The 72,089-nt window shown below is 39.4% G+C and overlaps 1 protein-coding gene across 1 annotated transcript; it reads left to right on the forward strand.

Annotated features, from left to right (window-relative positions):
- The first annotated feature begins 5,770 nt into the window (after positions 1–5,770).
- LOC126483651 (mitochondrial uncoupling protein 2-like) lies at positions 5,771–50,378 on the forward strand. The gene is made up of 9 exons (XM_050106711.1): positions 5,771–5,898; positions 24,951–25,144; positions 28,176–28,398; positions 29,549–29,676; positions 30,008–30,117; positions 30,834–31,046; positions 38,858–38,998; positions 39,112–39,253; positions 47,002–50,378. Exons 3-9 carry the CDS (start codon positions 28,270–28,272, stop codon positions 47,111–47,113), a joined length of 975 nt encoding a protein of 324 aa, XP_049962668.1. The 5' UTR covers positions 5,771–5,898; positions 24,951–25,144; positions 28,176–28,269; the 3' UTR covers positions 47,114–50,378.
- The last annotated feature ends 21,711 nt before the right edge of the window (positions 50,379–72,089 follow it).

The raw sequence follows: 72,089 nt of genomic DNA on the forward strand, positions 1-72,089 counted from the left end.
GCGCCCAGTACCGCTCGGCCACCAAGGCCGGCCGACCTCAGCAGTTTGGTCTCTTAAGAATTCACTCGCATTTGACCATCTGATAAAGTCAGGTGTGTTTGTAGCTACGAGGTCTAAAATATTTCCATTGCGTGTGGGCTGTCGAACTAGCTGCTCAAGACAGTTTTCAGAAAAACATTAAATATATCGCTATGCAATCGACAGTTGCTGAATAATAACTCGTATGATAATATTAACAATAAAATACAGGGCTATTACAAATGATTGAAGCGATTTCATAAATTCACTGTAGCTCCATTCATTGACATATCGTCACTACACACTGCAGATACGTAGAAAAACTCATAAAGTTTTGTTCGGCTGAAGCCGCACTTCAGGTTTCTGCCGCCAGAGCGCTCGAGAGCGCAGTGAGACAAAATGGCGACAGAAGCCGAGAAAGCGTATGTCGTGCTTGAAATGCACTGTCATCAGTCAGTCATAACAGTTCAACGACACTTCAGGACGAAGTTCAACAAAGATCCACCAACTGCTAACTCCATTCGGCGATGGTATGCGCAGTTTAAAGCTTCTGGATGCCTCTGTAAGGGGAAATCAACGGGTCGGCCTGCAGTGAGCGAAGAAACGGTTGAACGCGTGCGGGCAAGTTTCCCGTGTAGCCCGCGGAAGTCGACGAATAAAGCAAGCAGGGAAATAAACATACCACAGCCGACGGTTTGGAAAATCTTACGGAAAAGGCTAAAGCAGAAGCCTTACCGTTTACAATTGCTACAAGCCCTGACACCCGATGACAAAGTCAAACGCTTTGAATTTTCGGCGCGGTTGCAACAGCTCATGGAAGAGGATGCGTTCAGTGCAAAACTTGTTTTCAGTGATGAAGCAACATTTTTTCTTAATGGTGAAGTGAACAGACACAATGTGCGAATCTGGGCGGTAGAGAATCCTCACACATTCGTGCAGCAAATTCGCAATTCACCAAAAGTTAACGTGTTTTGTGCAATCTCACGGTTTAAAGTTTACGGCCCCTTTTTCTTCTGCGAAAAAACGTTACAGGACGCGTGTATCTGGACATGCTGGAAAATTGGCTCATGCCACAACTGGAGACCGACAGCGCCGACTTCATCTTTCAACAGGATGGTGCTCCACCGCACTTCCATCATGATGTTCGGCATTTCTTAAACAGGAGATTGGAAAACCGATGGATCGGTCGTGGTGGAGATCATGATCAGCAATTCATGTCATGGCCTCCACCCTCTCCCGACTTAACCCCATGCGATTTCTTTCTGTGGGGTTATGTGAAAGATTCAGTGTTTAAACCTCCTCTACCAAGAAACCTGCCAGAACCGCGAGCTCGCATCAACGATGCTTTCGAACTCATTGCTGGGGACATGCTGCGCCGAGTGTGGGAGGAACTTGATTATCGGCTTGATGTCTGCCGAATCACTAAAGTGGCACATATCGAACATTTGTGAATGCCTAAAAAAACTTTTTGAGTTTTTGTATGTGTGTGCAAAGCATTGTGAAAATATCTCAAATAATAAAGTTATTGTAGAGCTGTGAAATCGCTTCAATCATTTGTAATAACCCTGTAGTTATGAAAAGAGCAGATAGAGGCTCCAAAAATACTGGAATGTACGCAGTATAATGAAATCGTAATCCTAAACACGTCATATTGGTACTTGAGCACCAGGAATGAGCATCACAAGGGTGTTCCTGATTGGAGAAGCAATTAACTTCTTTCGCAACAAGCGGACAGACGGATGTAAAACGGTCTGCTTCAAACACAGTAGAGCTGCTGATAAAATATCGATGCTTCTTTGTTTCTCTAAAACGTATCGACGTATAAGATCGATACTGTTCCCCTATATATTGATATATCGACATCGCAATGGCAATGTCGAGTGTCGATATTTTTATTTTATATTATATTCCTTAAACAGTTTTCGGTAAATATATAAGTTGTTCTTCTGAAACTGTAGTAGAACATAATTTTATTTTCACTGTGTGAAGGAGTCTTATTAATTTTGGAGCTTTCATCACATCAAGTCTTTCTCTTGGATTGTGTGGCACAAAAGAAGAAGTCCTATTGCACTGTGGGGTGGCGGTGTGAATGGAATAACAAAATTTCCGATGTGAAGAAATAGCACACCAGCTGCGTTAAAAAACAATTTCCAAGCAACTAGTGTGCTATTTCTTCACATCGGCATTTTTCAAAAATAGCTGCCGAGAATGATGAACAAAAATCTAAATGATAAGATTGGATTTTGAGGAGTACGGAGACGTCTGAGGCGAAGTACTGACGTCATTGGCGTACGGGGCTACCAGCAGAAACTGCAACGTTTAGTTTCACCAAGCTGTTTTGACTCTGCAACTGTTAGGTCGCTGGGGTCGGAAAAAAAAAGAACTAACAGGAAAGCCGACATGAAGTACGCCGGAAAAATCCGACTTGTGACGAAACAGAACGGCGGACGTATCCTACACCTTTTTTGTGCCACTTACATGCGGTTACCAATATTAGCAAAATGGTTACCCCCATCGTCTTCCTTTCAATTCTTGCTCTAAGGAGGATAGGCAGCCTGGTAGCTTGTTGATGTACAGAATATCTAATAATAATTCAATGCTTAAATGTTGTTGTTGTTGTTGTGGTCTTCAGTCCTGAGACTGGTTTGATGCAGCTCTCCATGCTACTCTATCCTGTGCAAGCTTCTTCATCTCCCAGTACCTATTGCAACCTACATCCTTCTGAATCTGCTTAGTGTATTCATCTCTTGGTCTCCCTCTACGATTTTTACCCTCCATGCTGCCCTCCAATGCTAAATTTGTGATCCCTTGATGCCTCGAAACATGCCCTACCAACCGATCCCTTCTTCTAGTCAAGTTGTGCCACAAACTTCTCTTCTCCCCAATCCTATTCAATACCTCCTCATCAGTTACGTGATCTACCCACCTTATCTTCAGCATTCTTCTGTAGCACCACATTTCGAAAGCTTCTATTCTCTTCTTGTCCAAACTATTTATCGTCCATGTTTCACTTCCATACATGGCTACACTCCATACAAATACTTTCAGAAACGACTTCCTGACACTTAAATCTATACTCGATGTTAACAAATTTCTCTTCTTCAGAAACGATTTCCTTGCCATTGCCAGTCTACGTTTTATATCCTCTCTACTTCGACCATCATCAGTTATTTTACTCCCTAAATAGCAAAACTCGTTTACTACTTTAAGTGTCTCATTTCCTAATCTAATTCCCTCAGCATCACCCGATTTAATTTGACTACATTCCATTATCCTCGTTTTGCTTTTGTTGATGTTCATCTTATATCCTCCTTTCAAGACACTGTCCATTCCGTTCAACTGCTCTTCCAAGTCCTTTGCTGTCTCTGACAGAATTACAATGTCATCGGCGAACCTCAAAGTTTTTACTTCTTCTCCATGAATTTTAATACCTACTCCGAATTTTTGTTTTGTTTCCTTTACTGCTTGCTCAATATACAGATTGAATAACATCGGGGAGAGGCTACAACCCTGTCTCACTCCTTTCCCAACCACTGCTTCCCTTTCATGCCCCTCGACTCTTATAACTGCCATCTGATTTCTGTACAAATTGTAAATAGCCTTTCGCTCCCTGTATTTTATACCTGCCACCTTCAGAATTTGAAAGAGAGTATTCCAGTTAACATTGTCAAAAGCTTTCTCTAAGTCTACAAATGCTTAAATATATAGCATTAAAACCAGCAGTCTGTTTATAATGAACATCCGATATTTTTCTAGACCAGTATGTCGATATTTTTTCCGTCCACGTACCAATAATTTTTTTCTATATATCGAGAGCCGATAATGATATTTTATTAAATATCGAATATCGGACTCTCGATATTTTTAAAAATATCAGCTGTCCTAAAACACACATTTCGAATACGCCGTAACGTTGGGAAATTAACATCTTTTGATGCAAAACAGTTTGCACTTGCTAGAATTCCTTTCAAGGAACGTGATACGATGTCCACCTCAAGAAAAGGTAAAAGTGGATTTTACTTGATTTGTATATCAGCTCTTCAGATGAACAAAGTGTAGTCTACTACTGCGAATTGCGCCATCACTCTTGTTTGACCAACTGTGCGTACGTAATACTTAATAACCGTCTGAAGTTCCTGTATTCTCCTGATCTTCTTCACGTTCGAACTTCATCATGTCCCCAAGAAAATTTTAATTTACTTACACGTACATCCAGTATGTATAACAACAGCTCCATAATGCCAGACCCCGTTTTACTTTGACACTTTACAGAAACCATTCTAAAGACAGTGATAATAACATGCCCACAGAATGTAATTGAATATTACACAATATGACTTTATTATGGTTTTATTTACAAACTGTCCTCGTGTCCTAAGAAGGGGAAGCTCACTATATAATCAGTCACAGGTGCAGGTAGCTGGAAAACAAACGGAAAATATAATAGCTAATTAAGGCATAAACTTATATCAAAACAAGGGGTACTGCAACTAATTTTAAGACGAAGCCCCTTACGCAGCCTGTATTGTAAAAATTAGATGTATAAATATTTGAAATCGATGCTGCTCTGAATGATGATAGTTACGATTCTACAGGAAGTTATCTCATTTGTTTGATGATTGTAGTTGAACCTTACGCCGTGGTTTTTGGAGGGTGTTTAGGTATTGCCTGACATCCATAAGGTGATCAGCTTCACGGCAACCATTTTCAAGTAACTTCGTCAGCTGTCAGCGGACAAGTTGCCAGCAACACATTTAGTGTTTAGCAGATACACAAATTTTAGGATTCGCAGTTTCATTCGCTCACAAAAGCACTGAGAATTACAATCAGGCGCATTGATCCTAGTAAAATCAAAGAAAGAAATAAACTTTGCTAAGAATGTGTTGTATCTGTAAGAAGCAGATCGCCAACACCACATTATTATTACCTAGTGCTAAATAAAGTTGGACATTTGTCACAATGGGTCCAGTGTATTCAAAAAGACGCGCAAAATTTCAGCAAGGTAGTTATGTTTGTCATATGATGATGTCCTTCATTTAAAGCCCACATCAAATAAGATGGAGGGCTACTGGTGGTAAGTTATTTAATTTACTGAGAGTAGTTAGAAAGCATTCAATAATCACCGCAGGGAAATTCCTTGCCTTTTGACAGAGAAAGGAGTCCGCGTTATAAACTCACTGGGTAAGTAGTTAAATCCCGATTTATTTCTTTTTCTGTGGATTGTTATGGGAATCATGCGGAGATGCGTACAGAGTTGAATCATAAATATTGTGTGTAATTTTTCACTTATGTCCAACTACAAAGGAGGAAACAGTTCACCTGCATACCAAATATAGACATTAAAATATAGGTGACGTTAATGTGTTTGTAAATCAGAGCACTGAGAACAGACTCAGAAACTGAACCGATCTGGAGGCTAGTACCTAGCTGGCCTGGCCATTATATTATGATCTGAAAAACTACAAACGCTGAGCTTCAGCGCTACTTTTTCGAAGAAAGGGAAGGAATAAAGTTTCAGCACCATTGTTCTTTGTGACTTTTCTGGTTTCTCTTCCTTTGTTGAGCGCGTCGCTTGCGACCGCCACATTTCCGAGTATCCGTGGGTGTCGGGGAAGGGAGCTAGCGCTCGCCGCGCCGCCAATCAATAACAGCTCTCGTTTCCGCTAGCCTGCGCCACCGCAGCTGCGGCCGACTGAGCAACTCCGGCGGACTTTGACCGGCGGCTGCTCGATAGCGGCCGTTACACAACGGACGCAGCGATTGGCTGCTCTCTCGTGGCTGTGTTGTCTCGCCGCTCGCGATTGGTCACTGAGGCGCAAATATATACCACGCTGCGCTGTTCGAATGCTCAGTTGTTGTCCAGAGATCTACCGTGAACCAGTAAGTACACTACAAATATCGTTTGCTACATGGCGGCCCATGTGAGCGCTGCAACACGCTTTATCGCTAACAATAAGAGCTGCTTTAGGAGACTGAATTCAGTAAATACTTCACTTCTAATAAATAAAACGCTAGAAATTTGCCACGGTCGCTCTTTTATTTCACAAATTGCAATATAAGCCTGGTTTTCTTTTTAGCAGTTCTTGTGTATTGACTTGCCAGCAACCAGCGCTCAGTGTGTCTTTTCCTTTATATCTACAATCTAATTCATGAAAACCTTAGACAGGCATGTTGCATTTTGCCAGTGTAGCATTTTGATATGACCGGCACTTATAGTGGCGCGAACAAGACTGTATTCATTCACTAAAGGCAAATATTTTTCATTTTTTGTAAGGCATTATTATTTTACATGTAGCAAACTGACTTTGGAAAATATAATGTTCGCATATCATCATATAAATGTAGATCTTATGCAAGTAGATTGGCGGAAGTGAACTTGTATGCTGACAGTATGATACAGTTTCCCACAAGATGTAGGAATTCAGTTTGTCAACTTTACGTGTGCCGGCTTTACACTGCACCTCGTTAACGTTTTTCGCTGCCGCTTTTTTAGGTAAAGGAAAACGAAATACTTGTTACAGTATTTCTGGTTTTCCCTTTCTGTTCTCGTAATCTTGCCGTTCCTCTTAAGAGGATATCTGAATTTATTGTTATTTATTATTATTTATTTCGCTTATATGGATAGCAGCATGTGCAATATGCATACGAAGTTCAGTTGCACACTGTTCTGAATTAACTCTTCTTTTGTGTTAAAGTGAGTACTCTATAACTTTCTATGATTACTTTTAAAAGCATCTATATGCAAAAAGTAAACCACCTTCATGAGTCTACAGTATCTAAGCACATGTGTATTAGCACCAATCTGCCATTATGTGCTGTTAACGGCCACTAAAACAATGGTGATTGCAACGGAAATGTTGGGATGTTGATTGGAAAAGCGTATTCCTTAACATTAATGTATCTTAATTTCATAAACCGGTCCTACTTTTCATTCATTTGGGTGAATAACAACCGCCACGACATAGAACGTAGTGCAAGCAACAAACCAGAGGGCACCGGCATCAAAAATTTTGAACACACCGCGCTAATGTGGGCGGTGCCCTGACGTAACCATTAGCTTCATTATCGAACCGCCTGCCTTGTCTGAGCGCTGGCAGTGACATGGCGTCTGCTGTTAAAAAATAAAGAAAAGGGTGTTGAAAACGGAAGGAAAAAGTTTGCGAGAGAGACAATCAAAAAAGGAACCGTTTGGCATGCTATGTGCTGTTATATAGCTCATATAGGTAGAGATAATGTGTCAATGGAAGATGGAAGGAGGGGGGGAGCCAAAGAATACGAATATATAGCACTTGCTCCTAAGAACAATGGGATTAGAGGTATACAGTGGCGAAGAGAGCGACAAAGGATTGAAAGTGATGGAAGATACCAACACTCTTTGCGATTGTTAAAAAAAAATGGAGGAAGAAGCACAGACATATGATAACACCAACGGAGAAATTATGTCAAAATTGCGTTCTGTCAATCTTTAAATTGCTTTTCACTTGCACATCTCGATGTTGTTCGAAGTCATAGCATGGTTTTAAGTGTAAACACTCTCCTAATTCTCTTAGGGTACAACACTGCCTCTGTTCTGTGAATTTGTTTCGATACGGACTAACTTAATTTGTCTGGAAGACTGGAATAATATTACTAAAACAGTTTGCTTTTAAAGCATGGCCGATTTAATGCGACATGCGTAACATTTGTTTCTTATGACCTACAATTTTATTCAACATAAATTTACATCAATCTGTTGCTTTCTTTCAATAAATTAAGTCCAAATTTTAGTAATTGCCTTTGTCTTTAAGTCTAAGTGTAACTGATAAACATTCTAAGTTTGTTGTTTTGTGATGGAGTTGGTTGACAGCAAAGCTAGTACGCCAGCTCCCTCACAATTACATGAACGAAAAATCTCTCTTCTTTGGCAATGACTTCAGTAGCTCAACGAGAGGGGCTATTTCCAGTAGTTTCATTGACTCTTTTAGATGTGTCGAAGCGGGAAACACTCTTGCGTGTAGATTTATCTCAATTTTTTCCATGGCGATTTTGTAAGACAGCAAGAAATTAAAAACAAGCAAAACACGCACACACAATTACGTTCACTCCGTCTACTTATACTGAAAATCGATTTCCAACCATTGAGAGATGTCAAAGGCAGAAAGTAGTAAATAACAGTAGTTTTCTGTTTGTGTCTGCACGTTTTTTTTCCCTTACATATGATTTTTTTTATAACAAAGAGCCTCATAAGAATACGTAAACAGTTGTACATCGTTTTCCAGAAGTGACAGCGTGGCAAAATAAAACAGCCACCGCTGAAGCAACGAAGTTCTGGAGTATCAGCAGTACGAGTTGGTAATCCCTTTACCCGCCTCGCGCAAGTGCCTTTATCTACTCCCTTTGCACGAGCGGTGCGCAGGTGGGGATTACACAAAGCGAAGGGTGCCGTCAGACGCGCGAAGCTGACAGAGTTTGAACTGCAATGGAAGAATTTTCTGTGGTAATCGCCATTATATGTCTAGGCTACCAACCACAATGATGGGGAGAGGGGCAAGATGGGGCATTTGCCCACTCTCCCCCCACCCCACTCGCGTCCCTGGAATCTGGAGTACAGTTTTTATTCATCGCAGAATTCTCATACATTTCATTTTTCTGGTGGGATATACAAAGATTTTTCTGTCATCTATAAAATCTAATTCTTGTTGCGTGGCTCCACTCAAAACTGACCGACTTATTTATATAAAAAAAGAGAATTTTAGACTCTTGGTTCCACTCTCTTCCCCCTGGATAAATTTCTGCGGGCCCTCATGACTGTATGATAATTCAACTCTCGTAGACAAGTCTTTAGATGTGGAGTGGGAATTCTACAGTGTTTGATTAATGATACTGTAGTGCACGCGGTTCACCACTACTTCGCTGCGGTGTATGGATGATGCAGCAGATGTATAATTCTATGACAAGCCTTGAGAATTGCTTGTGTACTAAAGTGTTGTGGAAAAGAATAGTTGCTGCCTAAAATTGTATACTCCTTTCGATTAGTACAAAAGAGACAGTCGAACGTGAGGCGTCCGTCCGGTGGATGTATACATACCGTTTATCTACAGCCTCGTTCATTCCAGTGGTAGTTGTAGGTTGTCATTTTTAGACCTCAGATGTCAATATTCGAAGAAGAACTTTGTGATTCGTCTGAGATGAGAGTGTCGGAGAAACAATCAACGTACTCCAGTTTAGAGACGGTTCCAGGTTGGGTATGTGCGTTATGGAGAGCTTGTGGTGTTGTCTTTAGTAAGAGGACAAATTTGACGCAGTTCTTCACGATACCGTATCCTGTGCAAGCCTCTTCGTCTCTGCATGTCTGCGGCAACCAGCATCAGTTTGGACGTGCTTCCTGTATTCTGTATTTAAGCCTTGGTCTCCTTCTACAATGTTTACCCTTCACACTTTCAGCAAATGCCAAATTAAATATTCCTTGATGCCAAGGGCGCCCATACGATATTTTGTTGGGGTGTGTGGGGGGGGGGGGGGCGGTAAGACCTCGGACATGGAGTATTTTTGATATTTTGGAAGACGAATGACGATTTAAAAAGTTCCAGCTCAGACCCTGTTAAATACATGCGTGATACCCACTTTCCAATCCTGTTATTGAAAGAAAACCACCTTATTCAACTATATTTTTTTCCTTTCCGTGAGAGCTAGGGGGTGGGGAGGGGCAGGCAGCTACCTGTTGGCCCCAGGCATAGGCGCCCTTGCTTGATGCCTCAAGATGTATCACATCAACCTCTTCCTTCTTTTACTCAAGTTATGCCGTAAAGATCTTTGCTTGCCGGTTTGGTTCTGTAGCACTTTATTAATTCTCTGATTTATCCATCTACACTACTGGCCATTAAAATTGCTACACCAAGAAGAAATGCAGATGATAAATGTGTATTCATTGGACAAATATGTTATACTAGAACTGACATGTGACTACATTTTCACGCAATTTGGGTGCATAGATCCTGAGATCCAGAACAACCACCTCTGGCCGTAATAACGGCCTTGATACGCCTGGGCATTGAGCCAAAGAGAGCTTGGATGGCGTGTACAGGTACAGCTGCCCATGCAGCTTCAACACGATACCACAGTTCACCAAGAGTAGTGACTGGCGTATTGTGACAAGCCAGTTGCTCGGCCACCATTGACCAGACGTTTTCAATTGGTGAGAGATCTGGATAATTTGCTAGGCAAGGCAGCATCTAACATTTTCTGTATCCAGAAAGGCCCTACAGGACCTGCATCATGCGGTCGTGTATTATCCTGCTGAAATGTAGGGTTTTGCAGGGATCGAATGAAGGGTAGAGCCACGGGTCGTAACACATCTGCAATGTAACGTCCATTGTTCAAAATGCCGTCAATGGAAACAAGAGGTGACCGAGACGTGTAACCGATGGCACCCCATACCATCACGCTAGGTGATCGCCACTATGGCGTTGACGAATACACGCTTCCAATGTGCGTTCACCGCGATGTCGCCAAACACGGATGCGACCAACACGATGCTGTAAACAGAACCTGGGTTCATCCGAAAAAGTGACGTTTTGCCATTCGTGCACCCAGGTTCGTCGTTGAGTACACCATCGCGGGCGCTCCTGTCTGTGATGCAGCGTCAAGGGTAATCGCAGCCACGGTCTCCGAGCTGATAGTCCATGCTGCTGCAAACGTCGTCGAACTGTTCGTGTAGATGGTTGTTGCCTTGCAGACGTCCCCATCTGTTGACTCAGGGATCGAGACGTGGCTGCACGATCCGTTACATCCATGCAGATAAGATGCCTGTCATCTCGACTGCTAGTGATACGAGGCCGTTAGGATCCAGCACGGCGTTCCGTATTACCCTCCTGAACCCACCGATTCCATATTCTGCTAACAGTCATTGGATCTCGACCAACGCGAGCAGCAATTCCGCGATACGATAAACCGCAATCGCGATAGGCTACAATCCGACCTTCATAAACGTCGGAAACGTGATGGTACGCATTTCTCCTTCTTACACGAGCCATCACAACAACGTTTCACCAGGCAACGCCGGTCGACTGCTGTTTGTGTATGAGAAATCGATTTTAAACTTTCCTCATGTCAGCACGTTATAGGTGTCGCCACCGGCGCCAAGCTTGTGTGAATGCTCTGAAATGCTAATCATTTGCATAGCACAGCATCTTCTTCCTGTCGGTTAAATTTCGCGTCTGTAGCACGTTATCTTCGCGATGTAGCAATTTTAATGGCCAGTAGTGTAGTGTTTCACAATCTTCTGTAACATTACACTTCAGAAGTTCCAATTACCTTCGTGTCAGTAATGGTTACCGTTAACACTATCATTTCCTTATTTGATTATGTTCAGAACCAGTAGTTTCAGTAAAATTTTCTAGCTCTGAAATTCTAGGAAATCAGGCGCTAAATACGACATAAAAATTTTGCTGTTTCGGCGGCAAAATAACTAACAATGGTAGAAGTAATGGGGAGAATGAAACCTGGCAATAGCAACAAAAGGTTTTCTGAGGGAGAGAAACATGTTGACACCGAAAATGGAGAGTGCTATTTTCCAAATTCCGAGAGTCCACTTTCCCACAAGTGTCAAGAAACATACCGTTTTCTACGATGACACATTTCGAATAATGATCACGACGATCAAATTAATCGACATAACATCTCAGTACCCTTGTGCCCTTGGCTTTCTCCGACCTTTGAACAGACTCCATCTGTATCTACGTAAATACTCAGCAAGCACCTTATGGTGGATGGCAGTGTGTACCTCGTCCCTTTCCTGGTCCACTCGCAAATAGAACGAGGGAAGAAAGACTGTTTATACGCCTCCGTACGGGCCCTAATTTCTCTTATCTTATCTTCGTTGTCCTTTCGCGAAGTATACGTTGGCGGCAGTAGAATCGTTTTTTAGTCAGCTTCAAATGCCGGTTCTCTAAATTTCCTCAAAAGTGTTTCGCGGAAGGAACTTTGTCTTCCATCCAGGGATTCGCGTTTTGAGTTCACAAAGCATCCCCATAATACCCGCATGTTGATCGCACCTACCGGTAACAAATTTACCAGTCCGCCTCTGAACTAGTTACCTCTCTACCTTTAATCCGACCTGCCGAGATCCCAAATATTCGAGCAGTGTTCAAGACTTGGTTGCACTGGTGTTCTATACGCTGTCACCTTTGTAGAGGGCCCGCACTTGCCGAAGATTCTCACAATAAACGAAGATTACCGTTCGCCTTCCCTACTAATGTTTTTGTTGTGTGCGTTCCATTTCAAATTGTTTTGCAGCGTTGCGCCTAGATATTTAATCGAGGACCGTTGCTATTCACAATATGTATAAATGACCTTGTGGATAACATCGGAAGTTCACTGAGGCTTTTTGCGTATGATTCTGTGTATATCGAGAGGTTGTAACAGTGGAAAATTGTACTGAAATGTAGGAGGATCTGCAACGAATTGACGCATGGCACAGGGAATGGCAACTGAATCTCAATGTAGACAAATGTAATGTGCTGCGAATACATAGAAAGAAAGATCCTTTATCGTTTAGCTACAATATTGTAGGTCAGCAACTGGAAGCAGTTAATTCCATAAATTATCTGAGAGCACGCATTAGGAGTGATTTAAAATGGAATGACAATATGAAATTAGTCATCGGCAAAGCAGATGCCAGACTGAGATTCATTGGAAGAATCCTAAGGAAATGCAGTCTGAAAACAAAGGAGGTAGGTTACAGTACACTTGTTCACCCACTGCTTGAATACTGCTCACCGGTGTGGGATCCGTAACAAATTGGGTTGATAGAAGAGACAGAGAAGATCCAACGGAGAGCAGCGCGCTTCGTTACAGGATCATTTAGTAATCGCGAAAGCGTTACGGAGATGATAAACTCCAGTGGAAGACTCTGCAAGAGAGACGCTCAGTAGCTCGCTAGGGGCTTTTGTTGAAGTTTCGAGAAGATATCTTCACCGAGGAGTCAAGCAGTATATTGCTCCCTCCTACGTATATCTCGCGAAGAGACCACGAGGATAAAATCAGAGAGATTAGAGCCCAGACAGAGGCATACCAACAATCTTTCTTCCCACGATCAATACGAGACTGGAATAGAAGGGAGAACCGATAGAGGTACTCAAGGTACCCTCCGCCACACACCGTCAGGTGGCTTGCAGAGTATGGATGTAGATGTAGACATGACTGTCAATCAGCACAATACCAGTGCTATACACGGACATTACGGGACTGCTTTTCCTACTCATCTGCATTATATCAGCATTTTTGTACGTTTAGAGCAAGCTGCCATTCGCCAGGTGTTCCCGTACAGTCACTAAACGACACTTTCCCGTGCACCACAGCATCATCGGCAGACAGCCGCAGATTGCTGTCAGATCATTCATGTATGCAGGTAGTGCGAGCGGACCTATCACACTCCCCTGTGGCTCTCCTGACGATACCCTTATCCAACCTGTTCTTGGGGGACCTACAGTCGAGTCACAATTTTCCATCCTCCACGAATAGGACAAGAAAAGAGGAGGGGATTCTACAACGGTATGTGCCATACACCGTATAATGTCTGGTGATTTGCAATGAACAAATGCAGAGTAGGTGCGCTGCTGATGAACACGTGAGGCAGCGAACCTGTGGCTTTGGCGTCCACACAAAAATATTGGCAGGCGTCCAGCGCTTCCTGGACAGGCAGTCTCGTTTGGCAGGCCGCCTGGCCGAACCAGCACCGTGTTGCGTCAGGCGCAGGCCGATCTGCACCAAGCTGTTATAGCAGCCGCTCGCTCGCGCCTTCTAACGACTTCTCTGTGGTCTTATTTCTGTCGCGAGTCAGAAAGGCGCAGCCTCATCAAGGCTACGCGCCGCGTCGCTGCCGTTGGCAACACTGGACTTTGTGCCCGCGGCTGTGGCCACTCACAAAGGGGTTTGACACGTGCGTCGGTGAGACAAAGGACCAGATAGTTCCCTGAAGGCCCCCTTACACGATTAAAGTTTTTCAAACTGTAATATGTTTGCAAAGCTTTTCCCCCTTACTGTGCTGTCTGTCGTGTTTGTCGAGCTTAGATCGTGTTTGATGTGTTTGCGAGAAATTTTGATTGACGGAAAGTTTGACAAGGTGGTTGAAGTTGTTTGTTTCGATGATTCGCCACATATGTTTAGAGAAAAATTGTTTTATTTCGATTTATCTCACTGTATCGTGAGTTTCCACAACTATGAAAACTACGATCAAGGACAAAAACAAAATAGCCCGAACAATTACCGAAATAGTAGAGGTCACATCTTTCCCAGCCATATATTACACAGGAAGAGATTATGAACAACATCAATATTTTACGCATAACAAATACGCAGGAGTGCAATGAAATAAAAGAAATCGAAGTTACCCGTTCCTGCACGGACGATGTGGGCTATATGTTACCACGTTGTGATATTCTAATGAGCTGTCGTTAGAGGAGCAAGTAGAAGAGAACGAATTTTCGCATACAGCACTTGTCTTCTCTTATAACGCGAGGACGAAGTAACGTTACACAGATAATTAAATGTAGAAAGTTGATACAAACTTCAGTTTCTGGGTGTAACATTTCCTTTAACAAGTTTTCAGGTGTTTATTTCTCTCTCACTTTAAACCATTCCGTGGACCAGCGTCTTGTTTTTTTCTTCTTTAAACATAGTCCCAGACTCAATGTTAGAAATATTTCATCTGTATCTGTAGCCATTCCCACAAGTGCCAAAATGCAGCATACATGAAAAGCGTCTGCTTCAAAAGTAAGGTTAAATTGACAAGATTTCTTCGACGTGTCCAGGCTCGTTTGACACATCTGTGGCCGCATAAGAGCGAATTTGGAGACTTGTTTTCTCTTTTGCGAGGGCCTTAACAAGTTTTTGAAAGCTTCAGTGTCCATTCGAAGAAAATTGATATAATCATCGGGTTCCAAGAGTAATATTTCCTCTCAAGTTTTTTCCCATCCTATTGTTCTCGTTACCTTCCACGTGGATTTCTGGTTATCTCAAACACTGCAAAATAGCATGCAGCGTTCTAGTATAAAAAATAAAAAAGATATTTACTTCTGTTTGTCATAAAGTGGTGTGCAACAGCATACAGATCAATAAATTTCTTTCCCTGACTTTTATATCTCACTTTTTCTTTGTACTTCTTTGATATCACTGTTAAACTTCCTCTACTAGTTCTCCCAAATTTCATGTAAAAATGGTAGCACGTGTCATTACATTACGTGCTCCTTTGGTTGGCCTAGGGCTACTAATGTGTTTTTGATGTTCCAGACAATAAGAGAAGCGTCGTAATCATCACCATCACTTTCATAATGCTTCCACTGTTGGATAGACTTTTCCATGCGATACAGTATTCAGCTACAGGCATCCGTGTTATTGCTCCTCGTTTTGTAATGTCATCTTCCTACTTTCCGCTGGGTTTTCGTCTGGGTCCTTTCGGATCTCTTGGAATCCAGAAAAGAATTTCCTTGTTTCATCCGCTATCCATTCACCTGGATACATGTCTTCCATGTCGTTTACACTAGTCAAAATTATATCGCCCACTCAAGTCTGTTACCTGACTCGTTTGCAGTTCCTAACGTTGCTTACTGAACTACCATTATGGTACTATTGTTATCTTTTCCCTATTTTAAGACACAATGTAACGTTAGTTGGAAGTGGGATTTAGAAATGGTTCTGTGGGTATAACAACTTAGGAGTGAGTGTATTCCAGAGGATTTTACTCCCATAATGTGACGATGTTTCCCGCTTCTAGTTATGTCAGCAAGCGATTTGTAGCGGAGCTAATATGCAGCACTCTGATATGGAAGGCCACTGCTCGTAAACCTGGTACCTTCTCTTCTTATATAGGTTTTTCTGAATTTTGCCAAAATCTTTGCTGGCGCCATGCAACTTGGTTTTCTTCAGAGGCTGATGCCAATTGAAGGATGTTTTACTGATCGACACTTGTAACTCGAATAAATACGGCGAATAGGCGCTAGCACTGCTACGTCATCAAGGTCATCTATCTGCAAAAAAGCTGAATCAGCGACCATATGCAGTTGTAGGAATGAAACGACCACATACATCTAGCCACAGAGAAGGCAGATGGTTTATGGGAAGAATCGAAAGGAAACACAATTCGCCCATGAATGCGGCCGAACCAATCAAATGGTTCAAATGGCTCTGAGCACTATGGGACTTAACTTCTGAGGTCTTCAGTCCCCTAGAACTTAGAACTACTTAAACCTAACTAACCTAAGGACATCACACACATCCATGCCCGAGGCAGGATTCGAACTTGCGACTGTAGCGGTCGCGCGGTTCCAGACTGAAGCGCCTAGAACCGCTCGGCCACACTGGGCGGCTGGAAAATTTCGTGATCCACATTTTTTCAAATCTGCATACAATTCTTCTTTTGTACGAATCGACAGCATACGACCGTTCCACGAGAAAGATGAACAACAACGCTTGGGAAACAGGCGGAAAAGGCGTGTTCACAGACGAGTGTTAAGCGAAGCCGCAGTGCGTAATGGGGTACGAGTCACTACGTCTTTAGCACTACCGATAGTAGTGCCCTTTACAAAATGCTCAAAAAATGCGAATTGGAGACCAAACGAGACGGCGCTTTGATGAACACTGGACTCACTTTCAGGAGGAAACGGTTCAGATTCCCGTCCGGACATCCATATTAAGGTTTTCCGTGATTTCCCTAAATCGCCTGTAAAGTGAATGTCGGGATAGTTCCTTCGAAAAGGACAGTTCAGTTTCCTTCGTCATCCTTCCCCAATCCGAACTTGTGCTCCGTGTCTATTAAAAGGTCGTCGACGGGATCTAGACCCTAATCTTCCTTCCGCTGAACGTACTCCATAGATGTACATCATAAGCTGCTAAAGAAATAAATAAATAAACGCACGCTCCGAATTAAATCCCGAGGCACTCCCGCGTGTTTGTGCTACCTCATGCGTTTCGTGTACGGTTTTTCCCCTCTCCATTTTTCCCTTTTTCTCGATGAGTCCGGGTACCCTAGGGCAAGAAAGGCTATAGACGCGGTAAAGTGTGTTCCCTTCGGGGACTTCTGGACAGTTGCATTATGGACACACCACGCAGAAATTTGACTCGTGAAGCGATAAAAAAAAAAAATTCCAGCATATTGCTGTGCCGTCTCAGCGCTTGGGAAGCTGTAACTATGTTCCCTACGTATGATCTAGCAGCGTGCCTGAGCTACGTGCTTTGCCACTTCCTTATATCCACGCCATGTTATGGTAGTATTACGTGCGGACCACCCGTTTTCATGCATTCCGGCAGTAAAGGTCCTACTCAAACGTGCCTAGCAATTGATAAAGCGATCGAGTGAGCGTAACGCTTACCAGCGGGGCTCGAAGCAAGCACATTTATCCCACTGTCACTGCAGTGTAGCCTGTTACAAGACACCTTCACACGACGGTGACTAAGACCGAACGTCCATTACATTTCACATTGCCATGACGTAGATACCTCACGTTGCCGGGGTGTAGACACGTCATAGCAGTCTTCCTTCAGTCCCAAGGTACAAAGAGTAGACGCTTCAACCCAACAGCGAATCAACATTTCTGTCACATTGTTAACATTATCCTAGCAGTCTTCATACTTTTCTTTCCATTTCCATTTCATGAACAAACTTTATGCGTTTATTTCTTCGCTATCGCCCGGACTAGCCCGCTTCTTCTTCAGATTTAATTCCTCATGTATTGCTGCCAAGCATTGTTGTTAGTTTGTCATTACTTTCATTCGACAAGAACATTTTGCTACGAGAAAATTAATAAATATACCATTAACAAGTTTGAGAGTACTTTAATGTCTGTATTTATTATTATAACTATTATTATTATATTCAGGTCATGCTAAGTAGCCAAGGATCTAACAGATGTTTGAGTGAGCATGAATACTCACTATAGCCAGGTGAATTAAGTGCATAAATAAATACGTTGTTTGATAAATAAATAAATTCGTTTGATCTGGTTGACGGTGGAGGATGTCTTTATTAAATTTAAAAAGATCCTACAAATATGGTTGCTCATTTCGACAGGTCAGTAAAGAAATTAATATAATATTTGGGAGTGCTTATTTTACGGAAACTTCAGCATGATGTGTGCTAGAGTTCACCAGAGCTTCCTGATACTGCTTATCGGTTGAATAACATCCATTTAAGGACTGACAAAATAGCTAGCTTTCGGATGTCGATGTCCTTTAACGTACGATCATCAGTTATTACCAGTCTAAGGAAAGGAACAAACTTCAGAGTTACTATTGTGTGGGTCTGACTATGCGCTCAAGGTCCGCCTGGAAAATAAATTCACCGTCCATTTTGTGAGAAACAAATTCACCGTCAATATTGTAGAAGTGAAAGCAATCTTGAGGGCCTTGGAATAAAGGAGATGAAATAGAACTACTCATTTCCTAATATCCATCCAGTCACTGAGTTCCCTGAAATTCTTCGAGTGGATTTGCTTAGCACGGAAAATATCCCAAGCCAAGACTGTCTCCTTTACCTGAAGAGACTAGGGAAGTATATGAAATTCTTGTAGGCACTAGGTTGTGTGTTGATGGATGGCAACGGATCGGTGGACTTTGCAGCCAACCGGGACGATATTGTACCAGGTAGCTGCGGCAGTATGGTGTTTCCCTGCTTACAGTGACTTCAGCGTCAAGGCCGTCGGTACTGTGTCAGGGGGAGGATTAAGGAACACTACGCCATAATGGATGAACTCAACTACATGCCCGGCCGTAGCTTACGTCCATCCAGCAGCCAAGGCGATATGAAGTGCTGTTAGCTGTGTGCATCATATTCCAGAAGAATGATTCAAGTTTGATGACGAGAGCGCAATCCATATTTTGACAGGATACTTGTCATCTGCTTGCTAACTCTTATGTTTCATCCCAGCAGCCATGAAAAATTTTTCGAAGCGTCGGCTAGCTTTTTCCTCACAATAGTATGAGACTATTTTGGAACTTTATTTATTTATGTTTTGTACTGCAGTCTATATGAAGCTGACGAATGACATTGTTTGTATGTACATAGACGTGGGTGCTTCTTGTCGTTGCTTTGGACAACTCCTTTATAACACTTTTTTTTATTTTTATTTTCACTGGCCATTTAGGTTTATTTTAATTTACTGTGCCCTTATATTAATTTGCTTCGCGCGCTTTTGACTACTTAATGGTGCGCCTTAACGTAATATCAACAAAACTGCGGGTGGCACTATGAACATGTTGCCTTATTGTTGTATCTGTCATTTAGTTACGCCCTGCTACAACTGACAGTAGACTGTTGGAATTTGCGTCATGCCGTCCTGTGAACTGAGAAACCTGTTCTTTTCGTTGTGTACTTAATACTTGTAGGCACTAGGTTGTGTGTTGTATGACAAGCGTAACCTAGATATAACGGGTCATTCAAGAAGAAAGAACAGATTTCAGTTATTCCTGACAGAGTCACAGACAAACTATAAAAGATAGACACATTGCTCATGTCACTGGATAGAGGAAGCTTCAGAGTTTTGATACAACTACGCTGCTGCTTGTTTGTAGCAACTTCACGACTATACCACAAGAGAGAACATTTTGTGTGTTGAAATTTGCGCGAAGTCAGTCCATTGTTCAAGTGCAACGTGTATTCAGCCGTCGATTCTGCAAGAAGCCGTCTCTGCACAAGTGGATTTATGACTAGCACACAAAATTCTTGGTAGTTGGTTGCATATGCAAACGGAAAAGCACAGGTTGCACACACACTTCTGATGACAAATGCCGAGCGTTAACAGAGATGCATTCACACGGAGCTCTCTGAAGTCCACAATGTGTTTCTCGATAATCGCATTGGCGCTCATGTTGAGTGTATGATATGTCTGTGCCGATACAATACTTTGAACCTTTCTCTATTCAGTGACATGCGCAATGTGTTTCTATCTTTCATTGTTGTTGTTGTTGTTGTGGTCTTCAGTCCTGAGACTGGTTTGATGCAGCTCTCCATGCTACTTTATCCTGTGCAAGCTTCTTCATCTCCCAGTACCTACTGCAGCCTACATCCTTCTGAATCTGCTTAGTGTATTCATCTCTTGGTCTCCCTCTTCTATCTTTCATAGTTTGTCATAAACAATTGAAATCTGTTCCTTCGTTTTGTATCACCCTTTGTAAGTCACACTCTGACTCAAACTGGTACTGAAGTGAATCCTCTGTCTGAGTGGGGAGCAGGAGTGGAGTAACTTCGATCTTTCTGCGATTCGCATAAAAAGTCTGGACTTACATGTTGTGTCACTGTCTAGTTGACAGAGAGAGAGTTTGCCTCGACCCCTTGCCGTCTATGGACTTGGTTTTCATTGCCATTGTCATCCTTGATCTGGTTTTTTTTCCGACATTGTGAGCGTACTGCTTTGCGAGGTTCCCACAGATAAGAGCAACTCCTGTATGGAGCGCCTGCTATACCCTATCACTAGAAACATTTGCGATAACCAGTTTTGTTATACTCAGTTTTTTTTTTTTTTTTTTTTTTTTTTTTTTTTTTTTTTTTTTTTTTTTTTTTTTGAAGGTAGGTTTATCCATAACAAGACTCGTTCTTGATGTTTTCAACCCATAAATTTTCTTTACAAAATTAAAAGTTTTGCAGATTTGGCCAAAATTATATTCCCAGTTATTACGACAGAGAATAATTATTTCACTTTTCTTGTGTTAAGGTGTTTTGAACATGGCAACCAACAAGACGCAACTCGCAATCGTCTCTCTCTTTTTTCTTTTCGTTTTTTCCTGATGACAACAGCTCTGTTTAGCTGAACAGTTTGATTACGTATTTCACGTTCGGCGAGATTACAAGTGCTGTCGCTCTTGGTGCACCATATAAGTTTTTACCCTGGTACTGGATTACTAAATTCATAGAGTAAAATAGCATGTGCCTATATCACACCGTCGGCAACAAAGCGGTATTCCACGTAGCTCTCACCTAGACATTCGATACATACCAATTTTTCCACGTGAACCTGGTGACTTCTAATTACAGTCCACTTATTTATCCGAGCAGTGTGCAACGCTTGTTGAGGGGCACGTTCTGCTGTAAGTAGTACAGAAGAAACGTTTATTTCTTTAGCGGAGTTCCCGCCGGCGCCGTGTTCATGTATATTCTTGTAAAACGAGTCTTTCATTGCATTATGGACACGTCTCAGTCCGGTAATGTCTCTCAGTTGTTTTACTACACTCCAGACACAGATTAGATTGTTTGTGTAGCTACTGCTTGTGACGAAAGGAGGGAATCTCGAAGTGATTTTTGTGTCCTTAAATCACTGTTCTTGGCGTTTGCTTTGTGTACTATAGACCTGCTGATACGAGGAAGATCCCACGACGTACCCTAGTGAAGTGTGGCGCATCGTATTTCGTATCACGTGAGAAGTGTTTACACTGTGTGCTTCTGACATTATATTGTTTGCTGTTGCATCGCAGCGGTCGGACTATCGGTTAGAGGTCATTGGGCTTGGCCGATGGGAGTGCTATTGTTATAGAGTACAATGGAGACCAGTGAAGCAATTCTCTCGCCTGTGTTTCACCTCCTGTGTGTTTGGAAGCTGCCTGAGCACCCAGCCTGTTTACGAAGTCTCATGAAACGGAAACAAGAAATCACTTTAGAAGAAGATGAAAAATTTGAACAGTTAATGCAGATTCTCATACGTTTTTATATTATTTTTTTTTTAAGTGGGTAAAATTATGACAAACTGTTAATACTTCTTTTCAATCCGTGCTTAAATGAGTCTATTTTGTTTCCTTTTCCTTTAGTAACAGTGATTAAACGTTTGATAACTGTGAAAATAAAGGGCTAAATCCCATTAATTGTTCAACGCGATGTTTGCTGCCAACCGCCCTCGAACAGGTTGAATAAGTATTACAGGCGTTTGTCTCCGCTGCAAAGTGTACCTACTTGAAAATCAGTGTTACATGAGGTATGAGAATAAAGCACTTGGGCTGTTGTCCTCGCTCCCGAACTGCGAGACAACACCTGCTTATCATAAGTGACCTCATGTCTCTTTCCCACACATAACGGATGCGTAAACGTGCGGTTACTTCCTACTTTGACAGGTCATGTAAAAGTCGTGTAGGTGCGTACTCCGCTTGTTGTTGACGGCGAATCATCCGGACAACAAGAGGCTGTCACCCAAATTATACTAGTACGAAATTATTGACGTACGAATTCATATCAATCTTTACTGTCACTTAAGAGAGCTTAGTCGAAAGGCAGGGTATCCATAGTGTACAATCTCAGCAAGTACAGTGCCTGTTGACAGGTTCACATGGCTTTATCTGTTATTTATTGTCTTCTGTTACGGAGCTGTTATCGTCGTGTGTGTCCAGCAAGTGTTAAGGCTCAGATCCTTGTACTGAAGCAGAGCCCATAATCTCTTCACTGTAACACTTTATCAAAAAACAATGTTTCAAAGTTAACTCTCAGACAGGCACATGATAGAGGGCGAGCGGCTACTATGTAGGCACAGATCTCATATCCGTCGCATCGGTGGAGCTATATTTGACGAGTACCTCCTTTAGTAGTAATTAATTATTATTTCAACTTCTTTAGTTGACCATCTTTGCTACAGATGGCATACTTCTAGTAGAATTCAACATCATCGGAATTCGCGTTGGATAGCTCGTCTGTTCTGATGAATTTTCGAGATATTAACAAGAAAGATGTCTTTTGCATGTATTTTATGGACCACTTTGTACAAAACCAGGCGCAAGACAGTAGCTATATTAGTGAATGCAGAAAAATCAAAGAGGAAAAATATTAGTTATCAGACGGACGGTGCATCTGGTACACCAGATGTGACACACTCGCTTTTAAACTTCTCACAAGCGCGCTACAGTTGTTAGGCAACGGACACTATCTGTCAGCATGGTAGCGGAATCAGTAATGAAGGAATAGTTGTTGGCCCCGGCCACCAAAATTAAACTTAATTTGCATTTGGCGTAGTTTATACACCAGCGCACCCTCTCGACGGTTAATAGTGGATTATTTTGCTACACGCTGTACATAAAAAGGGGCAAATATTTTAGGTTTGGTACGAATTTTAAACGTTACATTTAATTAGCACCATTTAAAGTGTTTTCATTACTAAGCTACAAGGTTGTGATTTTATTTCATGTCAACACTCTAAGGCTGCTAACTGTAAAATAGTGTACTATTTATTTAAAAGTTATCACTATGTCACCATTGTTCAGATCAGTAACCTATGTCTTCTATGATGGATTTAAGTTTCACAACCAAAATTTCTTGAACTTACATGTCAAAGTCAAACCCAAAATACTGTTTCCTGAACTCTTTTTGTTTGTGACTCCCAGTTCATCACAGAATTTCCAACAATAAATCACATTACCATTATCGGAAGTAAACATTTCAATATGGCACTTTTGCGATACATTTAAGCGATCATTAACTCCATGTGCAGATGTTCGGTGTAAAACATAAGGCTCATTTGTAGTGCATGAAGTAGGTGGAGTTTGCTCTTCCCGCCTGCCTTCTCTCCCTTCAGTTGTACATGTGAAATGTTCTCCTCTGAAAGCACCCAAGGAAAGTTTAGTAAAAAATCTTCAGGCACATAAATATGGCGTATGATGAGGTTGAGGAAATGGCAACCACATTTGTAGACTATCTACTGTTCAGTGTCCTCAGGCATAAGTGTTCACAAGGGTTGACTAGAGGAGTCACAGCCCAGAGTTTTCCTGTACCATGGACAACTATCAGTTCTCAGAATAAAATAAGCTTTTGGTGTCACCTGTAAAATTTAGTGTTTGTGGGCTAACACATCTCAAAACCGATCAGTTCATTTATATCAGAAATGACAATTTTGGAATATGTCTTGTTTAGCGTGTGAAACCAATCTGCACTACAGAACTGATGGTGTGGCAAGAAAATGGTGGTTTATTGAGATATTGTCTACGCATCCTGTGGGGGAAGTCATGAGTTTCATATGCATATTGCATTGTTCTGTGCCACTTTACTGGCAGTGACAAACATCTCAACCTATAGCAAATCTACGTCAAAATTGCAGTTGATTGATGCTCATGATGGACAAGAACTGCCTATTGTGTGTCACAGGTGGTGACAGCGAAACCCTTTCTGTATATGGAGTAGTTAGTGACAGAAATCAGTACTTGTTCTTTCTGATCCATTTCCAGTTAAAGGTTCCAGAGAAAAGTGTATTGTACAAATACTTGAACAGAATTGCTTGTAAGAGGAGTTCACTCTTACCCACAAGGCTGCTCAGTTATAGTGGGCAAAAAAACAGCAGCAGCTTTCCTCAGGAAATATGGTTTCTGGCGAGATGAGTCACATATCTTTCTGTGCATGAATTGGATGTGGCATTGTATTCATTGTAAACTGTGTGTGCATTGAAGGAGGTATAAAAGCAGTGCTTGATTAGAACACAATCTGATGTCTGTGTGAGATGCTCTCTGAATCAAAGATGAGGTGCTAGGCAACTAGGTTTCACACATTTCCTGTTATCTGAAAGGTGACAGTGAAAATACTTCATTTGTCTTCCAAGCTAACAGTATTTGTTTTACCTTGTTAAAATTGTGTTTGAATTGTGTGAGGAATCTCCAGGACCCTATACAGATCTTACCTGACGCACAAGGTCTCTGAGCTCAACTCCATTGAAAATCTCTGTTACCGGTAGCAACTTGAAAAATGTGCCAATTACAATCAATACTCAAAAAATTCTCATCAAACATGGCCCTCCACATCACTGGATGCTCATTTCAGAGGAAACATATAGACAAATGGACAGACTTCAAAATATTTTGCATCTAACTTTTAATATAACATCTAAGGTTAATTGTAGCATCAGAAAAATGTGTATACAATCACATTATATTAATAAATTTAATGATGTGTGCCCATTAAGGAGTGTGTATACAATGTCAACCATTGTGGTTTTTTCTTTCAGGAGTATGCATATTCGCCTCAAGGCCCTTCTTTTTACTACGAGTATTGCGACCCTCCGTCTGCAGGACGGGCGCAAACATCAAGCGACCCGTTGTTCTAAGTACGCGTTTAACGACGACTTTAGAGAAAACCATCATTAAACATTCTGCTTTGTGGTCTTTTAGCCGTTTATATGTTCATAAGTGGCTGGAAGAGGTAAGCATACTGAGATTTATAAATCAAATTTTTATCTGTTTAATTGTTCGAAGGCTATATGGTATGCACACAACATAGAGACAGTGAGAAGAACACCCTGTAAATAAGGTCAAGTTAGCAAAACTTTCTTATTTTACCACCCATACAATTGTACTAGCAGAAATTTCAATCCAAAGGTAGCAGGATGGTTCTCAGACCCATTGTGTACACTTTCTGATGCAGTTTACTATTGTCCTCACAGGTGTTCATATTGAAGATGAACATTTTTTCATTTCCGGGACTGGAAAGAGAAGGAATGATTTCTGGAAAGTTTCACGTCTAGTCCTATATGTAGAAACTCAGTGTTGATATCTGAACATTAAAAATATTCTCCTTTGTCACTGACACAGGATTATTAAAACTTTCATTACATTGTTTGTTTCCATTACTGACATGTCATTTGATATTATTGTCTCCAGTAACACTGTCCATTCCATTCCCACAAGATGTTCTTAACTCACAAAGATGCTGCTAGAATGGTATGCACTGTAAGTTTACGAATTTTTGTGGGTCAACATTTGAGTGTTTAGGATTTTTGAAATTGCAATCCCAGTACATATCCATGCTTATGGGATTTGTGGTCAATAACATGGACACTTTCAAAAGGAACTGTGATATTCACTCAGTGGACACCAAATAAAATGCAGTTTTCAGTTTCTCAACCATTTCACAGAAATATATGAATTAGTATTTTGTAATTTGTATTTCGACTGGCTTTCAACAGAAATAAAAAAAATGTGACCAAAAAGCGTCAGGTTTTGAGATTGAAGTTGTAAGGCTTGGTTGTGTAACAAATGTTCATGACATGGAAATTGAACTTAGCTTTGGAAGAATGTTCATGTAACCTCAACTGTAGGGGATGCAAGCAATGGGCATAACATCTGTAGAAGCATACTGAAAAACAACAGCTGTTTTAGGAAAAAAATAATAACTCTGACAAAGCATATGAACAGTGTTGGAGGATGTTTAGGTGTCTACAAACCATACCAGAGAAGATTAAAATAGAGTGTGGAATATGTCTAGATAAGAGTGGCACAAGTAAATATCAGGGATCTAACATAGCACAGCACACCACTAAGAAACTTCAACACAAATTTTCAAAAGACAAGCATGTAGGTACTATCCAAAGACGAATTCACAGTATTAAAAGTGTGTTAGGGGATTTTTCAACAAAAATTTAAAAATAAGTTTGCGGCTATTGGTTAGATCTGTGTGCCAAGTGACATTGTAGGGATCATTTTATTTAAAGCAGTCTGTGCTCCCCTGTTGTTTACATTACTATTCCATCTATCTTACAGTTGTTCAGACTATCACCGATTCTTGAAAACTCGAATTGAGTGTATAATAAATTAATAGTTAATGTTTTAATTACCATGTATTATTTTTAAGCTACAAGAAAGATACACTGCAGTATCTGTATGCTATATGAATTTTATAAGTTTAAAATGTAAATTCTACAATATAATTGAGTAATCAGCTTTTTTCAAATTAGCATCTTCCTTATTAGTTTACTAGGTTAAATTTAGCTGTCATAGGCATTAAGCAGTATAATGAGAGTTTATTATTAATTCAGTGTACAACTTGAGTTTCTATGGTATGCTTCTATTTTGTTAATACAGGGTGTCTGAATTAAATATATAATAACATAAATGCAATAATTTGAGAAGTAACTGAGATATTTATTGGTTATGTTTCTACAAGTATGGCAACTCCATGTCTTTTTTAAATGCTTAATACACCTCGATAGGTGCACCATCAGTGTGCGACAGACATCTAACTGTATTCCACTTCTCTCCAAGTGTTTTTATAGCACTGCAGGCATAACATTTGCAATAGCTGCACAAATGTGATGGTGCAGATCTGGTAGATCACGAACTGGTGTCCAGTACACTTCATTCTTGGTAGACATCTACACATAAAAATCAAGTGGTGTAATGTATGGGCTCAAAAGGCACCAAACAGTCAACTGACTGTCTCTCCCAATCCAGTGACCTGGGAACTTGTGATCAAAGAAATCCCTTACAATGATCACAAAATAATATGGAGCCATCTCGTTGAAGGATCACGTCATGAGGAAGTTGTGGCACATCATACAACTGTAGGGTCTGCAAAGAAGAATAGGCCTGTAACCGTGACCCTGACAATCCACACAACACATTCACATTCAGACAGTCAAGTTTGCACTCTGTTACAAAATGGGGTGCAATTGTGCATATTTACCATGTGGAATGTAGCCTTGCCCGAGAAACATATGACATGTAGGGAGTGCCTCTTTTCAACCAAGTTAGCCAGCAATTGTCTCCATGAATGCCTTCTATCATGGCCTGTCCTCAGGCTTGATTTTGTGATGAAGGTGCAGTTTGTACACCCATAGGCACAACTGTTTATGAACAATATTGTGTACTGTTGAACAAGGTAACTAACTGTAACTTCCTACTTACTTTTGGAATTGACTGACGAGGGCTCATCTGGAAGGACAGTTGGATTAATTCAATAGTAGCCTTTGGCATAGTGGCCTGACATCGAAAGCCGGTTGTCCCATTATTTGATTGTTACATATGTAGGAATATTGTCAGTTGATCGTAGTCCATACTCATACTAGTGTTAACAGTCTTTTGCTCTGCAAGAGAAAGCTCACAGAATATCTTCTGCTGAAGAGTTCACATGCCTGCTGATGGTTGTTTATGTGACCGAAGCAGTTATGCACACATGCATGTGGTACCAACTGCTGCTAGCAAAGGCAGAAAACATTTTGAGTGACCATACTTGTAGAAGCAAACTGCCAATAAATATCTCAATCACATCTCAAGGTATTACATTTTATATTATTATATACTTAACCTGGGCAGCCTATATGTATCTTGACTCATTCCACATGCCTGAAGATTCTTCTTCTTAATGGGATCTACAGAACATGATTTAATTAATGAATTTTGGAAACCATGTTCATGTATTCACACATTTAACTTTAGTTGTTTCTTTCTCATTATAGGAGAAGTATTATTACAGTGAGGATTTAAATTAAGCCAGATATCTACTCTTGTTGTCTGACTTTCCTGCTGACTAAGCAAAGCACAAATTTTAAAATGAAGCCTGCACTAAAGCCCATAGACCCTGATATGCCATTGACATACAAACTGCTGACAGCAGGAACTGCAGCATGCATAGCAGATTTTGCCACATTTCCTCTGGATACAGCTAAAGTTCGACTCCAGGTAGGCACTACAAACGCTATTTCAAACTATGTAGGTATGGTAATGAGCTTTTCAGATTATTGTGTTTTGAAATGTCACTAACATATACAAATACCCTAAATTTGCAACCTCTAATACATTCCTTCTACTGGGATTAGACACTTTATACATTAACTCATATTATTATGTTATTGTACTCATTACTTTTCTTTTGATGTGAAACACTTCATTAACAAACTAGTTATGTAAAATCACACAGTGGAATATCTAGGATGGAATGAAAATATGGGAAGGATATATATCTGCTCACCACATAGAGTAGACATTGACTCACAGACAGATGCAGCGAAAAAGAATGCGAGAAATATTTCAGCTTTTGGACAAAGCCCTTCTTCAGAAGTAGAAATTTCACACACACTAATGACGCAAGTGCAAAACACACACAAACACACACACACACACACACACACACACACACACACACACACACACACACAAAAAACCAGTATCTGTGCACTAAGTCCACACAGTGGCTGTGTGTGTGTGTGTGTGTGTGTGTGTGTGTGTGTGTGTGTGTGTTTTCCACTTGCACTAATGTTTGTGATTTTTCTACTTCTGAAGAAGGACTTTGTCCAAAACCTGAAATATTTCTAGCATTCTTTTTGATTATGCCTATCTGCAACTATGGCTCCTCTATGTGGTGAACAGGAATCTATATTTTCCATATTGTTGTTGCTAGGTAAGTGTTGAAAAAAGAATTTATGTTTGTTGGAATAATGAAATTATTGTTAGCTTATATTAATAATACTGTTTTATTCTGCCCATTGTACCTGTATTTGTGAACCTCATATTTTCACTGTAGTATAATTTGCATGTTAATCAGGTAATATACTCAGAACTATAGTGTGTAAAAAAAGGATGAATGACTGATTTCATGTAATATAATTTCAACAACTAAATCTGTAGCGTGTTGTCATCACTCATTTTGCTCATTATAATATCAAGTCAATAGATCACTATTGTTCATAATCCTAAATTCCTGTGTTTTATGAACTATATTTTAATAAAACTTATTCTGAAAGCTTGTGTAGTGGATGTAAAGACAATTGCTTACAACTGCTGATTAATGAATTTATCTTGAATTATTAGTAATGATTTTTTTTACTTTCAGATTCAGGGTGAAGGCCGTCCCCTTGTAGCCATGGAAAATGGCAGTGCACTTCTTGTCCGCACTGCAAATCTACGATATCACGGGCTAGTGGGAACAATAGGGACTATAGCTCGTGAGGAAGGTGCAAGGTACGTTATACTCCTAAACCCTCCCAACTGGCAAGTACATACTCAACTCGATTAGTTCTTTGAGTCAAATTATGAAGCCAGCGTCCTTAGGCTGACATTTGAGTACAGTTGATCCATATCATTGTCACACTAATCATATATGAGAGTAATAGTGATTTGGGTCACCAAGCCTCTGAATGTCACTTTGTGTAAACATTATAAAGGAAATTGCCTAAGAACATGGCTTTCTTTGTTATTGGGGTACAGTGTGTAGTTCAAGTAACTGCACCTATGCCAACCTGTGGGGGGTGGGTCTGGGTGGAACCAGGAATTGGATGAGCTTTTATTGCAGGAGTTTGTACAACGGGCTGTCAGCGGGTCTGCAGCGCCAGATGTGCTTTGCTTCTGTCCGTCTGGGACTCTACGATTCCGTCAAGAGCCTGTACCAGCAACTGCTAGATGGTACGCGGGCACCAGCTCGAGCAAAGATGATCAGAATGCAAGCATAAAGAGATAACCATAAATTATGTCATACTTGACCTGATCCTCCATATTCCCGATCAAGAAATGCATGAGTCCAGGTTTGGTTTATCCTAACTTAATATCTTTCCTGAAGTCCTTTATAAAGATGACATTATTTATGGAGAATCTCTGAACTTTATATAAACTCAAGAACTCAGATTTTTCTGTATAGTCTACTGGAAGAACTGTTGAAGAAGATTAGCTGTTATTAATTCAGTTAAATGATTAATAAAAAAGTAATCTGCTTGTCAAGACAATGTGCTTAACATTTTTTCTGATAGTGATGTGAAAGATAAATGTTGCTCTTCCAGTACAGTAGATTGTACTGAACTAATTTGTCTGTCGTTTGTTCATCATTACTAACAACATTCCCTTAAATCCTTATTCCTTACCACTATTTGGGAAATCCTCTGTCTCAACAGTAAGTTCAGTATCTACCATATAAACGTAATATTGAATTAAATCTGTAATTATTCTCAACATACTAAATCAATTATTGTGTCAGTTTAAACTCAGTTAACTTTTCAATTTCACTGTGAAAAATTCTGTGTTGGTGATAAAATAGTTCCCTAGTATATTGTGGTTTACATTAGCAACTAGAAATGCATACATTTCCTTGATAAACACTCTCTCAGACAGAAATATATTGTTTACAGGTAACTCTCGGGCTGGTGGGATGCACATTGGAACACGTGTTGCAGCTGGTATTACAACAGGTGGTCTTGCTGTACTTTTAGCACAGCCAACAGATGTTGTAAAAGTTCGGTTCCAAGCTCAGCAAAGAGGGAACACTGATGTACGATATAAGTCTACATTACAGGCTTATCAAAAGATAGCTACAGAGGAAGGAATGCGTGGTTTGTGGAGAGGTTAGTCAGGCCATGATATAATTGTTGTTAGCTGACTTTCATTGTTGGTTATAAATGTTTATATTATTCAAGTAAAGTATTTCTATTATATTGTAATGTATTGCAGATTAATGAATATTGTTTAAAATCCATTTTTCAAAGTAATAAATCTGAAAATATTTTTGATACTGTTATGTCAATACCATTCACCAAGTTCCAAAAAACAGAAATGTGTAGAAAGACATAGTTACTAGTTTACCAATTTCTTCATCATATCCAGTCTGTTAAGTCTCCCAGAGTTGATGTTGTAGGAATTTCTTGTTGCTTATCCTCTGTCCTTAAACCTTACTAGTCACTTTTTATTTCAAGTCTTTTTTATGCCATAAAGAAGGAGCCCATAGACCAGTATGCTAGCAGTTTTCCTAATACATCTCTTTTGCATGTGTATGTTTCTGTCTGCTGCTGCTTGATGTACTGATTTTCTCCATTCGTATTATTAAATTATATTCTGGAATGTAATGGTTGAAGAACATAGCTCTGTGATCCTACAATTGTTTGATACACTAATCACAAAATTATTATACATCATATTGGTTTTCTAAAATCCCATACCACCTTATTTATTGTTTTATAATTTCTTGTGATAATCTGTCATCTCTGCAGTGTCATACTCACATATGACTGTGTTGGCTGTTTCTAAGAGTACCTTGCACTCCCATTACAGCTGCAGTTTGGAATGGATTTTCTGCTCTGCAATATAGTGTATATTAATGTGAAACTTCATGACAGGTTAAAACAATTTGCTGCACCGAGACAGTTATCAGTCAAGAAGTTCCATCCGTAGTTCATGTGATGATACTAGCATATTCTCATGCGTACAAATCATCATGGTGATGTTAATAAAAATGAAGAGAAACTGTAAAAAAAATTAGTTCTTCTGTAAGCAGCCTGCTTGCTGATGTATTAATCTACTAAGTTTTGATAGATTCTCTGCCAGTTTCCTTTGAAAACATTTGTAGGCTGAGTCCCAAAAATTGTGTAAAGTTTGTAGGGTGTGAATAAAAATGTGATGAGTGGAAAGAAACACTTGTGAGTGCCTTATTTCTGTGTTAGCACTCTTTTATTCACATAAATCAGTCTTGCCAGGGTACTATCTTTGACTGCCTACTTTCCCTGATGCCTTTTTCTTCATCTTTGTCTCCCTGTGTCGTCACAACCAGTGATTCCCTCTCAGTGTAAGGTCTGAATGACCTGCCTCTGCTTTCCACCTTCCCTAAACAATCTCTCTTTCCTTCATGAAGAAGATACATGAAACTCCTGAAAGCTACTGTTAGTATTTTCTATTGTAATTATTTCTTTTGGAAGCACTAAGAATTTCACCCCTTGATATCACTTATTTGCCCTCTATTTTCAACAGCATCATATTTGTTTACTTTCCTTATTTTAACTCTACTATACCTTATTTTGGGACAACTTAGTTCATTCATAACAGATGTTTTCACTCTAATGTAAGGCCCTGTTCAATAATCATGGATTTCTGCTTCTGTACACCCTCCATCTCAGAATTTGTGGTTACTAATATGGAATCCTTCAAAAGGAACTGCAGTAATGATCTGGTGAACATTAGAGAGGAAAATAGTTTGCATTTGAATAATACTTCACTTACCACTGTGTAGGAAAGTGTACTCAATTATTCGAGGTGTGTTGTCACTGGCATTCTAGTAGAATTAAAAGTAAGTGAGCAATACATCCCATGTTTTCAAATCTAAGGTGAGAATTTTAGGCAAGACTCTTCCCTGTATTAAATTCTTTTTATTCTGTACAACAGTTTAGACTAGTTTAGAGCATTCCACTGAAACAAGCAAATAAGCCTAATAAACGTAGGTTGGGAAACCAATATATTATGACTGAGTATGTGGACACCTTATAACAGAGTATCCAAGGATCCAAACTGCAGATATGCAGTTGAGGATAAAAACGTTAAAACTGGTATTCCACATGGCCACCGTTCATGCGAAGGTATGCTTCAGCACGGCGCCTCATTGATGCTCATACACATTTAGAAATCCCAGCCATGTTCTGAGAACAATGACAACCATCCACAATGCATCCCCAGAATTCATCAACAGTAAGTTCAGTATCTCTCATATAAAGATGATATTGTCACAGAAGAAGCTGAGTAGCACCGTGGTATAATGGCTATGATACTAAACAGGTGCATTGAGGGTCATGAGTTCAAAACTCACCTGGACTGTACAGTTTTAATTTCTAAATCTGGTTCAAGTACTTTTTAGAAGTAACCACAAATTGACAGGATCATTGTACTGGAATGTTCTGTAGCTGTGTATATACTGTATGTGTTCCGGCCGGAGGCAGTTCGCTCTGCGCTCTTGTATGTGCAAGTGCTGAATAAACCATCATTAAGTAGTGAAGTTAGTGTCTGTCATTCATTTAATTACACCTTCTTGTATGTGACATTATTCTTGGTGCCGAAACCCGGGAGGATGTCTCATGTGGTGTCACACAGTTGCTGTCATCGTAATGTCCTCTTTTTCTTCTGTCTCCGATAGATTGCGATCTGTTGAATATCGCTCGAACTTAGGTTTCTCACCACGTAAACAGCGGCTCTGTCGTGGCCTGATGGGAGCCACTGTGTCGTCGATAATGTGCACTATCACAAGCCCCAATACCCAGCGCCTCCACCAGAATAATGTCACAGCTACAGAACATTCCAGTGCAATGATCCTGTCAATTTGTGGATGCTTCTAGAATTTACTCAAACTGGATATAGAAATGACCCTCGATGCAACAGTTTAGTATCATAACCAATATACCACGGTGCTACTCAGCTTCTTCTGCAACACTATTAAGTGAAATCTGTCATTATTGTATTCTTCAAAGCAAGCAGGGAAATTTTCAACTCTGAGACTTGTAAGCCCATTTGTCACAGCCTGTTTGATGTCTGAAATATCTTAATGAAGCTTTCCTTTCAGTCACATTTTCACTCCCAGACACAAGAAAGTTGCAAGGCGATAGTTAGGGCAAATAAGGTGGATGTACGGCCAGATACTCGGTAACAGATAAAGCAGTATGGGGTCTTGCACTGTCATGCAATAAGAACCAGTCCTGAGAAAACAGGGTGCTGACATCAAATTGCTTTCCACAAACATTTTAAGACATTGATGTGAAGAGTTTAGTTTGCCATTTGACCTGGAGGAACATAATCAGGATGAACTAATCCTTGACTGTCAAAGAGTGCATAGTTTAGCAGAAATTCTTCAGTGTGTGAGAAATGAGTTGTGCATTAAGTTTCCATTTTCCTAAATCTTTGTGTAAAATCTTATGATGCACATCACAATTCAGATTAAGTTCTTCTGATATTGCACACACAGTTACACAGTGCTCTTCTTGAAAATAACTGCCTTACATGCTTCATGTTTGCATTGATATATGCTGCAGACATGAGACCAGTTCTCGGATCAGCTCGCACTGAATCTCTGCCTTTACAAAACTTTTCGTACCACTCAAAAACATGACTTCTTGGAAGTGCCTTGCCTGCATATGCTTGCTTAATTATTGTCCACACTTCATTAGATATTTTCCTGCACTTAATGCTGAACTCAGTGTTCTTTCTTTGCTCACAATCAGCATCCATTGTGTCACTGTAACTAATACGCCCAGAACCCAGTGTGTGGTTATGCACAGCCCTGCCACCTAGTGAAATTGTGCAGAAACATGGCCAAGATAATTTTGAGACCGCACGTATACCAGGTAACATAAAAACATTTGTTCCTTTTTAGTATTGAAAACTCAGAAGTAAAAAAAAAAAATATGTGTCCTGGAACTTTTATGACAAAGGGAGTACGTGACCCTATCACCTGATCACCAACATCACCTGCCCAAGTGTTAATGGAAAGTCTCTGCTCATGTGCCTTTTCAGCGGTAGCATTTGGGTTCTGATAAGCCCAAATGTGTGTGTTGTAGATATTCATAACACCGTCTGAGGTAAAGCATGCTTTGTGCATAAATAGCACATGCACAAGGAACTGTGGGATCATTCCAAAATTGTGTAAGGACCCATTGGTAGAAGACAACCCAGCCTGGAAAGGCAGGTGTGGGCAGAGCTTACACACTTTGTACATGACATGGGTACAACCATCTCACTTGTATATGGTGGAGGGAGAGATGTGTTCTGCTGCAGCAATCCTTCTGTTATTTGTGCCCAGCATTTCATCTATTTCTAATATATGCTCCTCCATTTGCGGTGATGACACTGTTCTTGGTCTACATGTAATTTACACGTTGAGTTTAAATGAACCAGTCTCATGCAGTCCCTGATGGGACTTAGTGGACGTTCTGGTATCTGGCTGTCTTCATTGAGAATACACTTCGTGATACAATCATGCTGCCCCCTGTGCATTGCCATTTGCAGCACATCCATACATGAAGTGGATGTCAGACATTTCTTCACCTGAAAAGTGTGCAAAGCCATGACAACCATTTCAAATGCTACACATGTACACCATGTTTGCTATTCACTATGGAAACTGGTACCTTTAACATAAGGCTATGTTTATGCTCCACCTTGCTACCTGCATACCACCAGCATAGCCTGAAACTTGGGCTGTGACTGGTTACTTTATGGTCACTGTTCACTTCACACTAATGAAAGTAACAAACTCAACTAACTGACAGTGACATGTCACCAATGAAACAGCAGCATAAAAGTAGCCTTAGACATTAACAGTGCTGCAACATAGGCATGACTACAGTTTTGCTTAGATGTTATCAGGAAAACTATTGGTTTTTGAACCTTTGTTAATTAAAATGATTTGCTTGTTTCATTATCATTGACTAATTCCTTTCATTTCTACCAATAACAAGCAAGGACCCCGTACTTATAGACACACACATCTAATGTCTCTTGCCCATGTATAGCTTGTAATCAGCATCCTGTGAAACACACATGTAATGACAAATTTTCTGATAGTAAATCTTTCACATATTTCCTTGGAACATAACAAAATAATGTAATAAATAATGTGTTGTTGTTGTGTTGTGGTCTTCAGTCCTGAGACTGGTTTGATGCAGCTCTCCATGCTACTCTATCCTGTGCAAGCTTCTTCATCTCCCAGTACCTACTGCAACCTACATCCTTCTGAATCTGCTTAGTGTGTTCATCTCTTGGTCTCCCCCTACGATTTTTACCCTCCACGCTGCCCTCCAATACTAAATTGGTGATCCCTTGATGCCTCAGGACATGTCCTACCAACTGATCCCTTCTTCTGGTCAAGTTGTGCCACAAACTCCTCTTCTCCCCAATCCTATTCAGTACCTCCTCATTAGTTATGTGATCTACCCATACAAATACTTTCAGAAATGCCTTCCTGACACTTAAATCTATACTCGATGTTAACAAATTTCTCTTCTTCAGAAACGCTTTCCTTGCCATTGCCAGTCTACATTTAATATCCTCCCTACTTCGACCATCATCAGTTATTTTGCTCCCCAAATAGCAAAACTCCTTTACTACTTTAAGTGTCTCATTTCCTAATCTAATACCCTCAGCATCACCCGACTTAATTTGACTACATTCCATTATCCTCATTTTGCTTTTGTTGATGTTCATTTTATATCCTCCCTTCAAGACACCATCCATTCTGTTCAACTGCTCTTCCAAGTCCTTTGCTGTCTCTGACAGAATTACAATGTCATCGGCGAACCTCAAAGTTTTTATTTCTTCTCCATGGATTTTAATACCTACTCCAAATTTTTGTTTTGTTTCCTTTACTGCTTGCTCAATATACAGATTGAATAACATCGGGGAGAGGCTACAACCCTGTCTTACTCCTTCCCAACCACTGCTTACCTTTCATGCCCCTCGACTCTTATAACTGCCATCTGGTTTCTGTACAAACTGTCAAATTGTAAATAGCCTTTCGCCCCCTGTATTTTACCCCTGCCACCTTTAGAATTTGAAAGTGAGTATTCCAGTCAACATTGTCAAAAGCTTTCTCTAAGTCTACAAATGCTAGAAACGTAGGTTTGCCTTTCCTTAATCTAGCTTCTAAGATAAGTCGTAAGGTCAGTATTGCCTCACGTGTTCCAGTATTTCTACAGAATCCAAACTGATCTTCCCGGAGGTCGGCTTCTACTAGTTTTTCCATTCGTCTGTAAAGAATTTGTGTTAGTATTTTGCAGCTGTGGCTTATTAAACTGATAGTTCGGTAATTTTCACATCTGTCAACACCTGCTTTCTTTGGGATTGGAATTATTGTATTCTTCTTGAAGTCTGAGGGTATTTCACCTGTTTCATACATCTTGCTCACCAGATGGTAGAGTTTTGTCAGGACTGGCTCTCCCAAGGCCGTCGGTAGTTCTAATGGAATGTTGTCTACTCCGGGGGCCTTGTTTTGACTCAGGTCTTTCAGTGCTCTGTCAAACTCTTCACGCAGTATCTTATCTCCCATTTCATCTTGATCTACATCCTCTTCCATTTCCATAATATTGTCCTCAAGTACATCGCCCTTGTATAGACCCTCTATATACTCCTTCCACCTTTCTGCTTTCCCTTCTTTGCTTAGAACTGGGTTTCCATCTGGGCTCTTGATGTTCATACAAGTGGTTCTCTTATCTCCAAAGGTCTCTTTAATTTTCCTGTAGGCAGTATCTATCTTACCCCTAGTGAGATAAGCCTCTACATCCTAACATTTGTCCTCTAGCCATCCCTGCTTAGCCATTTTGCACTTCCTGTCGATCTCATTTTTGAGACGTTTGTATTTCTTTTTTGCCTGCTTCATTTACTGCATTTTTATATTTTCTCCTTTCATCAATTAAATTCAATGTTTCTTCTGTTACCCAAGGATTTCTACTAGCCCTCGTCTTTTTACCTACTTGATCCTCTGCTGCCTTCACTACTTCATCCCTCAAAGCTACCCATTCTTCTTCTACTGTATTTCTTTCCCCCATTCCTGTCAATTGTTCCCTTATGCTCTCTCTGAAACTCTGTACAACCTCTGGTTCTTTCAGTTTATCCAAGTCCCATCTCCTTAAATTCCCACCTTTTTGCAGTTTCTTCAGTTTTAATCTACAGGTCATAACCAATAGATTGTGGTCAGAGTCCACATCTGCCCCTGGAAATGTCTTACAATTTAAAACCTGTTTCCTAAATCTCTGTCTTACCATTATATAATCTATCTGATACCTTTTAGTATCTCCAGGGTTCTTCCATGTATACAAACTTCTAGCATGATTCTTAAACCAATAAATAATATCACTCTTAAAGTGGCTCAGCTGACTGAGAAGGACTGTAATCTTGTTACTTTGTATTAATAACAACAAATACCAAACATTAAATCATATTGTAACCCTTCATGTCCTTCACTGATCATTCCAGATGTTGAAACTGTGGGTAGAAACTGTTTACACAGTCTGTGAACAAGAGGAAAGTAACAGTTAATCTTCGGACCATGTCTGTCTGCCAAACCTCTTTCCATTCTGTCAGTGGTCTTCCAATACAGTGCATTCAGTAAATGATGCCTCTGCACCATTCCTTGTTGTTGGTCAAATTTATGCAAATCAAAATATTTTATTTTTGTATCATCGAAATTGTATGAAAGAACATCTCCAATTTAACTCTGAATATTCTGTATTGCAACCCCTCTACCTAATGAATTTTACAGCTGATGTTTTGTTCCTTGCAAGGATTTTCATCTCCAGTCAGTGTTCCACAATATTGTGTGATTATTATGACAAAACACACAACAGCAAATTATTGATACTATTAGTATTTACAGATATATTTTTTTAAACTGTGTGCTTTGGCTTCACAGGAACATTCCCAAATGTGAGTCGCAATGCAATAGTGAATGTCTCTGAGATTGTCTGCTATGATCTAGTCAAGGACACCTTTATTATGTATAACATAATGTCAGACTCACTGCCATGTCATTTTGTATCAGCAGTGATTGCAGGTAAGTGCCTTAAAAAACTAATTTTCTGAATGTAATATTTATTGAGCACAGTCACAATACAAAAGTAATATAGTGCAAAGAATTGTGTTTTATAGCCACAATTATCTTTTCAGGTTTTTGTACAACAGTGGCTGCATCCCCAGTAGATGTAGTGAAAACACGCTACATGAATTCTGCTCCAGGAGAGTATAAAGGAGCTGTTGACTGTGCTGTGCGTATGCTGTCCCAAGAAGGGCCTGCAGCATTTTACAAAGGGTACGTGTTCCTCTCATAATTCTATAATGGTGAAAATAAACCTGTTTCCCATCTTGTGCTAAAATAATATGAAACTACTGATCAACTGTGTTATTAGATAAATGTTAACACTTCAACGCTCTTGGAAACTGTCTTAATTTTTTTAAGTATACTTTCTTCATCAGGTTGTAACATAGCAAGCCTGATCCATCAGTATACTTGTAGCACTCATTTCATAACTTAATCTCTACTAATACAACTACATTTTTGCCACAAGCATATAACAACTTGAAAATTCTGTAAGCAAATGAGCTCATAATTTCTTGAATTTAGAATGATCGATTGGTTTTTTTTAATTTATTTTTTTTATTTTATTATTTTTTTTATTTTTAAATGAACATTGTAACCAGTTTGGTCTATGGTAACAGTATAAGGTATATGTGGAAGTGTTAAATTTTGGTATGTGGTATTCAAGATTGGGGAAGTAATGGTCTTAGTAAAAATTCAATTTGAGAAAGAATTTTAGTAAGTCTTCAGTTTTAGACTACACTAATCACTAATTTTGTGAAGTACCTTCCATTAAGGATTTAAGCTAATTGTCATGTCATGTGTAATAGTTTATACCCTGCATAATATTTATTATTTTATAGATATTTAGTATGCCATGAGTATTTTATATTTTTTGCAAATATTATTGTGTTCCATTGAGATTGGCAACTTAAACAGCATGTGTAGACTGGAAGGAGTATTCAGAACCATGTGAAAGGTGCAACATGAACTAATGAATGTCCAGACTTTTATGAGAAGTTACAAGTGGTAATATGGGTTTGTTTTCATTGTGGATTCAAAGGATCAGTCAATTACTTTCATCTGCAAGGAGAAGTTAGCTAAAAATGAATATACAAGATTATTGCTTTATACATGCCTAGTGATCAAAGACATAATTTTAGAAAAAATATAGGAATATTGACAGACAACAAACTTTAAGCGAAGGTGGAAATTAGATTATTGAGTTTGTGAAATTCCTTCACCAAGATAATTGTATAAATTGGAATAGATTGCTACCCAGCATATAGAGAAGGTGTTGAGCAGTAGCAGGCAAGCAGGATTAAGGATTAAGCTGGACAAAATCCCTAGTGAGATGATGAAAAACACACACACAGATTGTGTATTATTAAGACACATACCAAGATAGTTTCTCTGAAAAGGACAGAGTTGATTTCCTTATCTATTTTTCCAACACCTGAGCTTGCAGTCTATCTCAAGCGACTATGTCATTCGTGGCATGATAAACCATAATCTTTCTCTTTTATACATGAGTAAACATTGACATTTTTCAGTATGCAAAGAGCCTCATGTGGATCTAATTGTGAATAGCATTGTTGAGGAAAAGATAAGACAGAGAATGGTTTAGCAATATGATATTCGACTCTGCAGTGTATCTCCAATGAACAGATCATTCCAATCTGTCAACAAAATCAGTCTCTCACATGATGCAAAAAAATGTGCTGAAATGAATTGTATGCAGGATGAGAATGTATATTAGGTCCCTTATTTTGACAAGCAGTCACTCATAATGTGAGCTGTCCACGTTTATCTCATAAGCCAAGAAAAAACTTAAGCTTGACCGCATTCTTCTACAGGTTTTGAATGTCCCACTTGTTACAACACTCTGTGGATAACCAGTTAAAAGAAATTCAAATGTGCCGCATTGCATCTCTTTATTTATTTGGTAGCAATAATCATTTTTTGTGACTGTTCATGATTAGGCTGAAGAGAGAGAATTTGCTATATGGCAATGCGGTTTTGGAGAGGCATTTTAGTGAGGCTAAGTAGTGCAATATGATTACATTGAGTTAGTGTGCTGAAAAGTGCACGTCACGGCATATTTGAATGCCAGTATTGAAGATGATTACAATCTCTATGACATGGTAGAGCAACATCATTAAAAAATAACTGTGGACAAAACCGTGGCAGAGGCAAATTTTCTCAAAGGACTGTATAGCCAGTATCACACAATTGATCTCAGAACTTAATCAGTTAAATGAGCAAATGTTCCACTGAGCACTGCCTAATTCAACCTGCACAAATTGAACATATTTTTCTGAAGGCCTGTACAAACATGTATTAGTCACTAAGACCATGTCAGCATATTGATGCAAATGGTAACAATGTTGCAACTTAAATCAACCCATCGACGCGCAGGTCGCCGAAGTGGCGTCAAATCGAAAGACCTGCACCAGGCGAACGGTCTACCCGACGGGAGGCCCTAGCCACACGACATTTCCATTTCCAACTTAAATCAACAATAATCTGAAAATAATAATGTCATATAATGAATCACCCAGAAAGACCTTTCCAGAAAATTAAGGTTTGCCTTGTTTCACAGATGCCAAAACAAACCATAGCATTTGAATATCTACTCTTAGAACATGCAGTGAGGTAACTTTTTGGGGGGGATACGATTTCGTGATATCCCATTTATTCTGTTGCCACTCTTTAAAGACAGGTTACAGCCAAGGATTATTAGGAGAACTTTTGGTGAGCAAGTGGAGTGAATGCTTCTAGTGTTCTCAAACAAGGGCACCATCTTCCAAGATGTCAATGTATCTTTTCATATTTGTCAGCAAGGTTTTATGAAGATGCTTGTGAACTGCAGTACTCTCTCTGTAGTTTGGTCAGTTTTTGTGAAGAAAATAGATTTTTAAAAACATTTTCTTTCATGATGGCTGATGGTATTATGTGCTACATTCCACACAATCAGTATAAAATTTCTATGCAAACATTTTCAAAATTTAATATCCACTTCATTTTATAGAAAGTATATGATTTCCATTTACAGTGAAACCTCTGTATAACGTTTTTCAAGGGACCACAAATTCTGAACACTGTATAGAGGGAAACACTATAAAGAGGAAGGCTTCCAAATAATAATTATAGGGCATTACTGAAGATCGGGACACCACTAATCAGCTTTGACAAATGGTGCCATAGATGACATTTTAAATTTTTACAACACTGTAATGTGATATTCATTGCAAATGATCAGTGTATCAAATGATCAGTGTTTTGTAATTAAAACATAGGGCCCGGTAGGTGAATGGGTGAAAGTAAATGGATCAGTTTGTACTGTAAAAAGTTACAACAGATTCTTAAAATATGACATCATTGTCCAAAGCTGACAGGTGGTATCCTGTTCTTCAGTTGACCCAATTATAGAATATGAGCCAAATTATGTTTATGATATACTGAACATATTACATAAAAATGCAGAAAATGGTGCAGATTAAAAAAGAATTAGTTACAAAAAAATTACTTTAATAATTAAATTATGAAACGGATCTTAAATTTGCACAAAACTCTAGGAACCTATGCATTCTGAAAATCACATACCTATGATTTTTTAAAACATCCAAGCAGGCATGTTTGTTTTCTATTTCTCCTAGACTCTATGGCAATCATTTCTTGCTCCAAATGAGCAAATTGAACTACTGTTCTGTCCTCAAGTCTATGGACCATCATATATCTCCTGAATGTTTCAAGGGCTTCAGCTGTTTTAGTATATGAGGGCACAGGGTCATCTTCCTTGTCACTGTCACTTTCACTACCACTATTATTCTCCAAGCTTCTCTCTGCAGTCAGCTCCTCAATACTTTGTACTCCTGTGGTTGCCACATTGTCATCCACAGACACAAAGTCCTCAAAAGTGACAGAATCACTGCCTATTAATTCCTGAAACTCTTGCAGATCACTTGCAACATCTTTCACAGGAGCTGCCATCTCATTCTCACAGAATCCCGCTTTTGTGAAACAGTTTTTAATAGTTTCAGCACTGACTTCCCTCCACAAGTGCATAATTAAATTCACTGCCTGTAAAATATTCATCTTCATTTGTGAGCTCTGCTGGCTTCCCGGTTTTCTTTGGTCCATCAAATTCAAGGCCTTTTTTTTTACAAGGGCTACTACAAACAGCATAGTGAACGCATTATTGTGGCCAAGATAGACACAAAGCCCATGCCTACTACAGTAGTACAAGTTTATATGCCAACTAGCTCTGCAGATGATGAAGAAATTGATGAAATGTATGACGAGATAAAAGAAATTATTCAGGTAGTGAAGGGAGACGAAAATTTAATAGTCATGGGTGACTGGAATTCGTCAGTAGGAAAAGGGAGAGAAGGAAAAATAGTAGGTGAATATGGATTGGGGGGAAGAAATGAAAGAGGAAGCCGCCTTGTAGAATTTTGCACAGAGCGTAACTTAATCATAGCTAACACTTGGTTCAAGAATCATGAAAGAAGGTTGTATACCTGGAAGAATCCTGGAGATATTAAAAGGTATCAGATAGATTACATAATGGTAAGACAGAGATTTAGGAACCAGGTTTTAAATTGTGAGACATTTCCAGGGGCAGATGTGGATTCTGACCACAATCTATTGATTATAAACTGCAGATTGAAACTGAAGAAACTGCAAAAAGGCAGGAATTTAAGGAGATGGGACCTGGATAAACTGAAAGAACCAGAGGTTGTACAGAGTTTCAGGGAGAGCATAAGGGAACAATTGACAGGAATGGGGGAAAGAAATACAGTAGAAGAAGAATGGGTAGCTCTGAGGGATGAAGTAGTGAAGGCAGCAGAGGATCAAGTAGGTAAAAAGACGAGGGCTAATAGAAATCCTTGGGTAACAGAAGAAATATTGAATTTAATTGATGAAAGGAGAAAATATAAAAATGCAGTAAATGAAGCAGGCAAAAAGGAATACAAACGTCTCAAAAATGAGATCGACAGGAAGTGCAAAATGTCCAAGCAGGGATGGCTAGAGGACAAATGTAAGGATGTAGAGGCTTGTCTCACTAGGGGTAAGATAGATACTGCCTACAGGAAAATTAAAGAGGCCTTTGGAGAGAAGAGAACCACTTGTATGAATATCAAGAGCTCAGATGGCAAACCAGTTCTCAGCACAGAAGGGAAGGCAGAAAGGTGGAAGGAGTATGTAGAGGGTTTATACAAGGGCGATGTACTTGAGGACAATATTATGGAAATGGAAGAGGATGTAGATCAAGATGAAATGGGAGATAAGATACTGCGTGAAGAGTTTGACAGAGCACTGAAAGACCTGAGTCGAAACAAGGCCCCGGGAGTAGACAACATTCCATTAGAACTACTGATGGCCTTGGGAGAGCCAGTCATGACAAAACTCTACCAACTGGTGAGCAAGATGTATGAGACAGGCGAAATACCCACAGACTTCAAGAAGAATATAATAATTCCAATCCCAAAGAAAGCAGGTGTTGACAGATGTGAAAATTACCGAACTATCAGTTTAATAAGTCACAGCTGCAAAATACTAATGCGAATTCTTTACAGACGAATGGAAAAACTGGTAGAAGCGGACCTCGGGGAAGATCAGTTTGGATTCCGTAGAAATGTTGGAACACGTGAGGCAATACTAACCTTACGACTTATCTTAGAAGAAAGATTAAGAAAAGGCAAACCTACGTTTCTAGCATTTGTAGACTTAGAGAAAGCACTTGACAACGTTAACTGGAATACTCTCTTTCAAATTCTGAAGGTGGCAGGGGTAAAATGCAGGGAGCGAAAGGCTATTTACAATTTGTACAGAAACCAGATGGCAGTTATAAGAGTCGAGGGGCATGAAAGGGAAGCAGTGGTTGGGAAAGTAGTGAGACAGGGTTGTAGCCTCTCCCCGATGTTATTCAAACTGTATATTGAGCAAGCAGTAAACGAAACAAAAGAAAAATTCGGAGTAGGTATTAAAATCCATGGAGAAGAAGTAAAACCTTTGAGGTTCGCCGATGACATTGTAATCCTGTCAGAGACAGCAAAAGACTTGGAAGAGCAGTTGAACGGAATGGACAGGGTCTTGAAAGGAGGATATAAGATGAACATCAACAAAAGCAAAACGAGGATAATGGAATGTAGTCAAATTAAATCGGGTGATGCTGAGGGTATTAGATTAGGAAATGAGACACTTAAAGTAGTAAAGGAGTTTTGCTATTTAGGGAGTAAAATAACTGATGATGGTCGAAGTGGAGAGGATATAAAATGTAGACTGGCAATGGCAAGGAAGTCGTTTCTGAAGAAGAGAAATTTGTTAACATCGAGTATAGATTTAAGTGTCAGGAAGTCATTTCTGAAAGTATTTGTATGGAGTGTAGCCATGTATGGAAGTGAAACATGGACGATAACCAGTTTGGACAAGAAGAGAATAGAAGCTTTCGAAATGTGGTGCTACAGAAGAATGCTGAAGATAAGGTGCGTAGATCACGTAACTAATGAGGAGGTATTGAATAGGATTGGGGAGAAGAGAAGTTTGTGGCACAACTTGACTAGAAGAAGGGATCGGTTGGTAGGACATGTTTTGAGGCATCAAGGGATCACAAATTTAGCATTGGAGGGCAGCGTGGAGGGTAAAAATCGTAGAGGGAGACCAAGAGATCAATACACTAAGCAGATTCAGAAGGATGTTGGTTGCAGTAGGTACTGGGAGATGAAGAAGCTTGCACAGGATAGAGTAGCATGGAGAGCTGCACAAACCAGTCTCAGGACTGAAGACCACAAAAACAACAAGGGCTGTCCTATATTTAACCTTAAGGGCATGTATTATTCTCAAGTCCAAAGGTTGCAGATGGCTGGTGCAGTTGGGTGGCAGGAAAATTACTTTCACATATCTCAGAAATCTGGTGGATGTGCCGCACATCTATCCAAAACAGCAGCACTTTTCTTGCAGCACTCCCCATTTTGGCATAAAATTCTCTGAGATGTGCTTGATGAAACCAAGTTAATAAAACTTCCTCCATTTTATCGCAAGTCAATAGTTTCAGCTTTTCACTCATGTCCACTGATGAAAGCTTAAAATAATTATATCGAAGACACAAACACACTCTCACTAGACACACGAACTGTTTGCTGCTCAGCTCACACAACACTACGAATACAAAGCATTGACTGAAATGGTGTCAAAAAGATTGCAAGCAAAATGTATGTCACATGACCGGGTTCTGCCGCTGACATACGAAACACGCTGAGCGCAGGCTTTCTGACCTGGTGCAAACTGTGAATCCACAGAACGGAAAATGATGTGTCTCCATCCACGTTATAAAGAGGTAAATAATTGACCAGGGTTCCAAAAATATGAGTGTTACATGGAGGAAATTGTAATACAGAGGAAACATAGTAAAGAGAAAAATTTAAGATTGTTTATATGGGCTTTTAGTCGGGACCGAAAAAAATGGATGTAACATAGAGGAAAACAGTATATGGAGGAACATTATAAAGGGGTTTCACTGTAGTAACTTGTAGAGTGTCTTCTGCAGAAAGACTTAATAATGAGTCAAAACTCTTTCCATCACTGATACATAATCTGTTTCTTCCTTTCTTTCTTTTTTTCTGGTTTGTGAGGTGCCTAAATCACCATTTTTTTTGTCACCATTCTGAATATGTGTAACCAAGACATTCCTGCTTTGATCTTCCAAAACAGCCCATCATATATTAATAATAGATTTTCTGCAGGTTTTATGGTAATATTTGCAAAATTTTATATTTTATGAACAGGAACAAAGGGCATCCTATTTGGAATCCACCACTTGTTGATGCCAAATCACTGAACTTGTGTAAGAATATTATTTGTTGCAAAGAGTCGTACTCATCTAAATTTCTGGTGAATTGAAAGAAACATAAATTGTCTTTAGGAAAGAATAAATTTATAATCTGTTGTTATTTTTTCATGATGATATTTTATTTCAGATTTATGCCATCCTTTTGTCGTCTGGTAAGCTGGAATATAGTATTGTGGATTACGTATGAGCAAATGAAGAAGATGGTGCTCAGCGCTCATCATCTTGATAAGGATGACTAATTTCAGAAGACTTACATCAAAATTTTCTTTTCTCATAGAAAAATGTTAACAATTACGTTAGAATTTATTAAATGCAGTATTTATTACTGAGGTAGTATTGTGTATTCTGTGTACTAGGTGTCTGGTATATTAATTTTTCAACTCTACTATTGCAATCATTTTTCCAGCAACTAATCGATACTGTACCATATTGCACAGAAACTAAATTAAGCAGCAGGTTTTATTGCATGATAATGTAAGTGAGAAATTCATTTTAGAGTGTCTGTATTGTTTGTAGGTATATTATGAAGCACTTTTTGTTAGGAAAATGGAGATATCAGCTTACAAAATTTTGCATGTATTAAAATTAGAAGAGGTTATATTGCATTAATCAAATTTCATAAGTACATTGCAAGCCATAGCAAATTTTCTTGAAAATAATTTGAAATTGCAGTGGAGGCTTCTGCTTACACCATTTTCTGATTATCACTGATCAAAAATGCTAAAAAATGTTTCGTTCATTGCTTGATTGGCTTATTGTACAAGCAGTACTGATTGACAGAGATGCTGGTAAAATTATTGTGACTTAATATTATTTAGTAGATTGACTGTTCTCTGAAATTTTAGTTGAAGGAGGGCTTTTTAGATAGTGTTCTTTCACAGATTTGTGCTTATTATTTGTATATCATATTTATTATATATTTTATGTAATTAAAATTTTTTTATTGAGTTATTCACTTCTTTATAAGAACAAGACTAAGTTTACTTCTGCACAAGTCAAATATCAACAGTATAAAAAATATTTTGTGCTAGTTATATTAGTTTTTGCTCTGCTGTCATATGTCCAGGTGTATCACAAGTCAGCATTTTGTAATTTTCCATTACTACTTACGAAATTAAAGAATAGTGTATTTGTAAACTAATAACATTGAAGACTGCTGTGTATTCATTCTGTTACATTTCACGAAACAAAATCATTGAAAAGCATAAATGTGTTCAGCATTCACAGTTATCTCTTTTTCCTTTAACATGACTGAACGAAGTGAGAAACACAATTTGTGGCAACTTCTAGTACTGCACGGTTCCAAGCATCACCGTTTCTATTGATAATGGCTATGCTAAGAAACCCGATTGTTTAATACTGTCATTATTTTAAAATAATAGTGTCATCTTAGAGGCAATCTGGTGCAGCTTAACATGTAGAATCAAAATTGGGAATTAATTGTTCTCAATGGCTTTGACTTTAAGAATGAGAAGCAGTCGTCTATCTCCTTCAAAATGCATAATGCCTATTTTGCAACTGATGAACTACATAATTATATTGGTACAGTGGTTAACAACAGCCAAAACAATGAGAATAAATATTGAAAAGAAGTATATTTTTGGATACCGTTTTGCCCATTCATTTACAAATGAAACTATGGGCCAACAATTAGTTCATTTAATCTAGATTCTCCATTCATTGAATGCAGTTGTTTATACATAGTTTTTTGTATAGTAATTAAAATCAAATTAAATGCATCCTTGGATACAGCAAGTGGATTACACAGGTCCAATTTTCAAACATCATTGAGATTATTCTGATGTTTGTAAGTACATATACTTCTGTTGTCCTATGGTCTTGATTGCTACAACAGAAAAAAGCAGAAGGAATTTTTTCTTAAACTATGTTTTGAAAGTTACTTGCTGCTGACAAATAAAAGGAAACCTAACGCACAAACTATTCATCACACATACAATACACAACCATATCTGCTGACAGCAGAGCAGTTTTGAAAAGAACCACAACTATAGAACATGTCATAACACTTTTATTGTATTAAATAGCTTAATAATTTAAGGCATTCACCCTTTCATGGATGCTGACGGTATATCTAAAAAGCCCTAACCTATAAATTATATTCTTGAGCTTAGAAATCCAGCTGGAAAGTCACACAACAAATGTAGATCTGGCATAAGGAGAAGTTGAGGTGCCAATTGTATATATTTTTAGATACTATTTATCATATACTGTGATCTTAATAACTAGTTTAGCACTGTATTAAAGCAGCTGTATCTAAATGTGTGAATTATAGGTATAACATCTGTTTTTATCAATTTTTTTGTATATAAATATTTGTAATTTGTTTGTTCCATTAGTGAACTGGCTCAGTATGTTTTTTTCTGTTATTAGTGAATTGTGAATAAACTTATTTTTATATTTTCAAAAGTCTCTTTTTCATCAATTTCAAATATTTTTGTAAGTCATTTTCAACAAACATGTCCATTGCATTACTACATTTGTAAACAAAAAAGGCTAAAGAATTCTGTTTCATGTGTAATTTTTCAGTACTGAAGTAAGCAACTGCTGTTTCACAGACTTTCTACTGTTTGAAGCTGCTTAAAAACATTCTTGCACTCTTTTAGGATCAGAAAAATACCATAGTTACCCAATCGCAAATTTGCTTTCAGAATTGCTTTTGTAAATGTGCCAAGTGATGAGATATATTTGTAGTTTATAAGTATAGCTTCTGTCTTGTAATGTGTACACTGTAAACATTCTGTTCCTTTGTGGTGCCTGTTTTGAAATGAGAAGCTGCAGTATGCACTGAAATTCATCATGCATTTTTTTAATAGGTTTTGCTCATTTTTCTTAGCAGCTATGTTCTTTGAAATTGATTGCATCACAAATGAAATGCAACTCAGAGCATATCAAGTGATCAGAAAAAAATCGGAAGTCATGTCATTTTACACAGATTGAACATAATCATTCCAGGCTTTTTGAAATGCATGTTATTTTTATCTGTAATTTATTGGAAAACATGGGAATTTTTTTAAAAGTAGTTCTTCCTATCAATGTGTTTATTGTAAACTGTGTTCTGCCAGTGGTTCTGGTTCAGTAGAGATATTTGGTCAAAAAATGTGGATATTTAAAAAAAGAATACACTAGAATTGAATGTTAACATATTAGCTGCAGAATGCTGAAAGAACTGTAATTACTGAAATTTAGTGCTGTACTAAAGAAATTAATAAATGTGGATGATTAGTGCTGGTCTTTATTTATCATGGCCTTGCCACATACATGGTACCAAATTGTACAATCTATAAAAATAGTTTGACAGTGATCTGCAATGCTCAGGCAATTAATGCAATAAAGTAGATATATTTTTGTACAGGTCACTATAAGAAACTATTCATAAAGTAACAAATATTGGAATAGAAATTATTGTGAAAATTACTACGACTCATGACGTGGTTTACAATTTTGTACTGTTTTAAAATTATAATAAAAGTGAGAGAAATGATATCTGTAATGTGGTTACACTTTGTTGCTGCTTTCATTAGAAAAATTCATTAAATACGTGTGTAATTTACCATATGACTAGGTCAATTTACTCGTGTGACTGACATATAGGTTTTTTTTAATATCAAACAGTGAATGGACAAGGATAGAGAATTTATCTAAATACTTATAAGATATTTAAAAACTGGGAAAGAGGATCTGATCAAATGAACTGGAAATCCATGTTACACATAGGCCTCTACATGAGAAGCTATTATATCTGAAGCGTACTGCACAGAATGTTGGCATACAGCTATATGCTATTATAGATCAGTGAAGTGTGACTGAAGAGGTAAAATAAGAATTCAGTTTCATTTCTATGTTACTTAACTTACAGTATAAATTTAATCTGTAGAAAGAGACTTGTTCCCAATAATCTTTTAAGGCCATGATGTAACACCTATAGACAAGTTTTTCGTAAACCCAAAATACCTTCAATGATGATGATGGTCAAAGGTTGTGTAAGATTACTGACCTTAACTGCCCTTAAGATTGTTTCGATTTCTTATCTAGTAGAAAGAACTTAGAGGTGTTTAAACAATGGAAAGTCCAGTGGCGGGAGGTCACTTGTGCATGAGGTGTCCCTACTTGTGTGAATGTGTGTGTTTTCTTTTCTGAAGAAGGCTTTGGCCAAAACTTCAATGTGTAACAGTCTTTTTGTTGTGCCATCTCTACAGTGAATAGCAATATGTCCTTTCCATAATATTGACAGAGGTGTTTAAACATTCTAAAAAATGAAATAGATCCTGTTGAAGTTAAATTCCAGGTAAAGTACATGTATTGTCAAGGAACAGTTTAGGGAAAATCAGCTTGCCAGTGAGACATTTCATTGTTACCTTTACATAGTAGGTCAGCTATTTGTAAAGATTTCAAGGACTCTAATTTAAATGCATGGGAGCCAATTTCTCTGAATAGAGGCTACTGACTCCATGAACTTTGCTCGAGCAGAACTCTAAAAGTCAGAGTATAACATACTATACAAAACGCTATTAAATTTCATACAGTTAACAAAATGAAGAAAAGTAAAAAGACATTCTCATCATAGGAATATTTCACCCATAAAGGACGGCATCATTAAGGTTGCAACTGTAGATAAATATAAATAAAATGTTTTTTTCTTTGGTCACTTATTTTGGCTCTATCTATTTTGATGGTCCACACCATCAATATCAGGTGGAGAATTGTTTAATTTCATAGTTGATGTTAGCAAAGAGCGCAGATGCCTTTCCACAGCAGGAAACAAAGTGCAAAGCACCTCTTGAAGGGAAGCTGAGTCAAAAAATGAATGCATACTGCTGCTTGTTGGATGTGCTGTCCACTGTACATTATTCATTGTCACTGTGGCAGTGTAACAAAATGTACAGTGGAGAGCACATGCAACAAGCAGCAGTATGCAGCCTTATTTTGGTTATACTTCTCTTTGAAAGATGCAACATAACCTGCCTTGCACTTGGTCTTCTGCTGTGGAAAGGCATCTGTGCTCTTCAGCAACAATGACTATGTAACTAAACAATTCTACACCTGAAGATAATTATGTGAAGCATCGAAGTGCCTAGTAGGGAAATAAATAAGAAACTGATGCAGAAAACTATTTTATTTATATTCCATTTATATGTTTACAAATCCCAAAGCATATAGTGTAAAACATATCACATCAAAACTCTATAAACATTTTACATTTGAAAAAGTGGTGATCCCTTACACTGCCACTGTGCAGAACACATTTTGAGCACAATGGCTGTGTCAGAATCCATGGCATCTGGTCCTTTCTCACAACACTGGTTTCTATAAATAACACAGATGGGAGTTGTCTTCAAAACACATCCTTCGATCCTATAATCCTCCAGGCCTCAATCTCTGCTAGCCCCTACCCCATACCCACCTCCAACCCTGTTCAGTGACCCTAACTTCACTTATCCTGCACACACACACACACACACACACACACACACACACACACACAAAACTACTTCTCCACAGTCTCCATCTTCCTCTGTTGTATATCACCCTCCTCATCAACTCCCCCACATCTTCATGCACTGCACACTACTCCACCTGGCTGCAAATCAAACTAACTTTCTGTTGCCGCATTCTTATTCCATGCATGTGCTGCCTCCCTCGAAACTGTCTGCCATACTTCCCCTACCCTACAGCACAACGCTCACCTCAATCAAGCTGATACACTGGTGAAGTTCTCTGTCTTGTTTATGTGCCTATTGGCACCTCAATTCAGCTATGGCTATCCTCATTCCTTATTATTATCTATATTCTTTTTTATCACACTGACTACACATAGATTAGATAAAACTTTCAAAGTAAATTTGGATATGGAATCAACAGCACAAAAATATAAGGACAAATTGACATTGCAGATGAGGCAAGCACAATAAAATTTTAAGAAGTGATCCATGGCAGTATAAGTCATTAGCTGTAAACTGTTTCATATTCATTATACCACTTTCATACTTTTAAGAATATTTGTAGATTATTTGGCTTATCACTACAGTTTTGGAAACAACAACCTGAATACACAATTTTTACACAAAGAAACAAAGGTTGTTCCTGAGTACTTAGCTACTTGTTCATTATAGTGAATACTTCTTTATCCACATATACATCATGTTTATGTACATAATAACCAACTTTCTTTGTTATTACTTCACTGGTAACTACATCATTACTTCATAAACCTCACCATTACTTTATTACTACTTCAAACCCTGTTTTGTCTTGACTTGAAAGAAAAGTACTTATTTTACAGAGTAACACTTCACTGTCACAGGTAAGAATGGGTATTCCTGACAGTTACTTTCTTTTACATAACAGATAATACACTACTTAATTATAGCTATGGGCATGAAAATTTTGCATACACAATAAAGCAAAGAATAACACAAAACCTGCAATTTTTACAACACAGCATAGAATTTGGTATTTTCCACCCCCCATGTAAAAATGCCAAAATCTGAGAGTGGCAGTACACTAATTTTGGTAACCGATAGTTATTGAATGCTGAAACTGGAGTCCGATTTTTTCCTAAATGCTGACAGTTGTGTTAAATGACAATTGATTTCCTGTAAGAAATTATGTATCTACATGTATTATCAAACAAAAATCCCTACAACTTCCACCAATCTCCATTTTAGCAATGGTTTTAGTTGTAGGCATGCCATTGCCTGATAGTTTTGTACATCCTGTCATACATAACAATGATGTCTCTTTGTGAGGTCTTTAATGTGATGTGTCAGTCAAACTACTTATTTTCATAGTCTGCAAATATAAATATGAAAAACTTTACTTTTGAAATGATGGAAAGCCCAGGATGGACAGCCAACAATTATGAAAAGGATAGATTGCTGCTCATTATAAAGATGATTTGTTGAGTTGCAGAGAGGCACAACAAAAAGACTGTTACACAGTAAGCTTTTGGTCAGAGCCATCTTCAGAAAAGAAAGGAAAACACAGACATTCACACAAGCAGGCATATCTCACAGTCACACAGCTGCTATCTCTGGCCACTTTAGTCTGGCTATAATGGCCAGGAAGTGGTCGTGTAAGTGTGAGGTACGCCAGCTTGTGTGAATGTGCATGTGTTTGCCTTTCTTTTCTGAAGATGGCTTTGGCTGGAAGTTTATTGTGTAACGGGCTTTCTGTTGTTCCTGTCTACAACTCAACATTTCATCTTTATGGTGAGTAGGAATCTGTCCTTTTCTTAATTGTTAAGCGTTACTTTTGCCAACACATAAAACAACACGGTGCCTGATCAGCTTTCATCATAAATTAGACTCCAGTCTATCTAACATATCACACAGTCACTACAAATTGTATTCACAAAATATTAAAAATAATATTGACTAAATATTGAAATAAACATTCTTAGTATTATGTTTTACACCAGAAACACATCAGCATGACATCACATGTCCTATGCTGTCATTGGCCGAAAGGATCAGACCAAGTGGGTGCTACGTTGATTTATGTACTTGTGAGGCTAAAGTGCTGTATTTGGTGATTCTCATATTTACCATAGCGTACTAAAAAAATATGCAGTTTAATTGCTGCACCATGTTAAAATTTCTCCTAATTGTGATATTTTTGGTATGATTTGTTGAACAAAAATTGCAGGAAATCTAATGTCCAGGGTAAATCATTAGCTGTATTCAAAGTTAAAAATAAAGATTGATTTAATACTGTGTGAAAATTAATTTTAGTGATTAAATAAGCAAATATTTCGAAAATTTTAAGGGGTGGAGGCAGAGTGGAGGTCAGCAGCAGCAGCTATCAGTTTGTAAACTGTTTGTACATATCATTTAGATTACTGGTATTCTTACATGTTTCTTAGCAGAAGTGTTTATTTAGTGCTATTTATTTATTTGCATTTATTAGTGCAATTTATTTTGTTGATGGAGTTAACTGAGTTTTCAATCATCTGTGTAGAGAAAGTTAACTTTGAGATGTAATTTTCCACTGCAGTAGTCACTAGTGTCACTATAATTATATTTACTTCATTTGCAACCCACTTGCACTTGCTTGTCTGCCAACATGCAGTGAACTACTGCCAGTGACATGCTATGTGTTTTATAATTACTTGCATTTGTCTTTTTATCAAATTTGGTAGTGCAAATCCTTGTTAAAAAGACAACAGGGTGCAGGCTAAAGTGGCAGCAGAGAAACTGCCACATCACGTAGGACTCTTCACATGTCGCTTTGTTTACACATGTTGCCTGCTGTTGAGGCCTCTTCAAGCATGCCATTGTGGAGGAACTATGCTCACTGCAAAGTGTAGCATTTTCTATGCCCAAGTCCAATAAAAATCTAAATTCTGATACCCAATGCAACTGATGCTACATATCCAATTTTTGAATTTCATCAATAATAAATGATTGATTACAATTCTGCAGTCCACTCCAAAGTTTTGTACCAAGGTTCCCTTATCCCACGCTGTATTTTCCAGGTACCAATGAACAACTCAAAAAATATCTCTACATTGTAATATTTCTTATGTACACACACTTCACATTCCAAATTCACAATAAGAACAGCCACAGGCTATGTATTCTCACTGTCGCCAACTATTTTTTTTTTAAACATTTGAGGGAGAAGTTCGGCTTGGTTACACCAAACAACACTCCCATTTTGCAGTAGTTCATTTATTCACCTAAACAAAAGCAAGGCTCACAAAGAACTGACATGGCAGAACTGCTCAAAGACAATCTTAGCTTAGTTCAACAAAGATGATACTCAGATCGATGCTGGTGTCGACCTCATTGGCGCCGCATAGTCCCCCCCCCCCCCGCAGTACGGAGTACTATTGAGAGGCCGGGGGGCCGGTGATGGGTGACTATGGCATCGGCAGGGCTGGTCCGTAGGAGCCGGACCATGGTCAGCTCGACAGCATCGTCGGGGAGCTGTGTGGGTAGATGTCATGAAGGAAGGTCCGATCACCAAACCTGGAAGTCATTGAAGTGAGCCGGGCGTCATACTGGAGGACGTGCTGGTCATGCGGCAACAGGTAGGCCGGTGGTTTGCGGGTGGAACGGAGCAACGACAACGATGTCTCTGGTGGGCGTGGCAAACACATGAAGCATGTCCAGGTTGACGTTGGACGGAAGGGAAACACATTTCACCAGGTGGCAGGGAATGGCGGAGGTTGTGTCATGAGCACTGGATGAAGAGAAATACACGATGGATAGTGTATCATCGTGCAGTATTATTGAGATGTTGTGGATTATGTCCGGAGGGACAGGCACAAACACCTCGAGCGAGGGCACGTTCAAGATTGGGGGGGGGGGGGGGGGAGAGAAACCTCGACAGGGCAAGGCAGGTGACAGTGGAGAGGTCAAAGGCACCGGCGAAGGGCCTGACGGTGAGGGCATGATCGTAGGTAAGCTCAACGTGGGGAGCATGTGGTCACTCGACGGAGTGCGTGAGACCGGAGTAGAGGGCGAGGTCGGAGGTGAGCTTCATGTCATGATTTGAGCTGGAAGTCACTCGACCAAGTGTGTGGAGGGAGTGGTCGGGGTGTCGTAAGCCACGACAGTGAGTGGCGTGGTTGTGGCCTGAAGGGGGGTAGAAGAAGGCTCGACATGAGCAGGCTTAAGTCTGTTGAGAGGGACTGTGACAGCTGAATCTTTCATCTGGATGTCATAGGTGTAGGCTGAGCGCCGGAGAACTTGGTAGGGGCCGGTATATGGAGGTTGGAGGGGAGCACGGACAGTGTCACCTCTGAGCATGACGTACTCGCAATTGTACAGAGATTTCAGGACATGAACCTTAGGGTGGGAGTGGCTGGCGGGCAGAGGGATATGGAGGTTGATGAAGTGGCGTCTGATGTGGTCCACGAAGGAAGGTAAGTCATACTGAGGGAGAGAAGCAGAAGGGCTCACAAGTTCATCCAGGGAGAACAATGTTCTGGCCGTATACGTACTTGGCTAAAGTGCCCCTAAGGTCTTCCTTATAGATCGCATGAATGCCGAGCAGCACAAGGGGAAGGGCCTCCATCCATAGAGAGTCTTGGCATCGAAGAGCCGCCCTGAAAGTGCGGTGCCTGCACTCAACTAGCCTGTTACTTTGCGGGTGATATGCTGTGGTATGGATGTGCCGGATGCCGCAAATGTTACAAACCTCGTTGAACAGGGCCCTGGTCAGTTGTGATAACAGCTGGACATCCGAAACTTGATACCCATGACTTGACAAAAGCTCGAGCAACAGTTTCTGCCATAATATTGGGGAGGCAACCCAGCAAGTTGTTTGCTTGATAGACAAGAGAACATAACGAAAGCCGTTAGAGGGGGGGGAGAGGGCTGACAATGTCAACATGAATATGCTGGAAACGCCCAGGAAGGATTGAAAAGGTGCCGAGCGGGGGTGAAGTGTGCTTGTCTATTTTGCAGCATTGGCACGCATCGCAGAAGCATGCCCATTGCTGGCAGTCCTTGTTGACATTCCTCCACGCAAAGCGCTCCTCTATGAGGTGGGCAGACGCATGAACACCGGGGTGGGCTAAATTATGCAATGCGTTGAAGACAGTTCGACGGAACGCAGAGTGTGGTTGGGATGAGGAGGCGTAACGTGCCCGTACTGTCATTGCACCACATCTCACTAGAAATGCCAGGGAAGGTGGTGCAGACAAAGTGTAGTGAAGAGGTAGAGTCTGAAATCAAGTTTTGTGTTTCCTCATCGGCGGGTAGGAGGTTATGCAGTTCAGAGACGTCTAACAGCGAATGGACAGCGTTGACTCGTGAAAGGATATCAGCAACTATATTGTCAGCACCCTTTATGTGTCTGATATTGGTGGTGAACTGAGATATGAAGTCCATGTATCTGAAGTGGCAAGGAGGCGGGTCAGCTGGTGGGTTTGTAATGGCCGCAGCCAGGGGTTTGTGGTCCACTAAAACATAGAAAGGGTGTCCCTCAACGTCAGTCTTAAAATGCTTGATCGCTTCGTAGATACCGAGCAACTCCCTGTCAAACGCAGAATATTTCTGTTGTGCATTGGTGAGCTTGCGCAAGAAGAACTGCAGAGACGAAGTTTGGCCGTCTATTGTCTGGCTAAGGACAGCACCGATTTCAGTATCGCTCACATCTGTGATGATGAAAAGCTGCGCATTGGGATGAGGATGTGCCATGGTGCAGGCCTCAGCAAGAAAACTTCTGAGGGCGGTGAAAGAGTCAGTCATAGCCGGGGTCCACGGTATGGGCCGAGATCCAGAAGTGTTGGTGCCTGCCAAGGCGTCTGTCAGTGGAGCCTGAATATCCACAGCCAGAGGTAGATGTCGGCAATTATAATTAACTGTCCCCAGAAAGCGCTGGAGCTCTTTGAATGACGAAGGTCTGGGTAGGCTTAGTATTGTTTGTACCTTGTCAGGGGTGGTCAAATGCTGTCGGCAGAGACCCGAAAACCAAGAAAAGTGACAACAGGTTGATGTAGCTGTAATTTGTCCTAGTTGGTCTCGATGCCTGCTGCCACGAGAGTGTCCATAACAGTTTGCACATGTCGAATGTTGTCCTCTACGGAGTAGCTCAACACAAGAATGTCATCAAGCAGAATTTTAGTTTGAATAGCACTTCGTTGATGATGTGGTGCCAGGTCTGGGTTGCGTTTTCCAGACCGAAGGACATGAATCAAAATTGAAATAACCCGATTGGGGTGGTGATTGCTTTCTTCTTTATGTCTTCAGGAGCCACGGGGATCTGGTGGTAGGCCTGTTTGCAATCAATGACAGAGAACGTGGTCGCACCTGCGAGGGAACTGGTAAAGTAGGCATGTTGGGTATCAGGCAATTGTCCATAATTGTTCGTGCATTTAATCGACGGTAATCTCCGCACATGCGTCACGACCCGTCTTTCTTGGGTGCCATATGTATGGGTGTAGACCAGCTACTGGCAGAAGGTTCAATGACGCTGGAGCTTAGAAGTTCAGAAATCTGCTTTTTAAGGTCGGAGAGGCACTCGGGACAAAGTCGACATGGCTTACTGGAGATCAGGGTACCTGGTGTGAGGCGGAGTTTGTGAACCGTGCCGTTGGTGAAGACGGAAATGTTGCCGGCAGCACGGGAGGTGGTTTGTTTACAATGTGTGGTGGGCAGGGTGGGCGAGGCGTGGTCGTGGCGTTCAGAGTCACTCGGCGGATCCGACGTTAGCCGAGGCAGCAAAGTGTCCCAGGAGTCAATGCGACAAAATGGCCGCTGGCCCGAAGCAGTGACACCATGGTCGGGTGAGCTCAGTAGAGCTCGTGAGCCGTTAGTGAGTCCATTGTCCGAGGCCGCCAGCCTGTGGCAGCACGATCATGGCCTAGACGCTTGGCACGAGTGCACTGGTTGTGTTGTCAGTGGCGGATGCAAGGGGGCACACAGGAGCCGAAGTTGAGTAGTTTGAGCTGCTGTCCATGAGGGGAGGGGTAGGAGCCGTCAGTTCGAGAACACGTGAAGCTTGTCACGCGTGCGCACTTGTGTCCGGCCGAGTGTCAAACGCTGTCGTATTAGGAGGTGTGGCCCTGCGGAGCTGTCAGTACATGTTATGGCAGTCTTGATAGCAGAGTTGCGAGGGGTAGTGGGAGGTAAGCACACAGAGGCTCGATTGCTGGGACTACAAGCAGATTCGGCGCACTTACTGACCTTGCTTTGTCCTTGCTGTGTGTCTGTAATTCCTTTGCTGCATCAGAGAGCTGCAGCTGAGTTTCGTGGAGCTGGAGGGAGAGCTTGAAGTTTTCCCTGTGTAGGCGAGCAACGTTTTCAAGCTCAACAAGGCACTTGTGCATTGTTTCTTGTAACGTCGTTGACAGAGATGAGCACGTACGGGTGAGAGGAGCCCAGACTAATGTGTTACGGGGGAGTTTGCTCGACGGAGCACAGGGGAAGTGAATCTGGGACGGGTAATGAAACACGGTGTTTCACACTAGGTCTGGTGAAAGTTTGTGGTGTCGCAAGAGTCAATGCCTAGTATAGGTTCGTGAATTTCGCACACTAAAAAAATCCACTCGAGTGTGCAGTTTGCGGAGAGTGAGACGAAGTTGTAGTTTAGTTGAATTCACGGCCTGCAGTGCGGTATGATGAGGGCAGATGTTCAATGATGCTAAGGACGTAGGCAGCAGCGAAACATAGGCGCCTGTGTCCACTGGGAAATGGTATCCTGACGAAATGTCTTTAATGTAAAGTCGTCCGCAATTATCCAGTCGTTCCTGGACAGAATGGGGCACTGGGAGGTGCCTGTCATGTTGTGCGCAGGAGGCAGCAACCATATTTATCTGTGATTGGCGTTTGGGAAGTAGCAGAGTGGTCTACAGTTCCGTGCCGCCTCGCCAAACCGTGTGTGGAAGTAAGAGTACTGGTAGTGCACTTGCATTTCCTGTGGAACGCTCGTTGTCAGTGGTGGTGGCCAAGGTCCGGCAGCTGCAGCAGGTTTGTTTGCAGGAGGGGCGTGACTGTGAAGGAGCAGGTGATGTCCCAGTTACTTGTTTCCTGCTTCCCAGAGCGAGCGGAATGATCGGCACTGTACGGCCCTGGCCGCGGGACGAACAGCCTGAACCTGAGACGTGCCAGGTAGGCAGTGGCTGGCGAAATAGAGCAGTGATGCATCGTGTAGCTTGTCATTCTTTGCTTGACAGGTTCAGGAGACCTTTGAGCCAGAACAAAGCGGATGTGAGGAGATAGTTTATCTGACCAAGTGGTGAGGAGAGCTGTGTCAGAGTATAGATCGGTGCTGACCAGGGCCCGTAGCTGTCTCCAGAGCTGGGAAGGTTTGTCATTGCCTAGTTGCTCGATGTGGGGCACTTGCCGTATTGCTGCCTCAGTTGAGCTTGCAAGCCGATGTAGAACTGTCTTTTTGGCTAGAGTGTACCATGTAGATGAGTCCGGGGCATCGACCAGATCAGCAATCGAGTCCTCCTGGTCGTGCAGGTGGATGATGAGGCACAGAAATCTGGTTGACTCATCAAGTTTGTAATGGTCGAACACTTCCACAATTTTGAACCAGGTTGTTGCTCTGTCGGGATTAAACGGCGGCAACGTTGGTAAGCATTGTAGAATGTTCGGAAGAACAGGTTGAGTTGAGTTCGTTGGCGCACCATCTGAATCAAGCTGTTGTTGCTGTAGTATTCCAGAAGAGTGTGTCTCCAGGGGATGAGGCAACGACGGCTGTTGAGGTGGCAGTGTGAAGGCTACATGTTGTGGTTGAGTGCGACCCATCGCGGCGCGGAAGGCCGATGCGGGTTCTAACAACCCTACCACAGCAAAGGTCAAAATTTAATATTGATTGTGGTGTTGCTCACGCTGCTAAATACTGCATTTTCAGGCAACAACAAAGTTATTATGTGGGAGGTGTCATTAGAGCACAGTTAATAAAGTCATTTCATGTAATAATGAATAAACTAGGCACTCATCTTTTTGTGTTTCCCACACTGGCCTCGTTGTAAAATCATGGCTCAATTGTCAAAAATCTAGTGGTGATGATTCCAAGCTCGGATGCAAAGAGGCCTAGGTTTTATTCTGCTATATTCAAAAGTTTTATAGATGTGTTTCACAAACCATTCTTGAAGATTAAACATTAGAAAGTTAGCACAATGTTGATGTAAAAAATAATCAGCTCTCCGAATTTAAGTTACACTTCCTTTTTATTGCTTTTGTTGCAATATCACGTAACACACAAAACATCACTTCACAATACAAAATATACTTGAAAACATCTTCCTCACTGTTAAAGTTCACATTTTATAAGCTGACTACAATATGCGTCTTTCCCACATGATGTCCAAGACTTGACCTTCTCAAGGTCCGACTCTCCAACTAATAACCGCTTATGCGCCCAAAAATCAGGAGTTACAAGTACGTCAAAGATCATAGTGACAAAAGAAAGAATACACATAAGAATAATATCATTGCAATATAAACATATCGATGTATCATAACACCTCTACATTACTGAAATCAAATCTGAATGTTGTCTCAGAAATATGTCAACTACTTTACAGAAACACATTAGAATATTGCTGGTATCGAGAGGTTCAGGTGAGCTGCCGTAATGGTTACGTAATTCAAGCACCATTACAACACCCCTTCCCCCTCCCCGGCCCCCACTTCCCCCCCCCTCCCCCCCACCCCTGCCCACAATTCCATTCACAAGCTGCATGGAATTGGGTGTCCCAAACAGCAAAATAACAAGGTAGTAAGTTACAGTAATCATTATATAGAATAATAGTATCTTTGAAATAGTACATAGAGATTATTGATCCTCATGGTATAACATTAAAGAAATGAAATGTAATACATTAAAAGTTGCTTTAGCCATATCTTTTCAAACTTGCAAAAATTACTAAATTTTACAACAGGCCTCCCTTCACTCTCTTTACAACAGTACACATAAATATCAAAATGTAATCTGTAACATATTGTATGCGAAGAAAAACTCATAAAATTTTTGAATCTTAGTTACAACTATGTACATGAGTACAGAATGTGTCTCCTGGCAATATAATAAGAAAAGTATTAAAATTTTTCAAACAAGAGTCCAATTGTTATTTTCAGTCCATCATTTACATATAACTCACTGTCCATTTCACAACTGTAGTTCCTGTTCTCCTAGTTAAGTTTTTCCTCTAGTAGCAGGTCCATAGGTATTCCCTTTACATAGTTCCTTTTAGCTGGTGGATTCTTTATCTTCACAGGTAATTGACTTGAAATTATTACATAGCCTTTACTCTTCATTTCAGTATAAGTTCCTACACAAATATTCAGTGTTATATTGTGTCACCAAGAATGATCAAACACTAGTAGAATGACATGAAAGAAACAATATGAAAGATTATAATAGTCTAGCAATTATGATTCATATTCAATAAAAATTCTGTATATTACAACACACATTAAATTTCTCATTTTCTAACATTACTTTAAAAAAATCTTGTTTATGACATGTCTTAAGCAAGCTTTTTATCATCCATAGGCCTGCAACATTCTGATGTGAAAGTAATTGGAATTTTTACTCTACAATAATACAGTATGATAGTGTATAAATAAATTTGGAAATTAATTTCAAAGTTATTCAACCAGATACAGTTTACTACATTAACATGAAAATTTGTGACAAAGAAAAGTATTACCAGACAGCATTTAAGAAAACAATTGCTTGTTGATCTGTATTGAAGAGCATGAGGACATGGTACAATTATAAACACTGCAACAAGGCAGGAGCGATACCTCAAAATATGTGGCTGGAAAAGATAGATAGAAATAGGTACTACTGGACAGTTCAGCCTAGCCCCCCCTCATCAGCAGAAGAAGAAAAATAGAACAGAATCAGTGACAGGCAGTAGGATAAGAAATAAATGGGGAGGGCTCAAAAAATATAACTGAGAGCAGAATATCAACAGCCGCCCACCAATATAAAATACAACGCAGACATGGCAAAACGGACGACTGTGATAATCCCCCTACAGTAGCTTAAGAAACCCATCACTGATATATATTGTCTATCCCAATAATCACCGCCCTCCCCCCCCCCCCCCCTCCAATACAAATCTAATCTAACTGTAGCATAAAATCCTAAAATATGACATGTACAAAGAAAGAAAAGTGTGCAAGGCTACACTGAGTCTTACAAAAACAGAAGAAATATTATCAAAATGAGAAAAGTAGAGGTTGAATTTTACAACAAGCGTCCTCTTAATTTCATCAATATAGTATGCAAAATATCAAAAGGTATCACGCTAATCCTAAACATGTTGCAAAGAAAGACAAAATTAAGAAAAATGACAACTGTTAGTATCTGTGTGTTGCCTCCATAGGCAGACAGAATAGTTCACCAATAATACACAAAAGAATGATTTAATTCCACAGTGTGGAAAGTTCTCAATTTCCCACATCCCAACTGTCAAGTGGGCAAATAAGCAGGCGTAGCCTGTACATAATATTCCAATTTCAATCTTTTCCAACATATAGGCTCAGAAAATATAATAATAACAGCAATAAAATGTTTTCAGCATAAATGACATCGGCACATGAAGAAAATAGTAGTAAGCACAACATATGAATGTCAAAATGTTCATTAAAATGTCTAATAACTAACATGAGTAAACTACAACTAAAATAGCACATGTCTTACCACACAAAGAAAATAAAATGCAGAAGCAACCATGAAAATATTTTCTTACATATAGGCATATATTCAATGAATAGTACGTATATTACATGTCATCAAAACAGAAATTACATTAAGTAAGCTTTAGTACCATATATAGTTTCCATATCATATGATAGGAAACAAACTTCATAAACAATATAAAATGTGAAAAATTTTCCTTGTATTCCAGGATATTGAGGTTTGCAAATTTCATTCTAGGTATCAGAATTATAAGGTTTCAATTCAGTTACATTTCTCAAACCAAATATTTTCCTAGACTTTGGACAGATCAATCTGTAAGCATTTGGGTGAGGATTTTCTTTCACCTCAAATGGTCCTATATAAATGTCAAAAATTTTCTTTAATTCTGAAGTCATAAGTTTAGATTTTTCTTTCATTTCAACCAAAACCAAATCACCAATATTAAAGTGTGAAAACCTGCCTTTTGCATTGTGTCTTTTCTTTCTGTAATCTGCTTGTTTTTTCATGGTGTCTTTTACAATTTGTTCTCTCTCCTGAGGCGACAAAATTTGACAAACTGGAAAATCTATGTGTTCAGTAATAAAGCTAGTAGGTCTTGTGTTAAACATAATTTCGAATAGTGAAAAGCCAGTGGATGTATGTTGCAAACTGTTCATTATGTCTTCGAAATCATTTACATATTCAATCCAATTTACATGGTTCTTACTACAATATGTTCTGCACAACCTCCCTATCTCTCTCATGTACCTCTCTGCCAGATTACTGGACAGGTGATAAACTGAAATCAAAATATGTTTTATGTTTGCATTTTCAACAAAATCTTTCCATACTTTTGATGTAAATTGTGAGCCATTGTCTGACAAGATTGCTTGTGGAGTACCTACCTTATTGAAATAATCACTGGTTAATTTAGATGTAATCTGTTTACTTGTGGCTTTCCTTATTGGATACAATTTAATGAATTTTGAGAATATGTCAACAATCACGAAGATAAAACTGTAACCTCCTTTTGACTTGGGGAGGGGTCGATAAATGTCTCAAGCTGTCAGCTCTAAATTTTTGCTGGGCAAAATATTTTGCATCATCCCTCTGCATGTTTGATTACTCACCTTTACTCTGTGGCATCGGTCACAGGCTGCTAATTTTTTCTTCACTCTTCTGGTAATATTATAAAAATAGACATTTTCCAGAATCTTTTGTATGCATTTGACAGAACCACAATGTCCAAAGCTCTCATGTATATACTTAACTAATGTGTCTATGTGCTGCTCAGGCCAACATAATTTCCAGTCATCCAAATCAGGTCTTAATCTTCTGAACAGAATCCCTTTGTATACCTTATAATAATCATCTACCTTTTGCTTAACTCCCAAATAACTTTTTACCAATTTCCAATTTTCATCATGATTTTGGTGTCTCCTAATGTCATTACAAATTTTTAAAGTTTCTCCTTCCTCTTTTATCCCCTTCAAATACATAATTTTGAAATTTTTGTCATCAATACCTGTTTCATTATCAAAATTTAGCCCAATAGGTGACCTAGAAAGTGCAGCAGCAATAACATTTTACTTCACCTTAATATATTTAATTTCATAATCAGATTGTTGTAAGAATAATGCCCGTCTGGTGATTCTACTATGATAAAGCCTACACTCCTGTAAGTAACTTAGTGCTTTGTGGTCAGAGTAAACAATTACTTTGTGTCCAAGAAGATAATTTTTAAATTTGTTGAGAGCCCAATGTATAGCTAAAAGTTCTTTTACAGTCACAGTGTAAGTCTTTTCATACTTTTGTAATACTCTACTAGCAAATGCAATGGAATGGTGTTCAATATGATCTCTTACTACTTTTTCCTGAAGTAAGTGTGCTCCTAATCCTGTATCACAGCTGTCAGTCATTAAACAGAAGGGTAAAGACATGTCAGGCCTATATAGAATTCTGCTCTGTGAAAGCTGTTTCTTTCTCTCATCAAATGATTTCTGACAATCAGATGACCAATCCCAGACAGTATTTTTCTTTAATAGATCACATAAACAAGAAGCATTCATAGCTTGAGTAATGACATATTTTCTGTAAAATCCAGCAAAACCAAAAAAAAAAGATTTTAATTGTTTTTTATTTTTAGGAACAGAAAAATTCTCTATAGCTTCAGTTTTTTCTCTGTCAGGTTCAATCCCCTTTTCCGAAATAATGTGTCCCAAAATTTCAATTCACTTACTCCAAAATTACATTTTTCTAACTTTAAGGTCATACCCCCTTCCCTTAATTTTGTACACACCTGTGATAGCAATTCAAAATGTTCTTCCCATGTTTTTCCAGAAATAAAAATACCATCTACATATATAGTAAGTTTAGACAGTAGTTCATCCCCCAAAACAAGATCTAATGCTCTAATAAACTCAGCAACAGTGACAGTTAGTCCAAATGGTACAACACAGTAATGATAACTTTTTCCCCCATACAAAAATGCAGTGTATTTTCTAGAATTTATTTCTAAAGAAATTTGGTGAAAGCCTGAAGTTAAGTCTAAGCTGCTCATGAATTTCACACATTCAGATTTATGTAACAATTCATCTATGTTTTCTGGATGATCATTTTCTCTTTTCAAAAATTTGTTAAGGTGCCTAGAATCAAATACAAGTCTAACACCCCCTCCACGTTTGGAAACCACCAACAAAGGATTATTATAATCACTGTTACTTCTTTCGATTATACCCCATGCTTCCATTTGTCTACTTCTTTTCTTTTTGCATAAGGAATGCTATAAGGCTTGAGGAAAAAAGGTTCATGATTTTTAAGGTGTAAAGTGCATTGATAATTCCTGACTCTTCCAGGTTTTTCATTGAAAACATCTTGAAATTCCCACAATAAATTTTCCAACTGTCTCTTTTGATCACTGTCCAAATTAATTGCTTCCTCTACTTTGCTTTTAACTAGGTTTTCATAATATTGACCAGAAAAATTTAGCTCAGGCTTGTCATCATAACAGCACAAATTCTCTTCATAGTCTATGATTTTCCAGAAATGATTGCAACCTTCTCCACAGTGTATAATAAACAGTTGTGTACACACAATAATATTGCTTTAGGGTTCACACACAATTAACTTCATCTCATTCCAGCTAAATGCAGCACTTACCTTTAACACCCAGTCCATGCCAAACAATATGTTCTCTTCTAAACTTGGGACAACAAGACAACCCTGCTCAAATTTTACATCTTCTATTTCAAATGATAAAAATACTTGACTTTTGATGACTTTACTGTGTTTGCCTGTAGCTCCTCTTATCTTTACTCCCATCACAGGGGCCTCAACAAAATCAACACTGTCTTTAATTTTATTTCTGAATTTTTCTGAAATAGCTGAAATAGGACTCCCTGTATCAAAGAGACATTTACCCTCCCAATTGTTTACTTTAGCTTTAATGTATGGACACCCTAATTCACATTCTTCTACTTTTTCTTTTAATGTTTCATGTAGCATGTCTTTTCAATTTCTCTAAAATTACCCTCATTATTTTCTTGATCAGTTTTTAATAGCTTCAAACAGACAATGACACTTTCATTAACATCATCTATGGATACAACAGGTTGAGCATACAACAGATATTCATTACATTTTACACTTTGCCACCAGTGAGGATATAACCTTCTACAAATTTTAGCTAAATAGTTCCACAACTCTTCCCTATCTGTTTTGTAATTGCAACTGATCCATAAAATTTTTAAAAATTTTCACCTTTTCCTTCAGAACTTGTATGTGGGTTTAAATACTTAATACTATTAGCTGGCACAACATTACAGTCCTCTGCTACATTAAATTGGTTACACTGACTTAACTTTACCTGTTCTTCAGATGCATGAGTGTCCTCTTCCTCATTACTAACCACACTTACCTCATCATAATGCTCACAATTATCAACTTCATTATCACATAGCTTCACTACTTCACTTGAAATAATCTCGACGAATACTTGATACTCACCCACAGCATTAATCTCACCATTAATTACCTCCATACAACTCTTAACAACATCATTAGCTTCCATATTTTCATCAAAATCAAAACTTTCCTCATCATGCATCCTATCCACAGTCACATTAAGTTCCATCTCTCTCTCTCTTCACATAACTTTTCATTTTCATTAAATAACTTATTCAAATCAGAGCTGTAATGTTTGTCAGATACTTCAGAATTACATAGATTATCATTCTGTACCCAATTATAAAATTCTGGCACAATTGCAATATCCTCAGCTGGCTTGTTCTCAGAAGTAGTTACCTTATTGCTTTCAACATGATTATTTTCTCTTATTGTATCCCACAATTTCTGATCAAAATTTAAAGTATTAATTTGGTGTTGAACATGAGCGTCTGTTATTTGTGGTGTGTATTTGTTTTGTCTTTCACTGGTTTTATTATAATAATAAGTTACATTTCTCCTCCTTCCTCTGTCTGTAAATTCCCAATTGTTATTGTAGGTCCTATTGTGATTAAATTTTCTCGCCCCAAAACTGCGGACCCTCATTGAGGCGGTCTGGAGTTTTCCTGCCTGTTTTCTCTGTTTGATCTCCAATTTAGTTCCCCCCTGTTCCTGTCATCCCACCTGTTTCTATTTCCAAAATTTCTATCCCTGTCTCTGTCATTACCATTATGATCCCTATTGTTTCCCCTGTGTTGTTCATATCTATTGTCTCTGTATTCTCTTTTCTCTCCATACCTGTTTGAATACCCCCCCCCCCTTCCCCCCACCTGTTGGTGTTCACTATTGTTAAAATTTTGCATATTCCCTCTTTCTAATGCCCTATCCAATTTATCCACATATTTTAAAAATTCTTCCAAAGAATCATCAGGCCCATGAACTAAATCCCATTGCAATTTTTCAAGTAGCCTTCTTTTCAGCGCATCTATTTGTGTCATTTCATCAAAAGGTTTATCTAAATGTATTAATTTTCTCAATTGATCTTTACAAAATGCTTTCATGGTGCCCACTCTCCCTCTGAAAATAGGTCCATTTAAAAATTCAGATTTAATCCTCCCCTGTTCAGATTCTGACCAAAATTTGTTTAAGAAGCTTTTCTCAAAATTTGCAATGGTTTCCCACTGATCGAAATTTTGGTTAGCCCAGGATAGAGCCTCCTCTTCAAGAATATTTTTGACAAATTTAATTTTTGAATTATCAGACATTCCTGGCACAAAATTGTCCTTGCAATGGTGCAAAAAATCAACTGGGTGCAAATTATCACAAGGAAAACTTTGCACTAACAGGTTTGACCATACTGGTCCATGACTATACAAATTTTTGTTAACAGCATACTCTTCAACTTGATTTATTTTATTTTTTAATGTGTCTAATTTATTGGTAAGATTTGATTCTAAACTGTCAACCTTTTTCTCAACACTGCTGATTGCATAAACATTGTTTACTTTCAAGTCATCTAATTTAGCATCTAGTGATTCATTTTCATTTTGAAGTTCCTGTAATTCCCTGCCTCTGTTACTATTTTCAGCAATGAATTCATTTTCAAAAACAATTACTTTTTTCTCCACATTATCTACCCTCGATTCTATTACCTTTAAGTTACCTTCCAGTGTATTTTTGACCTTGATTAACTCAGTTTTTATTACATTTAATTGTTTATTCAAATTCTCCCCTAACCTTTCATCAATTTCGGCCCCCATTTCAGACTTTAAATTATTTAGATTTTCGTTCTGCTTACTCAAAAGCTGCATAATTAATTCTAACCTATCAAGTTTCTGATCCTCTCCCACTATTTCTTCCCCTGCATTAATTTTATCCATTATTAACTGTTAACAAAAAATGAACCACTAGAAATGACAATATCAAATTACAAAATTCATTAGAATTTTTCCTTAACTTATAGCTGAAGTCTTCTCTGTCGGAATCCAGTCGTATTGTTTATTTTAAATACTTTGTCGTCCCATTGTTTTATGCGTCCATTTTTTGTTCTGTGGTTGTCTCCTTAATATTTGATTGTCAGGTTTTTGTCAATATTTTTTATAACAGATTCACTATGTACTTTTCCTGAAACACATCTAAAGTTAATTTTTGAATATTTGGTGCTGCCTATCCCGGCAGGAGCACCCACGTTCTAACAACCCTACCACAACAAAGGTCAAAATTTAATATTGATTGTGGTGTTGCTCACGCTGCTAAATACTGCATTTTCAGGCAACAACAAAGTTATTATGTGGGAGGTGTCATTAGAGCACAGTTAATAAAGTCATTTCATGTAATAATGAATAAACTAGGCACTCATCTTTTTGTGTTTCCCACACTGGCCTCGTTGCAAAATCATGGCTCAATCGTCAAAAATCTAGTGGTGATGATTCCAAGCTCGGATGCAAAGAGGCCTAGGTTTTATTCTGCTATATTCAAAAGTTTTATAGATGTGTTTCACAAACCATTCTTGAAGATTAAGCCTTAGGAAGTTAGCACAATGGTGATGTAAAAAATAATCAGCTCTCCGAATTTAAGTTACACTTCCTTTTTATTGCTTTTGTTGCAATATCACGTAACACACAAAACATCACTTCACAATACAAAATATACTTGAAAACATCTTCCTCACTGTTAAAGTTCACATTTTATAAGCTGACTACAATATGTGTCTTTCCCACATGATGTCCAAGACTTGACCTTCTCAAGGTCCGACTCTCCAACTAATAACCACTTACGCACCCAAAAATCAGGAGTTACAAGTACGTCAAAGATCATAGTGACAAAAGAAAGAATACACATAAGAATAATATCATTGCAATATAAACATATCGATGTAGCAAAATACCTCTACATTAATGAAATCAAATCTGAATGTTGTCTCAGAAATATGTCAACTACTTTACAGAAACACATTAGAATATTGCTGGTATCGAGAGGTTCAGGTGAGCTGCCATAATGGTTATGTAATTCAAGTACCATTACAGGGTGAGACACCATAATGTGTCGATTTCGGTCGCGGAAGCTCAACATGTTGCGGGTGTGTCGGGATTGATGCATTGTGGAAGACCAGTATGGATGAGGCACAGAGATGTGCCACGAACGGTAGCGGAAGCTCGACTGGAGCCAGCATGGGAGCGACAGGGAGAAAAAGTTCAGAGTATGAGAATGCATGTTAGCCCATGGAAAGCTCGATGTATGATCAGAGCTGGGGCCACCTGTGTTGCAGGGAGGCTGTGGAGGTGCGGGCTGTCCAGAAGCACAGTGTGGAAAATGATGTCGAACGTGGGACGGAATGTGTGAATGTTCACTGTTCATAGTCACTCCACTCAAAACAGTGTGCGGATAAGGTGAACGTCGTGGCACAAAACACTGAGGTGTAGCAGTGGGACGGAGGTGGAGGTCAGGCACAGATAACAAGATATTGTTCCTGTTGCAGGCCGAGGTATCGAAGTAGGAAGGCATGTGCTGATGCTAAACCGAGGCAGGCGTGGGCATGGTCAGATGCTGAGGAGGTTTACCTGTGAATGAAGCAGTTCCGGCCACATGGCAGGTATCCGTGTGGTACTGCATGGATTGCGGCATGGCAAATCATTGTCCTGGCACTGGTAGGTTGTCCAACAAAGCATTTGCTGAAATCGGTATTGGTACCACACTGCACGGAGATCCATAAGAGGTAACTGCACAGTCTATGAGGGATGGCACATGTGGTGGGAACAAAGGCGTTTGATAGCTGGAGTCATGCACGCTCCTAAACTCACTTATTGTTGCAGGTTCGAAAAGGCCGGCAAAATCAGCATAATCGTCGAGTGAGAGGCATCGTTTTGCAGTCCTTGTGGGAGTACATCCCCCGCAACACGATGCATGTTGATCACAAAATCCGGCGTTAGGCGCTGGGCCGAAGTCATTGTTCGAATACTGTGTCGATGTAATACACACGAAAATATCCAATGCGGAGGTCACGGACACAGTAAAATGGCGAAAACGGAAGACGTTAGAACTCGGGGTCACCAGTGAGGGAAAAGTTTGGGTTGGTTACACCAAACAACACTCCCATTTATCAGTAGTTCATTTATTCACCTAAACACAAGTAAGGCTCACAAAGAACTGACATGGTGG

This window comes from Schistocerca serialis, chromosome 6 (genome assembly GCF_023864345.2).
Source record: "Schistocerca serialis cubense isolate TAMUIC-IGC-003099 chromosome 6, iqSchSeri2.2, whole genome shotgun sequence".
In the NCBI taxonomy this organism is placed as follows: Eukaryota; Metazoa; Arthropoda; class Insecta; order Orthoptera; family Acrididae; genus Schistocerca; species Schistocerca serialis.

Coding starts and splice junctions, on each gene's coding strand:
- LOC126483651 (XM_050106711.1), top strand. CDS start 28,270: ATGAAGCCTGCACTAAAGCCCATAGACCCTGATATGCCATTGACATAC. Junction 31,047..38,857: donor AATGCGTGGTTTGTGGAGAG/GTTAGTCAGGCC, acceptor TTGGCTTCACAG/GAACATTCCCAAATGTGAGT. Junction 39,254..47,001: donor CCTGCAGCATTTTACAAAGG/GTACGTGTTCCT, acceptor ATTTTATTTCAG/ATTTATGCCATCCTTTTGTC.